The following is a 72,089-nucleotide window of genomic DNA, read 5'->3' on the forward strand; positions in this document are numbered from 1 at the left end:
AGTGAGATACTTTAATAAGTCTAAATAATAAGCACTTATTCCATATAAGCACTTATTCCATATGTCGGTCAAATGGGGAAAATAAAAGCATAAAAGATAATTGAGTAAACAGAATATTTTGTCCACAAGTGTACTATGGGTGAGTGGTACCCAAATGTTTGGAAAAGAAAAAACATGTCTAATTTAGCATTTGGAAAAACGCCTTTGCCACTCAACTCTAACACACGCTGAGAGACAGAAAAAGGATGAAGATGATTTTGTTGCTTCACTTCCATATGAGCCCCTGCTTGCAAGTCAACTTGACAGAACGATAACTGCAGAAACAGCTGTGAAAAGCCACCGTGGGTTGTCTTGTTTGGGGACAATTGTCACATCACTTAAACCTTAGAAGCTGTTTTTCTTCACACTTTATTAAGTGTTGGAAAAAGGAAAGTTATAGCATCACTTTATCTGTAATTTCACCCATTTTCATATAATATTAATTCATAATAATATAAAAGTTTATATTTAAATATAAATATCCCTATTTTGTCTATTAACAGTCTTAAGTGCAAAGATGACTATAATTTGGGGAGTATGCAAGGATGTTCATATTAGAAGATTTGTATTTAAATGACTATTTTAACACATATTTGACCTATCTCAAACTAAAATCATTGCACCAAATGATAAAGACACTCACAAAATATATAGACAACTGCATAAAACATTTTGTTTTGCCCACTTTATATAATGATTTAAGAAAAAAATTGGTTGATTCTCATGAAATGCCTTTTATAAAAAGCAACAGCCTGAAATTTTTTGTCTAATTAAATCCATTTATAAATTGACAGCATCTTATAATTTGCAATAATTACCATCTGGACAAAAATCCGACCTTCATCTGTAAGATCAGAAAACAATTTATACCTTCCGTACACCACTTAGTAACAAAGAGGGGAGACATGCACACAGCAAACCGCTGTACTAAAGCCGCTAAGTGGGGATGGGGCAGGGAAAGAGCAAGATGCCCTGCGGAGAGACCTATTTTATAAATTTTAGCAAATAACTGATTTTAAGATGATAAAATGGGAGGAAGAATTTAGAGTATTAATTTGGTAATATTTTTAAATATTACATAGGTAATAATATGAAATTCTTATTGCCTTATAGAGGTAATAATTTGGAATTATGAATGTTATATTTATTGCATCAATATCGTTAAAATTTTCATTTCTAATAATTCTAGTAGCGACTTGTAAACTATTGAAAAGGGACGTTTACTCTTTATGGCAATCACATGAGTTAAACATTATAAACTGTAATTTAGAGATAAAAAACAATAGCAAAAAGAGGGTCTGGGATGTTCAGGAAATCATTCACATCCCTGCAGAGAGTAGGTGTGTGCACAGCAAGCACCCTGGCCTGCTGGATCACAAGAGCCCTGGTCGACACGTCCTGGCCAGAGGGCTGGTGGGAGCAATAGTGAAAGTAGAGGGACGTACACAGCAGAGGTTCCTCCAGCTTCTTCAGACGTTCACAGAAGCCAAGCTGCACATGGTGGGTTGAACTCATCCTGACAATAGTCAGAAGCTGCGGGTTCATTTTGCACTGTTGTAATATGGCCTCCATTATCTGTTCTTCAAAATATTTCACTCCAAATTTCCATGTAAACTTAATAGATTTTGCCCATAAGGCTCTATCAACCAGCTTCCCCCATTGCATCAGGATCCCAGGGCACAAATCAACCCTCGGAATAAAATGGCATAAGCTTCCCATGACCCTTCTCCGTGTAAAAGACGGCAGGATGCATAGTCTTAGGCTACACGATAGAGTCAATAAAAGGGCTTTCTGTAGCTTCACACTTTCACACCCTTCACAAACCACTTTTTGTCACTTTGAATACTAATCTAAAATCCAACTCCGGAAAAAGTTCATAATTAGTCAAAATTATTGGCAATTTCATTAAAGGGCATTTTCTTTGTTGTCATAATATTTATATGTGCAAATCACTCATGAGTTTTTATCCACCATGGTGATCAGTCCATGGCAGGATTGATTGATGCAAGGGCATCTCATATGAAAGAAAATTTTATGTAATTATTTATAAAATTCAAGCAATGGTGGGATCTTGTAATTCCAGATTAAAGATAATTAATTTAAAGTCAATCACTGATGACAAGTGTCAGAGCAGTATAAACATACATTTAAGTAATAAATTATTCTTTCACTTGCATAGATATTACACCAAAATTAGTCCACCATGTGATTTTATAGATGCAAGAAATAGTGTGCATATTAAAGTTGAAACATTAAATATATTGTTTTCCCTTAATATATGATAATTCTTTCATCATATATAATATATAAAATACTGCATCATTTTGCATGGGCATTCTTTGATTGGATCAATAATATTATTTTAGAAAAACAAAGAGACAAACACATCCTTTGAGCAACTCAGGCTCTGTTTTACACTGTTTTTCACAGTAATCTTTATGCTCTCCACCCTCTCATGTGGTTGATTTAAGAGTTACCACCCCAGAAAAGCCAATAGCGTGCTCACTAGAATTTCCAACTCCATAGCACCGCTCAGTTAGTTATGTGTTGATCACCGTTAGAAAGTGAGTTGAAATGTGTCCTGGCAAATTACTGAACAAATGTCCCAAATGACTAAAAGGCATTCATCTGTTCCAAATTAAACTGCTTAATCCTTTTGTGCTGAGGTCCTTATCAAGCCCTTTGCCTTTGGAAAATCACACATGATCTCCTTGAAATGCCCTAAAATCAAGCTGTTATAAAGGGACGATCGTAGACATTGAAGAAGAAAAGGCATGTTACGTTAGAAGGAAGAAGGAATCGCAAACGCTCAGGAAGAGCCTTGATGTACTCACCAGCTCTAAGGTGGAAGGCAAGAGCTGCTCCTCCTGGCTGCCACAGTTTGGGGTGAGGGCACATTTTGCATGTATTCATTTAAAACAAGAACAAGGGGCATTCATGTTCTTTCTCTCGTCTTGACCTAATTTTACAACTGAAAGAGCTGTTCAGCCATTTAACTAGGGTGTGGTACTTTTAACTTTTTTAAAATAGTTTTTGGCAAGTGATCTTGCTTCTCTACCATTTCCCTCCCTCTGGCTGATTTTTCTTGTTAATGGAGAGCATTGTGTTGACCAGACGGCTCATCCATAGACGGGAGCCTTGAAATGATGGCTTAGTTGCTTTAACAAAGAAAAAATTCAAAATCAGTGCAACAATTTATAATGCTTATGATAAAATTTCCTGGAACATAGACCTGTTTGCACTCTAATTCAGTGCAATCCTAGACATTTTTTTCCCCTCAGGTAGAAAGAAATAAACAGAAAAAATGAGAGGAAGAAAGATATAGCAAGACTCACGTATTTCTGACTTTTCTTTGTAATAGAAATAAAAGTGAAATTGAAGCATATTTCTGACTGTCCTCTTTCTCACAAGATTTCTGGAAGATGATCATAACACTTATTTCTCCCCAAAATTTAAAATTTATTTACAAATAGGTACAGTAACAAAGAGCAACAAGAAATAAAACAAGAGAAAAAAATATATTGGAACTAGCTTCCTGATACTATATTCAACAACTAACTTTCAACACATTTCCTTAGAACTATTTGGTGACGTGTTCATGTAGAGAGGGACTATGCTGGACTTTTTAGTAGGCAAAATACATTTAGAATGTGGCATTTCAAATCTCCCCTCTTTTATTTCTCTTTAGTCACTGGTTAATACTCGCATGTCTTCTAACTAGAAATAGTTATTCATCCACAGCTTGTTATTTGATTTTATTAATATTCAGATACTTTAGAGTGATTTCATTTTAGGATTTTACAATTAATTTCTCTTTTAGCACAGCTTTAGATTCACAGAATGATGTCAAGACAATCCAGAGAGCTTGTATAGACTCCACCCTGAGTTTCCCCTACTGTTAACGTCTCACATTAGTAGGTCACATTTGTATCAACTAAGGAACCAATACTGATATAATACTATTAGTTAGAGTTCCTACTTTATTCAGATTTCTTCAGTTTTTCTCTAAAAGAGATCTGTCTCTTTTACCCATTTAGCTATTTAACCATTTATTTATATCAGTATGCACTCCGCTCATAGATATTTATTTTATATTTTATGTTGTAATCCAATAATACTTTATTTTTTTTCCCTCAAATTGTTTCAGCTTTGGCCATTAGAGCTCTCTAATCTGGCTCCTGTGTCCCTTTGTGCTCTCCATCACTGGGTGTTTTTATTTCATTTGTTTGCTTGGCACTTTCTCACTTTCTGATGCTGTCAGATGACTCGGCTTATCCTGTGTATTTTGGGCTTGTGTGTAAATTTTCTAGCAGGTGGTTAGCTTGAGTATGAAATATGAGAATTAGTTCAAAGTTAAAACATTTAGTCAGACTATATGTAGAGAAGAACCTTCCAAAACATAATATTCCCTAATTAAGAGAGCATTAAAATACATAGATTAAAATGTATTGGAAATGAGAAATAACATACATTATTGTTATGAATTGAATTTTGTCCCCCAAAAAGATATGTTGAAGTCCTAACCCCCAGCGCCTGTGATTGCAACCTTATTGGAAATAGGGTCTTTGCAGATGTAACTAAGTTAAGATGAGGTCACACTGAATTATGGTGGGCTCCAATATTGGCTGGTGTCCTTACAAGAGGAGAAGACACACAGACACAACACAGAAGAAGGCCATGTGAAGACAGGCAGAGATTCCAATCTGCTGCCACAAACCAGGGACACCTGGGGCTCCCACAGGCTGGGGCGGCAGGAAGCACCCCCCTAGAGATCTACAGTGAGCTCGGCTCAGCCAATGTCTTTATATCAAACTTCTGGCTCCAGAACTGAGAGAATAAATTCCTGTTGTTCTAAGCCACCCAGTTTATGGTAAGTTGTTACAGCAGTCCTAAGAAAAAAATAGAATTATTAAGTATCAAATTAAGTGCAAAATTCAAAATACTACATTAGGCCTTGATGGATGAAATATATAAAAAATACATGACCATAAAATATCTGGGTAAAATATACTATGAGAAAATATCTGTTTAGTTTATATTAGTGCTAGGCTCCATTCTAACATGGATTATAGCACAGAAATTCTGTGATAGGAAACAGTTAATATCTCCACTTTATATGCTTACAAAGTGACCTGAAGCAGTTATGTGGCTACACAGCTTCTAAGTGTCAGATCAGGATCTGAAATTTGAATCAAGGCTGTTTGACTCCATAGTCAATAAACCTCAAACTCTCTCTTTCTCACTCACTCACACACACACACCCCTACTTCTATCTACCCTTGAACTTATCTCATGGTCTCTGTCTGGACACATGTATTCTCCATCTCTATCTCAGTTGCTTTATCAATCTTTCTATTTTCTCCCTCTCTCTGCCTTCTACTCTTCCTTTCTTTCTTTTGTTACTCTTCACTCTTTATCTCTATCTTCTCTTTCTCTAAAATGCTAAACTGCTTCAAAGGGAACATGTCTCTAGTTTTTAAATATCTGTGGAGTATTCATAGAAACTAGTCATATAAAGCAAAAATGAAACCCTCAATGAAATTCCTCAAAGAAGACTTAATGGGTTGCATTCTTTGACCCCAATGAAAGAAAATTATTAAAAATAACTTTATATACTTTAAAATTTTAAAGAAATTTTCTGTTTTTGTTTGTATGTTTGTTTCTAGAAAACAGGCAAAAAAGCTTGTGGAAAGAGGAAGAAATTAAAATTTCAGAAAAAGGAGCAAATGCTAACTTTCAAATCCTATGAGAAATGCCCAGTGACATTAGAGACAAGGGCAGACCTTTATACTCATCATTTTTAATAATCATAAAAATAAGTTAACCATATGTTTAGCTCAACTACTTGTTGGCGGGGGAGAAATGAGAGTTTATCAGGGAAGCAGATCAGGAACAGATTTCACACACTTGGATGAGGTTTATCGTCAAGGGAGTGTTGGAAGGCGTGTGCAGCTCACCCACAGAAGACTGTCTGGCCCGGGCTTACAGAAGGGGGGGAAGCTGCTGCCCTCTGGGCCCTAAGGTGGGAGGGAGGGTGGGGGCACAAACCTTCGGGAGGAGGGTGGGGAGAAGCCGCGGGGCCGCGCCCAGGGGCGACTCTGACTCCGCGGGGGGAGGCCACGGAGACAGGGACCCCACCTCGGTCTCTTCTCTCCGCCCTTCCTCCAGGGACGTCCACGGGCCCCACCCAAGCTCAGCCTGAACACAGAGGACCCACTGATGTGGCCGAAGCGAGCCCCTAGGGGAGGGAGGAGGCGTCCACAGACGGGCCGGATTTGGGGGTGAATCGAGAAGCTGTCAGGTGCCCTGAGTGAGGAGCGTCTCCGCATCCCGACAGGTTGAGCTGGCGGTCGCGTCGGCGGAGTTCAGGGGGCTGCGCAGCCGGGACTCTGCTCCTGTGAAGCCCGCCGCACCATCCGCCTGTTTTCAGGAGCCTCCTCCGCCCTCGCACCGCGGCCTCCGGCGGAAGACACGCGCGCTCCCGCAGGCGCGGAGGGGCATTGCCACGGCGCGCGGGGACATTCGGCGCGTCAGTCCTCCGCGTTCAGCCACAGTTACCGTCCAATGAGGAAACTAACGCCTGCGGCTTTCTTGGGTTCTGGGGAATAATCAGTTTGCTTCTGGCTGAAATTTCATTTTGGATAGGTCTGCAGAATTTTACGTGTTTTTATCTGCTGTCAGTCAAAATGTAGTTGATTTTTTATTTCTCTGTTTTTATTTTTCTTGTAGTTTAAACTCCCTTACCTTTTACTAAAATTTTAAGGCAGTTTCAGGAGAGGTGGATATAAAAATGTCCCCAATGGCATCTTAATCTAAGAGCATGCTTTAAAAATATAATATTGCCTCCATCACCTGATGGGCACTAATCACATTGTGGAAAAAGCCTGTCTCTGTTGTTAATTACATAAAGTTGCTGTCACTTTGTTAGAGGTGAGACTGTTAATATATTAGTCAAGAATGATGGGCTCTGTGAGGAAGGGATTAAAATATAAGTGATATAGTACTGTGATGCAAGGAATAATTGTGCTACTAAGAATTTTTTTTTTTCTTATATGATCAGTCAGGTGCAAACTCAGAACAACCCCATGGAGAGGCATATGACAGTGAAAGAGATTCATTCTACCCAGATCCCAGAAGAGGGAAGCACTGCCCGCCTCTCACTCACGGAGCAGGTGGGCTGCCAAGAGAGACACACCCACAGGCAGGTGCCATGTTGGGGGTGGGGGTGGAGCACACAAGCAGAAGGAGTGAGGGGCTTCGCTGGTGTGCATAAGTGTCACTACGTTCCAGGCAGGGGAGGACCAGATGCGAGCTTGTGGCTGGACCAGCCTTATCACCCTGGTTCCCCGGCCGCCTGGGCAGGTGCACACAGCCTGTTTGTGGGGGTTGAGGCAGCAGGAAAATATGAAGTTGTAAAAATCTGTGATACGATCCATCCTGTGATGCCTCAACCTCATTAACAGCACTAACTGGGACGGATACCACCTGTTACGTAGGCTGTGGCGATGTCAAAGCTAAGCAGACCGCTTGGCTTAGCCTCGGAAGGCAAAGCGTTAAGGTGACAACAGGGGAGAGTCCTATTAGGCATGTGATGGGGTTTGAACCCAGTCTGCACCCAGGCACCCCACTTTGTGGGCCAGGGGAAAAGAACAGGCCAGGCACCTCTGGTCTTAAGGGAATCTGTTGGGAAATTTTGGTTATGTTGTGAAAGCTCTTCACCTCTCTGCCCAGTCCTTGTAGTCTGGCTGTGCCTGTCCAGAGTGATAATGTTCATACAGCAGGAGGTGTGCTGGATGCGTGGACCCCTCCGTCCCTGGAGACTGAGCAGTTAAGAGCCAGCTGTCATCACTATGCTTTGGGCTGCAGACTCATGGACTTGCTGTCTGGGGACAGTATTCCACGCAGCCTTTGAATGTGATCTGAAAGGGTTGCCGGGAGGGGCTGGTTGGCAGTCATAAGCTGATCGTGTTGGACAGAGGCTGCTGTCCTGGCACCAGTGCTGGCGGCTCCTGCGGCTGTGCCAAGTCCTGTTGAGGTGAGAATGAATATTATCTGTTTTGCCCAGTGTCCTTGGGTTGATGGAAATGGGATGTACTCAGTGGATAAAGAACTATGGGAATCCCCAGGGGTATGGTCTCATCAGGAAAAACATGCTGGAGAGTCAGCAAGTGAAAATGTATGAGGTGCCGTGTCTGTGCATTTGGGCCACTATAAAACCCAAAGTGGTGATTGTTTAATGTATAACGTACCTGTGAGAAGGTGGTGTGTTTAACCAACGGAAAAACCAAGTAGTTGTGGTGGTGGACGGAGATGCAGGGTGGGAGTCTGGTGAAGCTGGAGGGGGTGCTAGGGAAAGGCATGAGGAAGTGGGTGGTCCTCCCTCCAGAGGGCCAAGCGGGTGACTGATCTGAGGCAGGTGCCTCCTGGGGGAAACAACAGTCTCCATTATCAGTAACCTGACCACATTTCTCTTCAGTATGGGGGCAGAAGCTTTAGCAGAGAGCAAGGAGAATACCAGGCTCGCAGGCCAAGCAGACAGTGAGCTCCGGGGAAAAGCAGATAAGTCCTGTGTCCAGTTTGTGCTGCAGGAGAGGCAGACCACGGGCATCGCAGAGGCGGGGCTTCAGTGCGAGGGGCCAAGGCATCCCCGACACTGAGGGATGATGTCATGTGCGGCGGTGTCTCCCCCAGAGGTGAGATTTGGGGGCAGAGTGGTGTCGTCTGGGATATGGGACTGGGCTGTCCTTTTCAAGGGATGCCCACTGGAGTTTTATAAAATTTGTAAAATTAGCTTAAGGCTTGGAGCAAGATAGAGAATTTTAGAGGTTTATTGGTTGGGCTGGAATTTGAATAGCAGTTGTTGGAGACCATATGTCTCCCAGATAAACTGGCTATTTGCAATCTCCTGGGGACGTGAGACTTGTAGCGAATGCCTTTTCTGAGAGCCCAGCATGTGTATTTTAGCGTCGTGGCTACGACCAGCACTGTCTCTGCTCTGAAGGGGCCGGGAGTGTCCTGACGCTCTTGTCTGAGGTACGTCAAAGCGAGGCCTTGTGTCGTGGCCCATGTGTGCGAACAGGCGGGTGGGACTTTGGTTTATAGTTGGGGTGTCTGTGAGATAAGAGATTCCAGAGGCTTTTTTACTCCGAAGGGGACAGTTTTTGGGCAGTTGCCCAATGGTTTATAATAAATGTGAAGATGTTAGCCAGAGTACCCAGTGCTGAGGTGACCACCTCAAGTCTGGGCAAGAATATTGTTTCTTGGTTCCACCTTCACGAGGGACCTCCTGGCTAAGGGACGGAAAGCAGCAGCATCCCACAGCAGCTCCCTCACGTGTGACGGCTGGCAGGGCTGTTCGCATAGTCCACGACCTCCCACTGCTCTTCACTCAGTTAATCCCCAGGGGCTCCCCAGGAGGCTCCCCAGAGGGTCTGTGGGTGAGTGACATCCCCAGCACCCTGGCATCTGGCAGGGGACGAGGATGGGGAAACCACCCCTCCTGCAGGTGGAATATGCCTGAGGACCCAGGTTTGTCTCCTCCCCGCCTCAGGGAGGCCCCTGCGGCCGTGCTGAGCTTGTGGGGTGCTGTTTCCACGACCCGAAGTGTGACTGGAAGCTGGCTGTGGAAGGTCACAGCCCTGGTCTGTGGGGGCCTCTATTTCCAGGAGGGCCCGGTAGGTACCAGTCATTTGCTGGTGTATCGCTCAAGGCCAGGAGAGGGAGTTTCTTGCACCAGAAGCCCTGGGACAACTTATGAGCATCATAAGTGTCCAGACTCCGGGAGGCACAAGAAGCCTGTGCAGAGAGGGAGTCTCTGAGGGCACCAGCAGGAGTGCCTGTGGATTTTAATTTGTGAGTAAGATTTGTAATGAGGAATATGTTGCCACCAGAGCCCAAACAGGACTAAACGATGTTGAACTTATGAGCCCTAATGAGTGTGTCAAGCGAATCTCCTCGGAGGAGGAGGAGGTTACCGCTGTAACATCACACCTGTGCCCCTGGAGGAGGGTGGATGTGCTTAGGCTCAGGGATGCAGGGGGGAAGCACCTCCACTGGTCACCTGGAAAAGCAGTGTGTCCCTGGGAGGTGGAGGCAGACTGCAGGTGAGAGGCTGTTGAAAGAGGCACTGCACAGAGCATGTCGGCCCACCTGTAGGAGCAAAATACTGACCAGGCATTGGCTGAAGAGAATCAGTCATTTTAATAGTATTGAGTGTTGGCTACAGGGGCCTCGGTGCATGGAACCACAGCATTCAGGTTGTAGTAATCCTTCCTGAGGCATGATTTTTTACTTATTTATTTTCAGATTTAAGAACAGGCAAAATTGGGCTGTCAAATGGAGAAGCAATGGGGATCATCATCCTCTTTTTTTTTTAGGTTTTACATAAGTTTTAATCCTCGAAGCCCTGTTTTAACTTACATTGGGTCATATTAATGATTTTAATTGGGGGTTCATGGGGTCCTATTTTTATTAAACCAATTTGCAAGTGTTAAATACTTACTTTACTTTTAATTAATTATTTATTGTTAATTAGTCCAAGTTCTGGAGGGGAAATGATAGCCCATCTGTCCAGGGCCTCTGTGTCTTGGGGACACATAGGGCGGCTCCCCCTTTTTCTAGGGCCACAGCTGGGAAACGGGTCCAGGGGCACTCTAGGGGTTGGGGCAGGATCTGCACCTGAGGATGGGGGTCTGGTGGCACTGGAAGGGGTGACTCCAAGCAGCACAGAAGGACCCCAGCAGCACAGAGGCCCTCCCTGTGGTACAGCCCACTGGGACAGCCAGTTGGGAACCATGAGCAGGCCAGTGGCCCTGCAGTGGGATTTTTCCGTCCTTGACTTAGATCTTCCCATCCTCTCTGCCAACTGTGATGTAAAGAATAATTACATTACTTAAAAATAGGGTTTTTATAATAGTCGGATGTGGACACAGAATAACACCACGGCTCATGGAAATGAAAGAAACTTACTGTACTCACAGGTCGTACAAGAGGCAGGGCAGCACACCATGTGGGGACCACACAGGAGGAGCTCCTAGCCCCTTTGTGGGGATGTTGAGGCATCAAGAGAATAAGAAGTACTAAGAATTTACAATATAAGTACCTATACTCTTCAAGGCAGAGCTCAAATACAGAAGACGATGCCTTTGATCTGGCAAGGAATAAAATTATCTGATTCTGATAAAACACAGAGAGAACACAAAGGGAGAAGAGGGAGTTACACCCTGAGACAGCTGGATAAACAGCCCTGATAAAGGTTATGCAGGCCTTTACAAATCAAAGGATTTAATATAATAAATTGATAATTATAAAGAAGCTTAACGGCAACTTCAGTTTCATTTGGATCCAGGCAGAGTTTGCGGATGGCAGGATTCTTTGCACCACCTTTGGATGAGACAAGAAGCATAAATTCCCATTCGAACATGCAGTATGTTTAAACTAACAGAGTTTTTTCAATTGTACTATACTAGGGATTTAACGGTCATGTGAATTGAACTGATCTCTAGAAGGATCTGTGGTAACCAGACGTTGCTTAAGTGGGAATCTACTTGCTTAAGTGAGTATTCCATGACAGATGTGCTAATGTCCATAAGTTGAACTTAAGATAATATAACATATGAAAACTGTGTGACTGTACATGGAAGTAGACAAGTACTTTTAATGTTTTCAGGAAAAAAATGCATATTTCTTTTACTGTTGTGCTGTTAACCATTTTTTTCTCATAAAAATAAAGTTTTTTTTACAATTTTAACTTTGTTGACAAATTTTATTGTGCTATGATTCTTTTTTCTGTTAGTTCTTTGTCTTTGTGTCTTTGCTTTCAATCTGTGGAAAAACTCAGGACGTTTAATTGTGTTTATGCTGTTGTCAGAGGCTCCTGGACCAGAGTTGCTCAAGTATCGTTGAGCTGCGTCCACATCCATTTCATCAGGCTCGCTGACCGCTATAATAGTGATGTGCCTCACAAGAGAGGTGGTTGACCCCTGTTGAGGGTTCTTCCTGAGACCCGCATGCCCCACATGAGTTTTCAGTTTGTTCCTCCCAGCAGGACTGCTCTGTGTTTAGGGATCAGCCAACTTTCTTACAAGATTATTTTGAAACACATTGTGTAACGAACCAGATATGAACAATACTACCACTGTCATCTTATCAACAGATTGGAACAATCTTATTCACTATGGGGTAGACATTGTTCTTCTGTGTTTTTGGTTAGGTTCCTCTAGAAAAATTAAGCTGGTTGACTCAGCAAACAGTTAGCAAGAGCCTGTAAAATCCACACCACAAAATCCCTCCTCGGGGGTCAAACCCAATTCTTCCTCTTAAATACTGGGAACAGAGTTTCACAAGTGGCAGAGATTACACACTTCGAATTTCTGTATCAAGCATCTACACTTATTATGTACAGTTGTCATGTAGTTTAACATTTTTCTTTGAGTAAAATTCTAGTTTTTGTATTTCTGTTAAAAATTCCCAATTCCAACACAAAGATAATAAGGAAGAATAAATTTATTCACTTGTAGGAAATTATATTAATGTTAATATTAGTTAATTAATATTTTTAAAATTAATTTTTTGTACTTAAAAAATTAAAGAATGTTATGTAGAAATATAATTCTCTATAGTTGTGGAATTAATGTAATGTAAGATAATCTTAAAAAAATTTTTTTAACAGAGTTCTAAATTATAAGCCAAATATCTATATAACCTAGGACCATTTATTTAACTATTTGAAGCTTACCTATAAAATGGGGAAAATGCCTAACCTGAGGAGCTTTTGCGAATATTAAATGAGATAATATATGTAAATAAATTAACAAAGTCCCAGGCATACTATAGGTATGCTATAAATGAAAAGTATTATTAGGTTTAAGGGTTATAATAATTTTATAAATTTTATGTCAATTCTGATGATTAATGGTTATTTTAATGTATTTTTCATCATATACACTAGGGAGTATTTCAGATTTCCAAATTGAAATATTAGTAAAACATTAAAATTTGATTTAGTAATAAATAGACAAAGCACAAAAATGCATTAAATCTTATTTCTTATGCAAATTAGGATAATAAAATATAAGAGGAAGAGATATGGATGAAGTATGTTTATGAGCAGAATAAAATGAATTACTGCAAAAGGTAAATTATCCAGACTTGTGTTTGCTTCACTGAAGATCTACAGGAAAGAACTTTAATCTTCCAGAAACCCAAACTTGTAAAAGACAATGTTAGACCTTTAGATTCAGGAAGTAAAACTCTTGGCTCTGTGTCTGAGGTGTAGATAAAGCAGAAGGATGGTTATACAAGTGATTAACATGATTTGTGTTTTCAGTGAAAGTGTGAAATTATATATTTAACTTAAATTATTCCATTATATATAGGATATCAAATTGGACACATAGTTGACAGATCTTTGCTAATTCCCCCTTCTGCATAGGAAATCAGAGTAGATAATGAGAATTATTCTTTTTTTCTCTCAATATACATATTACATTAGTTACCTTTAAAGAACATTGCACAATGTCCATAATAGTTGTGGTTAGAATTTTGTGATGTGTTGCTGATAAATACAAGTAGATTGTATGTTTGAAAGATATCAAAGTGATGAGCAAGGGAACCTCATTGCTGATGTGGTTTTTAAGTAAACAGTGGTATTCTTAGCATTGATCCTAGAGGACTTCCAATACTATCCATGTTCCAGAGAATTGTAACCTGGTGATAGTCTCAGAACGATGTGTTATTAAACTGAAATGCTACATAGAAAAGGTATTTTGCAAATAATTTCATAGTTTGAGATTTCAAAAATATGTCTTACTCACTTAAACTTAGGCCTTTTTCCTATAAGTGAATGTTCAGCAACACAGAGTCTTCCTTTCTCAATAAATGTCATATTGTCAAGCAATTCACCAGCCTTTTTAGTTTTAATTATCTAATTAAAGTCTGTGGATCCATGGGGTTAGCACCGACTAGGTACTCAGCGTTCTGTAATGCTAAGTTTAAATTTACTTTTAAAAATCTCTCCTCATGTCTTACAATTGCATTTATGGTTTTCTAGTAGAGTTCAACGTACCCAAAGGGACATTATCGAAGTACTACGTCTCAATTTTGAAGAAAGCTGAGGAGTAGTAATTTCTAGGAGATTCGTAGATTGTTTGTTTGTCATGCTCATTGGGCCTGATTCTGGTCATATTAAGTATAGAGTCTCACCTGCTGTTGTGAACATACTGAAAAGACATAATTCGGGAAAAGATCAGGACTTTAATTTTATAATGCTTTTTATTTGCAAAAAAATTTTGTGTTGATCACTTAGTCTTCATTGCCAGCATTTTCATGTGTGATAAGCATTTATCTCCTGGAGAGTTGTGAAATACCCAGCTCTGTGGGCCTCAGAATGGCACTGAATTTTCTCTCTGCTGCAGGTTAAATCCACTGTTAGAAAAAGTAAGCCAGGCTCATCAGTTCAAACTTAAACACCTGTTTTAAAGTGAAGTTAGGACATATAAAGAAAACACTCTAGAAAATAGAGGCAAGCAAAATTAACTACTATACACAAAAAATTAACTTAAAATGGATATTAGACCTAAACACAAAGGCTAAAACTATGAAACAAATTAGAAGAAAACAGAGGACCACTCCATTATGACCTTGAGGTTGCAAAAAAATTTTAGATAGAACACAAAAAGCACTAACTATAAAATTAAAACTAATGACAAAAATTCAGAAATATGATACATTGGACTTCAAGCAAGTCACAAACTAAAAGAAAACAGCAAAAACGCACAAATACACGCACACACACACACACACACACACACACATCTACGCATATATCTGACATAGAACTGACGTCCAGAATGTATGAAGAGCATTTAGATTCCATAATAAGAAAACAATCCAAATTTTTAAATTGGTGAAAGATTTCAGCAAAAAATTTACAAACGATGAGATACAATTGTCAACAAGCACTTAAATAGCTGTTCCACGTCGTTAGTCTTCAGGAAAATGAAAATTAAGAACACAATGAAGTACTGCAAACACTCCCATTACAACTAAAATTAAAAAGACCAATAAAACTGAACCTTAGTGACGGTGCAGAGAAGCTGGAACCCTCACCCATTGTGGTGGGACCATAAAGGGCACAGCCCCTTTGGAGAACAGGGTGGCTATTCCTTAACAAAGATTCACAGACTAGTACCATAAGACCCAGTAATCCACCCCTAGGCACTTCTCAAGAGATGTGAAACATGTCCACGCAGAGTCTTTACACAATACGCGCAGGTTTATTCACAACAGCCAAAAATGGACACAACTAAATACTCATCAACATAAATGTACAAACTGTGGTACATATGTAGTAACATAAATGAATGAACAGCTGACACACACAGAAACACGGATGGAACCATAGATGGAACCACAGATATCATTGTGGTAAGACCCAAAAGGACACATCTGTATGATTCCATTTACATGAAACTCTAGAACAAAGAAATGAATCTACGATACAAAAAAGCACACCAGTGTTTACCTGGGGGTGGAGATGGGTAGGGAACTGACAAAAATATTTGGACTGATGAAAACATTGTGTGTCTTGACTAAGGTAGTGGTTACATGCTTGTATATATTTATCAAAACTCATCAAATATCATGCAAAATGACTGCACTTGAATATATATAGAAACTACATTTTAATAAATATTTTTAAATAAAAATGTAACTGCATACAATTGATTATATGTTAATCTTTGTTTTAGATACAGTTAGTTTTAGGTAAAATTTGTGATGAAACACGGAGTTGCAATTTAATATATTGAATAATTCTTGAGCATGTATTGGGGCTACATTTCATCATATTCAACATTCATTGGACATATGCTAAATACCAGGAAGTGCATATTTTAAGATGTGGAATATAATTTTACTGTTTTCATCATTACAAAATATTTTAGTTGCTAGAATTTATTTTATAACACTATCATGCCTAAGCCAGGAATTGCATCTCCGATTATAAGTTTTCCCATGAGAAAATATGATCCATAGTGCACTGTTTTTTTCATGATGCAGTTCAAAGGAACATTCTGGAGCAAATGAAGATCAGTCTGTATTTAAATTTTTGCCATATTAATCTATTCATTCCAAAGTTTCTGAATATCTTTACGAAGCGATGTAATATAATTCATTCAGAAGCGTCACCGTTTGGTCACAAGCAAATGCAAGATGTCATCATTGTACCTCGCCATGAGATTGTAGGAAATTAATAGCCAGAGAATGAAACACCTGAGTAGAAGAGGTTTCTACACATACAGTGCTTCCCAAAAGTCTAGGGAGCTATTATGCTTTTTGTTGGAAAACTGAAACTATGAAACAGTGTATTGTATATTGTTCAATGTAACTATGAAAAGCTGAACTCTTTCCAAATCTGAACTTTACCATCTATCTGACATTAGAATAGCACTTATATTTCTCTGTTTGATTTTTGAATTTATAAAATGGAGAAAATCCTATCTATTTGTACCTTAAAATGTTTTGGAGATCACATAAAATTATCAACGTGGAAATACTTTGAAAACTCATGCACGCACAACTAACATGAAATCTGCCTATGGAAAAGTACTTTGGGTTTTATTGGTTAAGAAAAACAAAAGTTGATTTTGTTAATTTTACAAAGCCTCTTTATGATATTAATAACATGCCTAATTCTAAGTTTTAAAATTAGTCCTTAACTTAGGAGCTTGGAGTTAATGTTTTGTAGATGATTATTAAGCCATGAAGGTGGAGTTAAGACAGGTCAAGTGTCTACTTGGGTATTAGAACTTTTTGGGCCAACATATTTATATTTCTCTACTATTGAAATTGAAAAAATAAGCTATATTGATATGTAAGTCTCCATACATTAAGTGGTTTTAGTTTTTTAAACATGATCAAATAACAAAGACCAGCTTGAATGGTCAGCATGACGTACAGACCAAAGACAAGAGTGAATAAGTAATCGATGGACTGATCTACAGGTATATATTTAACACATACTCTGTGCTTAGCATAGTGTGTTCCAGATATTGGGACTAAAATAGCATGACGTACAGACCAAAGACAAGATTGAATAATTAATCGATGGACTGATCTACAGGTATATATTTAACACATACTCTGTGCTTAGCATAGTGTGTTCCAGATATTGGGACTAAAATAGCATGACGTACAGACCAAAGACAAGATTGAATAATTAATCGATGGACTGATCTACAGGTATATATTTAGCACACACTCTGTGCTTAGCGTAGTGTGGTCCAGATATTGGGAATAAAGCCACGAAAATGGCTGTCCTTCTGAAGCTTAAGGAGGAAAGGATGAATTCAAAGGAGGAAAGATGCATAAAATAAAGAAAATGCGTGTTGTGACTTATTTTACTTACCTCCTTAATAAGAGAGATCACCTAAGACAGCAGTAATTATAACCCCTGATGGAGTTTTCAAAATAAATAAAATAACAAGAAACACCAATTCCTAATGTAAAAACCATGGGACCTATAGAAGCTACACATGTTCTGATACCAACCAACTAGGTGGGAGGGCAGGAATCATGAGGGCTGATTCCCAACAGGAGCTATAGTCATCACAATATGCCCAATATGTCAAGTGCCAACTTGACCCTGATTAAACAAGCCAAGTTACTAAAAATGCAGGCCCTGGGCAGAGATATCTTCTTTCCAGAGGGCTCGTTTTTGTCACATCTTATCCATGTCCAGTCATATCTGTTGTGAGGGGAAGCATGCTGATCATAAGATTACCTTGGAAATGGGGCACAAAACTGAGGGATGATCCATTGTTGCCATCTATACCTCTCCCTTTTTGCTTCCACATACCAAACGCACAGGTCTATTTTCTTGGTTTCTAGTGTACCCACTGCTTACTTTCATTGAATCTTATGGCTATGCTAAAAATAATCCAAATACGCCATTGCCCTTCAGAAATGTTAAAGTCAATGTGTAATACTGCCAACATTTGTATCCTCCCATGGATCTATTCCTCCTGTCTTATTTTCTCCTGGTTCTTTTCCTTAGTATACCTAGTAATGTTTTATTGGATGACAAACATTTCTATGAAGATCACAGAGGCTCTGAATGGTGTTTTTTCTTCCTCACCCCGTCCTCTGTCAGGCAGCTACCGTAGGAAGACATCCCGTCAATCCATTCAGGGACTAAGACAACAGGAGTCAAGGTGTCCACTTTGTAAGGTGGGTTCTGCCTCTGATTTGAGCTTAATCTTAGACTGTAAATCTGGAGGGGTCCCAACTGAGGGCCCGTGAATGTTCCTGGGGCCACTTCTTCGCTTCTCCATTTTCTTCTCCCACACTATAAGAACAGCAGAAGCCCCTCTCAGGTTTCCCATCACCTTCTGCTGGTCTTCCTAGGCTTTTGTCATGAGCAGCTTCGGAATCACAAATGCTTGTGAAGAAAATCAGTGCACGGAATTGTCTGGACCTCTTGTTTTCTAGGATCTTGACTCTGCCAGTCCTGTCTGCCTCCATGCCCAGCGTTAGGCTTCTTGCCTGTGAAATAATAAGAAATAGAGATTGGTCTCTGCTCCTGGTACCTGCTCGTATTTGGTCTCTGTCCCTGGTCCCTGACACAAAGCTCCTGAAACCCTTGGATTTCCTGACTGATGGAGTGTCGTTTGTTCTAGCAAGGCCACTGCTGGGGAGAGGGGCTGGAAATGAGTTAACAATCAGTCATGTCTACGTGATGAAGCCTCCATAAAAATCTCTAAAGTATGTCGTTTGGAAAGTTTGTGGGTGGGTGAATACAGCCACCTGCTGGGAGGGTAACACACCCCACTTCCACGGGGACAGCAGTCCCTGCGTTTGGGACCCCTCTGGACCTTGCCCCGTGTATCTCTCTCTCCATCTGGTTGTTCTTCTGTATCCTTTATCATATCCTTGTCATAAATTGGCAATAGTAAGAAAACTGTTTTTGGGTTCTGTGAGCCACTCTAGCAACTTACAGCACCCAAGGAGGGGTAGTGGGAACCTCCGACCTGAAACCCAGTGGGACAGAAGCTGTGGGTAACCTGGGGACAAGTGGCATCTGAAGTGGGGGAGGCAGTCTTGTGGGCCTGGATCTTTAACCCTTGGGGTCTGAGCTAACTCTGGCTAGTGTTCCAGTTGAATTGAACTGTAGGGCACCCCTGGTGTTGCAGAATGGATAAGCGTGGGAGGAACGCGCATGTCTGGCGTCCGCAGTGACAGTGAGAGCGACCGAGACCCAGCGCATTTTCCCCAACGTGCCCACTCCATCGCCCAGTCGCCAGACCGCCCCCTGGGGATACTTGCATAGACGATGTTTGGGTTCATCTCTCTGAACTTCCCCTTCTTCCAGGGTCAGGACCCCTCACATCCTGACAAGTTCTCAGATGCCTTCAAAAACGTTTTCCCAGTATTGACGCAGCTGTGGTTGTCCTCTGTGGTAAGTGGTTTTGTTATAAGCCATCCCAGAAGAACCGAAAGTGGAAGTCTGGGGTGTTTATGAATTAATCACACTGAAGCCATCCTACCAGAAGGACTAGGGATAACAAATTTCTCATAAAATGCCTAAAAATTCTAATAATATACAGGATAATAGGAAGACATCTGACAGGGAATGTGTAGGAAGAAATGTGTAATTAATTTCTCCTCCCAAAGGTTTTACTTTCATTTTTTAATGTCAGATCATATGAACAAGAATTTTAACAAAGGGCGAAGGAAATTTCATTTTAATTTTCCCTACACTATAACCCTGTTAGACTTTTGAAAAGGTGTCACACCATCATAAATTAGCATTTTAGCTTCTTTCCTCCTGTGAACATAATTAGAAGACTTGAGTGAGCTAGGATGGCTCAGGGTGGTGTGAACTGATGTGACAAAAGCAAAGAATGGTGTCTCTGTCGTTCCCTGCCATGGCTGGGTTCGACTAGCCCTTCTTTCATAGCTCTACTGTCTCTACTCTAGACCAGTTCATGCTAATTTCTTCAGAAAACTCAGCATGGTTGCATTCAGACTTAGGTTATTCCTAATTGTTCCGCTGGAGCATACGGTATTCCTCCTATAAGTACAGGCTTCTTATTGATAAGGTATAGGAATTATTTTCTATTGCTTATAGATCTTTTTGCTGCTTTAGACCCATCATGAATATTCACTGACTACCTTAAAGACACAAAATTTTCAGAAATTTTCAGAGAAGTTTTCTAATCACCAGCAAAACAACCTTCACATTTTTCAGGCAATCTACCTTAAATCCATGCTAAGTAATTAAAACTCTATGCCTTACAAAGTGCAAGGATAGGGTAAGTATTTTTTTAACTGGCAAAACCTTGTCTCAAGGCATTCATTTCTTTCTTGATGATAAGTATTTTTTTAACTGGAAAAACCTTGTCTCAAGGCATTCATTTCTTTCTTGACACTATAAACCAAATGTCATTACAATGTACATTGAAAATCAGTTTATATTATCTTGTTTTAATGGATTTTGTTTTATAAATTGCTTTTTGACGGAAAAAAATGTGTTGAGTGGGTACTTAGAATTTAGTTTTTTTTTTTTTAATAGCTATGTTCTTGTTATTGGAATTTTCAAGGAGGTTTGAACTCTACGGGGCCTCAGAGGTATAAGAACATGCCACGTGGAACATCAACAGAGGGCTAATGAGAAATAATTCCACAAATGTCTGTTTCTTGTAGAAAGAATTTAAATTCTAGTAAAAATCATTTAAATTGCAAAATTGTATCATATGCATTCACCTCACTTATGTTCCTACATATTTGTGCAGTTTCAAACAGCATAATATAACACTTACACAATCCTATGTGATGTTCACCTATGTGGATTTCCATTTCCATGTCAGTATTGATGAAAACAACTTCTTATTCATGTGGTTAGTTATTCTAATCCAGTAACAAATCAGTCATAGGAGAGTTGGAGGATGCCCTACAGAGATAAGAAGATTCTTTATTAAGCATCATCTTCCTTTGCAAGTGGAGTATTTATGGTGTGATTACCTTTCTGCAGTCAGTTAATTCCGGGCCAGAACACCTGAACACTTAGCTTTTGCTTTTAAAAATTTATTACCATAATATTTTTATGTTTATATTAGTGCATATTATATAGTAGAAAATATTATACATAGTATAGCATATATTACCAAGTATCTATAAATTAATATGTTATGCAGTAGACATGATTTCTTTCCTTCCTACTTAATAACATAACTTTGTGGAATTCACTATAAAATAAAGTACAGTTTTTAAAATACGATTTAGCATCAGCTTTCAGTCCCTACCTCTAAATTAGCTCACAAAAAACCTTTTGCTTTAAGTGTATTTGTATTCATCATTTGATCTTTCTATCTGACTGATCATTTTATCAACTTTGGGCTCCAATTGCAAAGCTCAGATTTGGTATTTTTATAGTTTTTTTTTTCTTTGAGATAAACATTTTTCTTAGGTAGATTCTAAATAAACTATAATGGAGGTCAGACATCTCTCTGAGTTTCTTTCATCACTTTTTTTTTCTGGAAATGCTCTTACTTTGACCAGAGCTAACAAGAAGGATCTAAGACCTACCTTGAGAAATAGGGAAGTAAGTTATAAATTACTGTTCACTGACTCTCACTAAAATAAATTCTCTCCTTTAGAAAAAATTTTACAATATAATCACTCAATATTTAATAAACATTCTGAAAAATAGTTTTCTTTGAGATTGTATGACTGTATGTCAGGAAAGAAAAGTCTCTTCTTTTTGTTTAAACTTTGCCCTGTGAGGTGCAATGTCAGAAAGAAAGAAAAGGTCGACGTGACTAACAACCACCGCCACACCACAATCACTCCCCTCCCCCTTCCCACAGATGCACCGTCCTGTCAGCAGAACAGTGCATTGAAAACCAGAGAGGAAAAGAACACTTCCACTACTCAAATTATATACTTTAGGTTTTTCTGTTCTTTTAAATTTTATATACAAGAAATCATATGATGTGTATTTTATATCTTATTTCTTTCTATTAATAATGTCTTTGAGATTCATACATAATATTGTATGTCACTGTGATTCATTTACTTTTATTGCTGTTTATCGACTTTAGTTTCTCTCAATTTATTAATTTATTCTTGTTTCCCATTTTTTGGCTAATATGGAAGATGCCGATATTAAACTTATTGTACATCTTTAGACACAGATTTACACAACTCTGCTGGGTATATGCTTCAGTTTGAAATTGCCGAATCACATGTAATGTATGTGCTCAACATTAGTGTACATTGCCAAACAGCTGTAAAAAGTGATTTTATAAATTTACACTAGCAGAGTGAACGAAAGTTCCATATTGTCTCCATTCTCGCTAACGTTTCCTATGTCACATATTTCATTTAGAATCTCAATGTAAGTTTAATTTGCTTTTCCCTGATTTTGTATTACCATTGGCCATTTTTTGTATTACATTTTATGAAGTGCCTGTTCAAACATTTTGTTCAATTTCTAATGTGTTGTCTGCCTCGTTCTTATTTATTTGTAATAGATATTTATATAGTCTGGATATGAGTCATTTGTTGAATATATGTATTATAAATATCTTCTCCCATTCTGTTGGATTTTCAATTTAGTAATGTTTTTAAATAAACTGAAGTTCTTGATTTCTTTAGTCTTTTCCTACACTTTTTATGCTTCTATGTTTAGTTTCACAAATTTGTAACTTCCCTGGAACGTGAAGATAACCGCCCACATTAGCTATCTAGAAAGTTTATTGCTTTCCCTTGTCCTTTAGAAAAGAAATTTGAACGACTTCTTCAGATACATCTTCTAGCTCAGTGTTTTATTCTTGTGTGAATAATCAGCTATTTAAAATTTATAAATTTAGTAAGCTTATTTTTATGTTACAAGGTCTATTTTTATCTGATACATTTGGCATATTTGAACAGTATCTTCGTCTCATTTATTTTATGTTTTCTTTAAATATTTTTATCATTTAAAAAGATTCAGTGTCTTTTCTTCTGGTGACCCACACCGAGGTTTCATTTGGACTTGTGTTCACGTATTCAGACACGTCTGCAGAAATCCTAGCTGGTCTGTGTTGAACGTGTGTTCCTCATCTCTGACTTCTTTAAAGCTCTCTAGCATAACCTAAGTGCTCATTTCTATATCAGTTAAATTAATCTCTTATTTTAAGGGTTTCTGAAACCCAGTCAGTGATATGAATTCAAGCCCCACGTGTGAGTTCAGTAGAACTTTTTTCTCAGCTTCAGTTAGAGCAAAGACAACCATGTGTTCTTTGTAAATTTCCACAGGTGAAACTAGTGTGTTATTTCATTTTGGTTCTGGGCCCTCTAACTGTTTAGGTTTATGTAGTCATATCACTTCCAATTATATTTAGTATCATGCATAACAGGATGCAACAAGCTTTCTGTACTCTTTTTTCTATGTCTATAAAAGCCAATGGTTCTAGGTTCCTGAGTTGAACAACCATTCTTGGGACATTTGTGGATTTGATGTTGCTTACCAATACAGGTTCCTGCTCTCTTCTCATTTATTTGTCCTGGAAATTTCTCAAACATTTGTTATGAGTTCATTTATAAATATAAACAGTGTTTGCTATATTATTCAATGATTTGTAATGGGAAGTTTTTTTTTCCCCCAAGGATATATAATGCATACCAGGGATTATAATATGTTATATTATATGAATAAAGTAAAATTATATATATATCTATGCTGTGAATGTAAAAAAGATTCAAGTCTAATTAAATAGAATGGAAAATAAGGCTAATTTTTGAATTTTTTAACATAGTCTTTACAAATAAGAGAAGGCAATAAGTTCACTCCTGATAAACATTTTTTAAATCACTGTGTCTATATCTATATATACTTTTCCCTCTCTCTCTATATATGCACATACATATTCTATAGATATGTATACTTTCCTGTGATAATGGTACTAGAGCATATCACAGGAAAGTAACATTCTTACATGTATAAGTAGACAGTAAATGTAACAAATATATAAACAACTGGCCATTTAAAATTAAGAAAGAATTAAACACTTTGAGCCCAACATAGTTATAACTAAGAACTCAAAAATAATAAAGAATGAGAATAAGTCTAGTTAATATAGAAATGAATCTATAAACTCTAAGATGACAAAATTAATGTAAATTTACAAACAAATTAATAGTGACAGAAAACACATATAAGTAGAGGTATGATGCTAGTTCTACCACTAGAAATAATCTAAATAAATATTAATAAAGATAATAAAATACCAACTATGGAAAGAGTAGATAATAGCAGACCATTGTTCCTAATGAGATCAACCAGAAAATATAGGTAAGAAACACACAGAAATGACTTAACAGTCCTCAGAGAGCTGCCAAGGCAATTAAGTCTTGAGTTTTCATAATCTTCAAAGAATTAAAGCTCATTATTAAGCATACATTTTACCTCAAAGCATATGTCACTTGTTGGTTCAGGAGGAAAGGTAAGAGAATGAATTTGGAGAGATAAGGAAAGGCTGAGAATCCGAGAAGGTGGAGGAACTTCTGCAATCACACTGAACTGGAGGGATGAGTTGGAAGATGGGTCCACAAGTTCAGCCACACTTGAAAGGTCGTATCTCTGAAAGAAAGTAGAAATGAACTTAACACTCTACATTTTTCCCCAAAACATTTGCCAAATTCTTGAGTTGAACAGGGCAAGAGGCAAAAAAAAAACAAAAAGCAAAGAAACTGTAAAACAGAATGGTTTAGGCATTCTCTTGCTTTTGGTGGGTGCACAAAAACTGGAGTTTAGGATCCAACAAGGATGAGGAACTCTAACAAATTACATCAGAATACACCCCTAGAAGGAAACTTTGAAGAGTGGGGACAAACCAATGCTAGACATAATTTGAAACTATTAAGTCCAATTTTGGGTCAGCTCAGCTCCTCGTTAGAATAAGGGCATCTAGTGTATTCTAGTTTCCTGCTAAAGGATAGGACAAATCCTCTTTAGCAAAACAAAATGTCATTCAAAGCCTCTACAATTTTTCATAAAAAATTTTTGCTATTAAATGACCAACAATAAACTAAACCAAGAGAAGAAATAGACATTAGATATAGACCCATACAATAGGAGGAAAGAGTTCTGAACTTATTGTATAAGGCCAATGTTACCATGATACCAAAGCTAAAAGGAGAAATCAGGATGAAAGACCAGTACAGACTCAATATATCTAATAAATTTAGACACACTATTCCTCAACAAATTACTAGAATATTGGGCCCAACAACATATAAAAAGAATCATACAACCTGACCAAGTGAGATTTATCTCAGGAATGCAAGCTTGGTTGAATATTGGAAAAATCAATTAATGTTGAAAACCTATAGAATAAAGAATAAAAATCACATGATCACCTCAATAAAAGCAGAAAAGCATTTGGAAAAATTCAATACTCTTTCATTAAAAGCAAACAAATGAACAAACAAAAAACTTCTACAAACTAGCAATAAAAGGGAACTTCTTGAACTAAATAAGGGCATCTATGAAAAATCCACAGTGAACAACATATTTAATGGTGAAAGACTAATTACTTTCCCACTAAGATAAAGAAAAAGACAAAGACATCACCTCTTTCCAATGCTATTTAACATTGTAGTGGAGGTTCTACTTGGGACACTTAGATAAGAAAAAGAAATAAAAGCAACCCAGATCATAAATGAGCATGTAAAACTATTTCTATTTGCAGGTGGCATAATCTTGTATATAGAAAATCTTGAGTAATCCACTGAAAAACTATTAGAACTAATTAATTAGTTCATGAAGGTTGTAGGATATAAGATCAATATATAAAAATCAATTGATTTTCTATTTACTTATAATTAATAGTCTGAAAATGAAATTAAGATAATTCCATTTACAAAAGCATCAAAAATAGAATATTTAATAATCAATTTAACAAAAGAAAAACTTATATTCTGAAAATGAGAAAACATTGTTGAAAAAAATTAAAGAAGGCCTAAATAAATGGAAAGACATCGCATGTGCGTGGATCAGAAGATTTAACATAATTAAGATGGCAATTTTCTCAAATCAATCTACAGATTGAGTGCAATATTCATTAAAATTCCATCTGGATTCTTTGAAGAAATAGACAAGGTGACAGCAATTTATAGAGAAATTCAATAGACCTAAAATAGCCAAAACAATACTGAAAAAGAAAAACAAATTTGGAAATTCACTTTTCCTGCTTTCAAAATGCAGTAAGAACTACAGTGATACTGTAGACACTATGATACCAACATAAAGGTGGACCTATAGATAGACGGTTAGAATTGAAAGTGCAGAAATAAACCCTCACTTTTACAGTCAAATGATTTTTTTTAAATGGTGCCAAGACAATTCAATGGGAAAAGAATGGTCTTTTCACCATATAGTTCTGGGACAACTAGCTATGCACATGCAAAAGAAATATGTTGGAAATTTACATCATACCATATACACAAATTAACTCAAAATGTATCAAATATCTAAATGTAAGAGCTAAATTATAAAGTTCTTGGAAGAAAACATACTCATAAATCTTTGTGATGTCAAATTAGGCTATGGTTTCTTAGATATGACTTCAAAAGTAAAAACAACAGAAAACGTTGATAAATTAGACTTCATTAAAATTAACAACTTTTGTGTGTCAAAGGACGTCATCAAGAAAGTGAAAGAAAACCAACAGGATAGAAGAAAATTTTTGCTAATTCCATATTGGATAAAGGACTTGTATCTGGACTATATAAAGGACACTTACAATTCAATAATAAAAGACAACCAAACTTTAAAATGAGCAAAGGATCTAAATAGACATTTCTTCAAAAAGATATGCAAATGTCCTATAAACACATAAGATGTTCAGCTTTATTAGCCATCAGAGAAATGCCAATGAAAATCACAATGAGGTATCACTGCATACCCACAATAACAGCTGTAATCATAGAGGTCAATTGCAATTGTTGCTTAGGATATGGAGAAATTGGACCCCTTCATACACCGGGTAGAAATGTGAAATGGTGAAGCTCATTTGGAAAATAGTCTGGCAATTCTCCCAAAAGTTAAACCTAGGTTACTATGTGATAGAAGAATTCTATTCCTAGATATGTAAAACATGTCCAGACAAAAACTTGTTCACAATTGTTCACAGCAGTTTTATTCATAACTGTCAAAAGTGGAACAAAATCAAATATCCAAAACTGATGTAAGGACAAATAGAGTGTTATATAACTGTATGTATTAGCTCCTGGTTGCTGCTATGAAAAATACCACAATTTAGTGGAGTACAAAACAAATTTATGTTATAATTCTGGCAGTCAGACATTCGAAATGGGTCTCACCAGGCTAAAATAAATGTGATATCAGGGCTGTTTTCCTTCTAGAGGTTTTAGGGGGAAATCTGTACCCTTGCCTCTTCCAGCTTCTCGAGGTTGCTTGCGTTCTTTGCCTTGAGGCCACTTGCTACATCTTCAACACAGCATTTGCATCACTCTGAACCCTGCTTCCATCATCTCCTCTTGTTCTCTGACTCAAACTCTTCTGCCTCCTTCTTATATCCATCTTATTACATTTGGTCCACCATAGGATAATCTCCCCATCTCAAGTCCCTTAACTTAATCACATCTGCACAGTCACTTTTACAATATGTTAGCATAGTCACAGTTTCAGAGATTAGGATGTGGACATCCTTGGGTGGTCATTATTCTGCCTATCACATCATATAATGAAGTATTATTCAGCAATAAAATACGATTAGTTACTGACACATGATACAAGCTGGATTAATCTTGAAAAGATTATGCTAAGTGAAAAAAGCCAGACACAAAAGATCACATATTGTATGATCTCATTTACATGCAATGCCCAGAATAGGCAAATCTATAAAAACAAAGAATAATGGTTGCCTGGGGCTGAGAGATGGGTATACAAGGGAAGTGACTACTAATAAGTAGGTTTTTTTTTTGTTCGGAGGGTGGTTGAGTGGGTGACAAAAAAATGAAAATGCTGTAAAATTGACTGTGGTAATGGTTGCACAACTCTGTGAATATTCCAAAAGTAACTGAATTATACAAGTTGCATAGGTGAATGGTATAGTATATTAATTACATATCTGTAAAGCTGCAATTAAAATAAAAAATTAGGAAACATTTTAAATTGAATTAAATGGAAAACAAACATGAAAATCTGTGAGACGTTGATAAAGATGTGGAAAAAGCAGTATTCATGGAGAAATTTACAGCATTAAATGCTTATGTTACAAAAGAAAAAAAATCAAAAAATCAAGCTTAGCTTCCATTTTAAGAAACTTAAGAAATAATTTCAAAATAAACACAAAAATCTTTATTGCTTTCCACCTACGATCAGGAGCAAGAGCACAATGTTCACTCAACATTAGAGTGAAGGCTGTTCCCACTGCAATAGGAGAAGGAAAAAAGGCCATCCAGTATGGAAAGGAAAAAATAAATGACTTTATTAAAAGAAAACATGATCTTTTATGTAGAAAAACCAATGAGATATGCAAAAAAGAAAAAAGAACAACTACCAGAACTATTCTGTGAGTTTGAGAAGTTTGCAGGATAAAAGATTGATCCATATACTTATAACAAACAATCAGAAACTGAAATTAATAAAATAATACCTATTGCAATAGCACTGAAAAAAAAACTGATAAATATGACAAAAAATGGTAATCGCTGTATACTGAAAACAACAAATGTTGCTATGAGACATTAAAGAAGATCTAAATTAATGGAGAGCTATTTGGTATTCATGGATCAGAAGACTATTTATGGTTTATATCTCAATTCTTTCCAAACCGGTCTATAGATTCAACAAAATTCCAGTGCAAATCTCTGTAGAACTTTGTAAAAATCAAAAAACCGATCCTATATCTCTTCTGGAAATCCAAAGAAGCTATATTAGACAAAACCACTTTGAGAAAGAATGATAAAATTGGAGGACCTGCTACCTGATTTTAAGACACTATAAAGTTACAGTAATCACTAAATTAGAGAATTGGCATAAATATAGACATATAGATAATAGATGATGAAACAAAATGTAGAGTCCAGAAATATGCCCGAAGGGATACAGACAACTGATTTGTGACGAACGTGAAGAGCAACTTAAGTGGAGGAGAAAATACAGGTTTTTCAACAAATGGTGCTGGAACAATTGGATGTCTGTCTGCAAAAAAATGAACTTTGGTACATAATTCATACCATATACAAAAGTTAACTCAAAATGGATCGTAGATCTAAATGTAATACTTAAAACTATAAAAGTTCTGGAAGTCAGTTGTCACCCTGGGTTTGCCAAATATTTCTTAGATATGATGCACAAGATATAGTCCATAAAAGAACAATTTGGACTCTATCAAGATTAAAATCTTCTGCTCTTTAAAAGACACTGTAGGGCCAGCCTTGTGGTTTAGTGGTTAAGTGCACGCGCTCCGCTACTGGCAGCCCGGGGTTCGGATCCTGGGCGCACACCAATGCACGGCTTCTCTGGCCATGCTGAGGCCACGTCCCACATACGGCAACTAGAAGGATGGGCGACTATGACGTACAACTATCTACTGGGGCTTTGGGGGGAAACAAAAGGAGGAGGATTGGCAATAGATGTTAGCTCAGAGCTGGTCTTCCTGAGCAAAAAGAGGAGGATTAGCACGGATGTTAGCTCAGGGCTGATCTTCCTTATAAAAAAACAAATAAATAAATAATAATAATAAAAAAAATAAAGTCTTTATTTAAAAGACATTGTAAAAGGAATAAGAAGACAAACCATAGAAGGAAAAAAGTATTTGCAAGTCATATACGAGGACTTGTATCTGGAATTTATAAAGAACTGTCAAAAATTTTTTTTTTAAAGAAGACAACAGGTTTGAATAGATAATTCACAAAAGATATATAGATGTGAAATATTTACATAAATCAATGCTCAACATATAATTCATTAGGGAAATTCAAATTAATACCATGATGAGTTACTACATACATTTACTAGAATGGCTAAAGTTAAGTGTTCTGACCATCTCAAGTGCTGTCAGGATGCTGAGGATCTGAAATCCTCGCATGTTGCTAGTAGCAATGGAAGATGGTGGAGGGGCTTTGGAAAACATCTTGGAAATTTCTTGAAATTTTACATTACATCTAACATGTGATGTGGCCATTTCTACTCCTATGTATTTTCACAAGAGAAATGAAATCATATATCCTTTAAAAGAATTGTACATGAACGTTCATAGTAGTTTTATTTGTAAGAGTTGAAAATAGAAATGACCAAAGTGTCCAGTAATAAGTGAATAGGTAAACTGTGGTATATAATATACCACACTATTGCATGGACAATAGAATACTGCTCATCAATAAAAAAGAATGAATTAATGATGTACAACATGAACAAATTTCAAAATAATTGTGCTGAGTGAAAAAGACAGACAAAAACAGTAAATATTATATGATGCCACTTATAAAAAATTATAGAAAATGAAAACTAATCTACTGTGATAGTATTTGAATTGAATTGTGCCCCCTACCCCCCATTCATATGTTGAAGCCCTAACCCCCAATGTGAGTGTTTTTGGAGACAGGGCCTTAAAGACATAATTAAGGTTAAATGAAGTCACAAAGGTGGGCCCGGTGTGACTGAAGTCCTTATCAGAAGATAGAGTGGCTTCAGGAATGTGCATGCACAGAGAAAAGGCCCGTGACGACAGAGCTAAAAGGCGGCTGTCTGCAAGCCACGGAGAGAGGTCTCAGGAAGAACCAAAGCTGCTGACACCTTGATCTTGGACTTCCAGCCTGCAGAACTGTGACAAGTAAATGTCGCTTGTTTAGGCTACAGGTCTGGTATTTTGTTATGGCTGCCCTAACAGACTACTACAGGTGGTAAATAATAGAACTATTTATAATAAACAAGACCTTCATCTTCATCTAAATGGTTAAATATAATGTGGTTTCTTCATACAATGGAAAATTATACAACAATAAGATCAAATGGCTGCTATATGTAACAACATGGATGGATGTTACAAATAGACACAAAGCATACCACTGTGTAATTCCATTTATATAATCAAGAACAAGAAAATTAATACACACTTTTGAAGTCAGGTTGCTGTCTGCTTTGGAAAACTATAAAGCCACTTGGATAAGCTCAAGTAAGCCACAAGCGTACCTTCTGAGGGCTGGCAGAGTACTATTTCTTCATCTGGGTGTCCACACCAGACAGAGCAACCAAAGGCAGCAGCTGTGCCAAGCTTATTGTGGGGCTTTTAGTTTACGTTCAGAGTGGGGTGGATCAGCGACTCTGGTACCCATTTTTATTAAATAGGCTTTTTATTGAAGCATAATATGCATGCTAAAAGTGTACAAATTAAAATGGTTCAGTTCTCATACTTCTCCCAAAGTAAACATACCTGACATGAACGGACTGAAGAAGCCTTTGGTACATGAAGAACCTTCCAAAGACTCTGGGAATCCATCCATCTGAAGAAATATTTCTGAGAAAGAGATGTTCTGAGCGTTTTCTTGGTGGCTGCTGCCTTCTCTCTGATGGGATTACAGGTTGTTGAAGATGAGAGCCTTGCATTATTTAGGAGAAAAAACCTTTTATCTCAGTTCCTGTTGAAATTCAAAACTCCAAGAACTGCTCAGAAGTTGTGAAGAATTCTGAAGAATTTCCTGACTTTTAAAGAGGGCAACCAAAAGAGGGTCTTCATCCAAAACAGCAGAGCAAGAAAACACGTCAGGCCAGAAAATACATGAATGGGTCTGTAGAGGGTGGTAAAAGTACACTGTATTTTTAAGCAAGTGTTTTTGGTATGATTTTGTTACTCATGTGTTTATTACGTTTTTAAGTTATGTCATGGTAGCCAGAACTACAAAAATTGCCATGTCCTTTAATTATTGGTCTGACTGTTCAATAAATACCTGGGGTTTGCTTTTCCCACTGAAGCAGAGAGTCTTCTTGCCACACTTGCAGTTGCTCTGCTTTCTGGGGACCACGAGACACGGAGGAGCTGCTGGTGTTGAGGATTCTCAATGACGTCCCTCAAAGAATGGGTGGACACCACCTTCAGCAAACGCTCTCCACTGCACTCGCGCTGGGGTCCTACAGGCAGTTACTTTAGGTCTCCTTGAAGGTATTATTTTCAGTTACAACTCTATAAAAATGTGTATGTCCAACTACAAGTAAATGAACAGAGGCACATACAAATATGGAATATTAAACAGGGAGGATTTTAACACAATGACACTTTAGGAAAAAAATGGTAGCCTGGGAAAATATACAGCAATGTCAATTTGCCAAAGTAGAATTCAAATTTCACTCAAATTTCATGAATGATCCCAATTATATGAATAAATATGTGTATGTTTGTGTGAAGGAACCAGGAGAGAGAGTAGAGGGAGAGAGGGAGGGGGGAGATTGAGAAACTGATTGATCAAGGGTCTTGAGGGGTGGTGCAATCATAGTTTCTTCTCATTTGCTGCTTTTTATTTTTCTATACTTTTCAAATTCATGTAGTTGTCATGTGTTCCTTTTTTGCTATGATAGGTAAACCGATAAACTTACTTAATAGAAGATAACCAGACCTCTGTCTGCGGATCCGCCTTTGTATGGACAATTCCTTGGATGTCGGGTTAAAGGCAAAGTTCTACTCCAACTCCACATGCCCTTTAAATTCCGTTCCATCGTCAACTCATACATGTCTCGGAGTCTGAAAAGTGTCCTTTAAGATGTATTAGATGCCATATTAAATTATGTTTTCTGATCTCTTGGAATAATATCTCATAGAAATCACATAGTAAAAGAATGTACATGGGACCTCCGTATATTTCAGTGGTTTACTAAGAGAAGAAAATAGTCTCCTTTTTAAGGAATATTTTAGAGGTTAGGCCTCATTTTTAGTCATTCCATCAAAAATCCGTCGTGCATCCTACTATTTATTGTCCACCTACAACTCAAATACAGGAGTCTTAAATCCTTCCTTCTACTCTCTTCTTTCCTCCCCCTCCCTTCCTCCTTCCTTTCTGCCTTTTTTCCTTCCTCGCAAACACCTTCTATGTCTCAAAGAATGTCTAGCATCACGTCTTTGTCTAGCATACAATTTTGTTTGCTGCATTTTTAAACTTATTTCCACAGTCACAGGGATTACCTTTCTGATGTGCTAATAAATGTAATCTTTCTTAAATGGGTATGTAATGGAGTAATTATCGGGAACTGTCCCCACATATTGTATTCATCTTTTGTATCTCCCACAACAGCAGTAACTGTCTGTCTTTTAACACACACGCCTTCTCGGTATGTCATTGCCCACAAAGAATCAGGGCAATTTAGATTGAAAAGAACTCTTTGTTCCCATTTTTTAAATGTTTTGGTAAGAAGTAAATTTTTTCTACCTGAATTCATAAAATGACTCCTTTAATTCCCTTATATTTTTGTCCATTTATATTCTTTAATGTTTATTGGCAATCCCAAACTCAGGCATTAGGAGTATTAATCATAGTCCCGCACACAGAGGGAGAATTGACTGGAAGACTGCAAATTTGATGGCTAATTCTGGGGTATCTCCATTTCTGTTTCTCTGAGGACTTGCTTTTCGGTGCCAATAGGTCACACCAGGTAATGTTGATGAGGTAATTGATGGCATTGGTTTCAATGGGCTCTGCTTTACCTTTAGAGGATTAGCAATTTTCTCTGTAACAACTGAAGTTTACTGATACCTTAATCATTTAGGACTGTTTTGCAAGACACTGAAAATTTGGGGTAAATGTTATAATGCAAATCACTTTGATAAACTAATTTCTATTTAAATGGTGTATGTTCTATCTTTCAGGATAAAAAAATCTTTTTATGGAAAAAAATTAAATCTATTCAGCTGGTTATAACAATTGATTTGACTTCCGTGATGATATGAATTATCTGATATCAGATTAAATATATTGAATTCACTAGTCTACTGGACTCTATAAGTAGCCAAAAAAAGCGCTGGGTCTAAATAAACGGCCTTAGAGACCATCTGTAGCGTTGAACAGTTTGTCTTTGTTGGTTGAAGGCCCTGGGGTTCTGGGCATGCTCCCAAACCCGGAATTTCAGGTGGTTGTGATAATGTTGCCACCCCCTCACTACCTCATAATCACGCTTAATTAGCTGTAGCAGGTGGCAGTAGCCGGCACTGTTGAAAAGCTCTCTCGCTCCACAACCACCGCTATTTGTTCAGCAAATGGAAGGACTCAGCTTGAGAAATGAACCGAGAATCGTTCTGCAGTAGCTTTTGTTCTACCAATTTTTATTCTCTTTTTTCTTTTCCACTGTAGAATTTGTCCTTTTTAACAGGTAAAATGGTATGTTACATATATATAAACATAATCAGTCATGGTCTTTTTTTAAATGTATGAACTGAACTTAGAGATGTGAAATTCAAAGAATACTTTCAGGGTTTTTGTGGCTCATGAAAATCCTTTTTTTCCAGATGCCTGTTTCAATGAAAGAGTATATGTTCAATATATTTTTAAAAAGAACAAAGGCCTTTGTTGTGTAACACTTTTCTAGACATAGACATAATACGGACTTCTTGAAAGCTCCTACTTATATACTGTAATGAATAGCTCATATATATAAAAATACAAATACAAATATAAATATATATTGTCATTGTTTTCAAATCGAAGGAAACTTTATTTCAAACTCATAATATCAGACTTGACTCTCTCTGCTTACATAAGGTGAACTAGTGGTCTACCATTTCAAAACAATGACGACTTGTCTAGTAGTATCTTATCTCAAAATGACTATACGTTTGCTTTTACCCCTTTGAGTTTATTAAAATAATTATTATTTTTATAACTAGAAGTTGTTTATTAAGATAATTTCTTATTATGATTATTATTCTGTTTCAATTGGTTTTCAAGGAGCCTTAATAAGTTTATCTGTTTGAATTTCCTTTTGTATATTCTATAATTACCATTTTATAAAATAGAGATATTGTCTAGTTTAGGAAAAATGGTTGTTTTAATTCCTAGGCAATTTTGGAATAGCACCATGGCAAAAATAACCTGCTCTGGCTGGTGATCCGAAGGGAGTGAGGAGACATCTTACATAGGCTAAAAGAAAATAATATTTGTATTATTAACAAATAATACTATAGTGCACAAAAATTGGATTAATGCCGGAATCTGTGCATCAAAGTTGCTAACTGCTTTTTTCCTGAGTTTTTCTAGGAATAATCTGGAAACAATGTCTTTCAAAAAAAAAAAGAACTAAATGCAGCTAAATAAAATATAATTATTAATATGTTTTAATAGAGTAGAAAAAGAATGTGATTTGTTTGTGCGTCTTTGCACTTAAATGTGCTGTGTTTTAAATAACTTTACTTAATATATTCGTATATATATATGTTGTTAAAATATGTGCTGGTGCTATTTATAAAATGTTTCCCTGCAGCAAATTAAATCTATGTACCTATAATACAGTAATATAGTTCAGATTTTGAATATTTAAATCAAATATTTTTTCTATCTTTAAAATTTTATACGGTATTAGTATTTTATTCATTGAAGTATATGGGATGTACATGAAAATTCTGACGCATAGAAATAAGTAATCTCGCATTGCCTGACCCAAATACGAGAACATTGCCACTGCCTATTAATGTATATGTGTCTTCCCCCAATTACCCCTGTGTTACACAGAGGTAACAAACATCCTGAATTTTGTATTTATCACTGTGTTAATTTTTTAAAAAATACATTTACCATTACGCCAGATTATCTTTTCACAACACAGCATCAACGTCACTTACTCCTATATTTCACCTGTCTCATTGGAAAGAAACCAAGAGCTACATTTCTTGATACAACTGCCAACAGCATTTTTGGTTAGATTTTGATATTGAGAAGCATGTAATATTTGGAAGGCAGAAGGAAACCCCATCAATCTCCAAATGGAAGACGAAGATTTTGATCTGCATGTGTGCATTTTAATATAAATCATCTATTTGATGTGGCCACCAGCCAGTGAGATTACTAAATCTTTCCTGAGATTTCTGCAGCCTCCTGATGTTCTGAAGTCAGTGCAACTTCCCTGCCATTTGCTTCCCCACCCTTCACGGGATTCTGTAAGCCTTTAATTCCATGTATTAATCTCTATCTGCCCCCATCCACAGAGAAATTTCTATATTCCTGCCTGAAACTCAATGATAAGCAATGTATGTATGAATCCAAAACAAAACGTAGTTTTTCTTTTGTTTTTTCGAGCCGTAAAAAATTATATCTAAGTCTAAATTGTCCTATGTGACTGGCTTTTTCATTCAATGTTAAATGCCTATTATTCATCTGTGACTTTTTATGTAGACATGGATCATTAATATTTAATGTTGTAAAATATCTCGTATGTCTATAGCATTATATTTTATCCATTTTTTTTTGCATTCATAAACATTTGAGTTGCTTCCATTTGTATTTTTCCTTTTTGTTGTTGTTTGGTTGGTTTTTTGTTAGTTTAAGCAAGATAGCCAGGTGCATTCTTAAAATTCTATTGATGCATGTCTATGGGAGTTTCTCTGGGCTATATACATAGAAATGGAATTATTAAGTTAGGAGGTGTCTGTCTGCATTTTCACTTTATTTTTTTTTTTTGTGAGGAAGATCAGCCCTGAGCTAACATCTATGCTAATCCTCCTCTTTTTGCTGAGGAAGACCGGCCCTGAGCTAACATCTATTGCCAATCCTCCTCCATTTTTTCCCTTTTTCTCCCCAAAGCCCCAGTAAATAGTTGTATGTCATAGTAGCACATCCTTCTAGTTGCTGTATGTGGGACGCTGCCTCAGCATGGCTAGACAAGAGGTGTCTTGGTGCGCACCCGGGATCGAACCCGGGCCACCAGTATCGGAGCACTTGCACTTAACCACTAAGCCACAGGGCCGGCCCCCTGCACTTTCACTTTTAAGCAGTGATGCTATATTGTTTTCAAATTGATTCCAATGCAAGTATAGGAGAAGTACCCGTCTCTCACAGATTTGCCTACTTGTGGCATTGTGGACTTACTGATTATTGCCAATACAATGGACTAAGATTGGTATCCTATTATAGTCTTACTTTGCACTTCCCTAACTATAAATGAGGTTTAATAGTTTCCTATTGTCGTTTTTTCGTGTGTGTGTGTGTGTGTGAGATACTTGTTAAATGACCTTGTCAAATTTTTCCAATAAATTGTTTTTCTATTGCATATTAATTTGTTGGAGCTCCTTATATTCCCATTAAATATATAATCCCATTAAAATACCTTTATTTCAAATTTATCCCATTTTGCAGTTTGTCTTTTCATTTTCTTTTTGATGTGCTTTGAACAAAAGAAGTTTTTACAGTTAGCTTTTTATGTCTTGTTTAAGAAAACCTTCTCTAACTCCATGGTCTTAAAGATATCCCTTATTCTTATAAAAGTTTTAGATTTTGATTTTCACAGTTTTTTGATGTATTGTAGACCTTCTTGTCGCTCCTCCATGTATTTTGACCTCTCCTTAATATATTCAATCTCTTTGGGGCCAGCTGGGTAGTGTAGTGGTTAAGTTCCTACACTCCGCTTCAGAGGCCTGGGGTTCTCTGGTTCGGATCCTGGGTGTGGACCTACACACCTCTCATCAAGCCATGCTGAGGCAGTGTCCCACATAGAACAGCTAGAAGGATGTACAACTATGACATACAACTATCTACTGGGGCTTTGTGGAGAAAAAAGGAAAAGAGGAGGAATATTGGCAACAAATATTAGCTCAGGGCCAATCTTCCTCAAAAAAAAAGTTCTGATTAAAAAAAAAATGTATATATATACATATTCAATCTCTTTAATCTCTCTGTGGTGCCTTACAGATAATGTCTGATTCTCTCATCAGCTGGTATAATCTCATCTTAACCCCACCAATTAATTTTTACGTTCCATGATTGTTCATTTCTAAGTGTATTATGTTTGTGTTTAAATCATCATTATTTTTAATGATATGTTGTTACTTCATTACTTATATTTCTTCTTTTATTTCTTTAAACATATTAACCATACTTATTTCATATTATTAATTAAAAATTAAATATTTAAAATCCTTGGTGAATCTAAATATGTTCTGTATTTTTTTTCTAACTCTTACTTATAGTGGCTTGTTTTCTTGTTTGCTTTATTTTGTTGAATCTAATATGTGAATATCCTGAGGGTCTAAACTGAGAAATCTTAACCCCAAATAGGAAGGATTTAAATGTACTTTAAATAGGAAGCAAGCTATGTTAATGAGCGAGACAAATCTAGTTCTCGTCTGGGTTCTTGATTTGATACAGAAAACTCAAATATAGTTTCTCTCACTTGTGATGGTCTCAAAGGGTTAGTCTCCTGATCCTGCGGAGAACCAAGCACATTTGTTTCCAGAGCTTCATTATTCTTGGTCCAGTTAGCTATCCCTTCCCTTCCCTCCCCTTCTCCTTCCTCTCTTCCTCCCTGCCTCCCTCCCTCCCTGTGTCCCTCCCTCCTTCCTTTCTCTCTCTCTCTCTTTCTTTCTTTGCCTTCTTTCCTTCCTTTCCTCCATCCCTCCTTCCTTCCTTCCATCGCTCTCTCCTTCTTTCCTTACTTCTTCCCTTTCCTTAAGAGGACTCTTGATCTCTCATTTACTGTGAACCTAGCAATGCAATAAAATTATGTTTATTTCAATTTATCCAGGAGATACTCTTGTTAAAATCATCTTCAGTGGATCTTATCCACCATACTGCTAAGAATAAAATTCTTCAGTTGTTTTATAATGAAAAAATGGTATTACTTTTATTTCACACTTTACATTTCAAACAGAAAATATACAAAATTACTAAATTTATATTAGTAATAATAATGACATCTATTGAGACTTGCTATCTGTAAACATTCAGCTGTTTGAATGTGGGAAGAAAATGATTGACAGCTGTTCTGTGGCCTATCCTTCAGCCCCAGAGATGATGTCTACGGAATTGATTCTCTCCATTCTCTTTGAAACAACCACTCAAGGAATTGTTAAGAATTCACTTATACTAGATCAAACATTGTTCACAATCTGGCCAAGGTTTATATACCAGACCAAACTCCTGTGCCTCCTGGATAATCGGGTGATGACTAACTGATATTTCTGGGATGCAGATGCTCGGGAGGAAGGCTGGGGTCAGCTCCAGTGCTGACCTTCTCTGATCTGAAGTCTGTTCACACTCAGTGTCATGTGCAGTGACCATGCCAGCAGGACAGAGTAACCGGGTCATGAGAATTTGTGCTTGGACTTAGGAGGTGTTGCTGTGCTGTTGCTGTACAAGCTGTGTGCTTTCCTGTCCTATATCCCCACAAAAGCTAAGGAAACTCGGAGCTGGTGCAGCTGAGTGCAGACAGTGAGGTTGCTGTTAACCAACATCATGACCTCTGCTGCCAGCAGAGTATACTGGGCACCAGACGTGGATGAGCTAACTGTAAATACCAACTAACCAAATGGCACTGCAACCTTCACTGATCCAAATTTTGTGTGAAGAAACTAAAGATCACAAATATTAACTTAAGTGAAGTGCTTAGAATATAAAAAGTTAGGTTTTAAAGGAGATTTCCTTTTCATTTATTCAAAATTTATAGGAATTTTGAGGAAACTATTTTAGGATACCTATTCTTTCTGTTGTCAGATAAAGACCAAAATGTTGGAAATAGCCCACACACTTGACCATAAAGCAAAAGAAAATATTTAGTATAAATTGATATTATAGAAGCCATGTACTTTGGATACAAAAAATTTAAAAAAGAAATTAATAAAAAGAACGAAATAAAACTAAACTGAACTTTAAAAAATCCTACCAGGTTAAGTACCTGTACCAGACAGATACCAGTACTTAACACAGCACTATGCAATCAAGAGAGTACTTAACACAGCACTCTGCAATCAAGAGAGCAGCACGTGGTTAGACACAGGACTGTATATTAAACCACCAAAGAGGTCTATGTGCAGAAAGTAATTCCTGGCAGAGCTTGACTTGCAACCTGGGAAAAAGACAAACTCTTCATTTAATGATTTTGAAGACTTTTGGAAAAAATAGTGAAACACGAAGCTTGAATTGAACCATATGCAAACATGAACCCAGAGTGAATTGAAGAATACATGTGGGAAATAGTAAAAATATTTAGAAAAATGCATAGGATATGTTTATGGTCACATGATATAAAAACTTCTTTAAAAATGTGAAAAATGAACTGACTGTAAGGGAGGATTCTTATGAATTCAGCTATATTTAATTAGTTATATATGTTCATCACGTGCATCTGAAGATAGTGAAAAGACAGAGTTGGGAGAAGATATTTACAACATACATAATTGAGTAAAAGGACCTAACTGCACCTGAGGTACCTGAGGACACCTGAACATTTAAAGAACTCCTAAAAATAAAAGAAAGAAAAGAACATAGAGAAAATGGAAAACAATCCAATAATTTTTTTAAGCCTGCCTAAGTGCATTTCACCAGAGAGGAAGGACAAGGCTCAGCTCTCTCAGGACAGCACGGTACAAAGACAGACCGCGGTTGGAGGACCATCAGACCTGTCAGTGCTGCACTGAAATTCATCAGTCTAAGGGCTGCAGAAACCGCAGTAATCAGACCTCTCACCTGGTTTCAGTGAGATGGCAAATTTGTACACAATAAAAGACATGGTATAGCTGGCGATGCTCCAACTCAATGGCCAAGCCAATCACTCCTAGGTCTCTGTGTTAGAGCAGTGCTATTCCAAGTGTTTGACGACTGACTCAAAGAAATAAGGTAATACACACACATAATACACACACATGACTAAAAGTTGAATGAAAAGGGAATAAACCTTACCACTGACATTTCATTCTCATATTTTCTGTCCTATTACATTTCATTTCCTCTATTCCACTGTATTCTTTTAAGTGATATTTATGACCATTAAATTGATTTAGTAATCCACCATGGGCCACAATATCAATCTTAAAAAGCATTTCCGGAGACAGATTATTGCATCTGTAAAAACTCATACAGCAATGTTTTAATAGCAAAATCTTGTGGGCTGGGAGTGGTAAATGCCCAATAATAGGTTAATGAATAAAGAAATAGTGTTTTTGTTCATACAATCAAATTCTATATAACAATAAAAAATTAATGACCTGCAGCTACATATGTCCACATGGATGAATTCCAATAAAATAAAAATTAAATGGAAAAAATGTAAAGCAGAATAAGTTGCCACTTACAAAAAGTTCAAAGATACTCAACAAAAGAAAATATGTGTTTTAACAGTAAACAAACATGATGTAAAACTAAGGAAAACCAACTGAATGACAAACAACACGAGGTTGTGGTGCTGTGGGTGGTGGGAAGGACAGCGAGGGCAGGCGTGTGGGAGAAAGCGCTGCGCTTGCCAGAGGCATGGAGGCTGTGAGAGAGACTGCAGAGTTCTGTGATCAAGCCGGGTGTGAGAACACGAGTGTTTAATTCTTATCAAATTAATTAATTTAATTATATATAAATTATGATTATTAATTTCCAGTTATAATTAATATAATTGGACAAATGTCATAAATAAGACGGGACATATAGAAGAGATGCTCCACATCACATTCATCAGGGAAATGGACCTTCAAACACGACGAGACACCACCACACACCTATCAGAAAGGCCAAAACCCAGAACACTGACAACACCAAGCGCTGGCGAGGATGCAGAGCAAGAGGGACTCTTGTTCATTGCGGGTGGGAATGCAAAAGAGCACAGCCGCTTTGGCAGACAGTTTGGTGGTTTCTTACAAAACCAAACATACTCTTTTCAGCTGATCCAGCAGTCATGCTCCTTGGCATTTACCAAAATGAGTAGAAAACTTATGTCCACACAAAATCTTGCACACAGATGTTTATAGCAGCTTTATTTATAATAAAACCTGGAAACAAACAAGCTGTCCTTCAGCAGGTGAATAGATAAACTGTGGTACATGCAGGCCATGGAATATTATACAGTGCTGAAAAGAAATGGGCTATCAAACCATGAAAAGACATGGAGGAAACTTAAACGTATATTACTAAGTGAAAGAAGCCAATCTGAAAAGGCTACATACTGTATGATTACAACTATATGACATTCTGGAAAAGGCAAAACTATGGAGACAGTAAAAGATCAGTGGTTGGCAGGGTTTGTGGAGAGGGAGGGATGAACGGGTAGAGCACAGAGGATTTTAGGGCAGTGAAACTACTCTGTATGATACTCCAATGGTAAGTACATGTCATTATACATCTGTCTAAACTCATAGAATGTACAACACCAAGAGTGAATTAAAGAGTCTATTAAAACAAATAACATACATTATATAAGGCGCCTAGAATAGGCAAATTCATAGACTGAAAGTAGAATGGAGATTATCAGGGGCTAGAGAAATTCAGTAAAGGGGAATTATTGTTTAACTGGTACAGAGATTTTGTTGAGGATGATGAAAATGTTTTGGGCATAGATAGTGGTGGTTGCTATAACACACTGTCAATGTATTTAATGCCGTTGAATTGTACATTTGTGAATGGTTAAAATGATACATATTATATACATTTTGATACAATAAAAAATAACATACAAAGACAAAAACCACTATGAATCAGTGATACAGGTTTGTATTTCTAAAAATTATTATTTCAAAAGATTTGACCAAAAGTAGTACCCAAGTAATTCATAATGATATTTTATACAAAAAATTCATAGTAAAATTATTAAAGTGGCATTTAGAGAAAAGATATTTTGGAGTTACCTGACATATTTATTGAAAATCAAATATGGAAATAAATCTCAAATACAGTGAATTCAAGTCTGAATTTACACTTTTTTTTTGTGGATGGGGAAAGGAGTCTTTCTGATCTATTCACAACAGGTTTGAGAAACTGGCTGTGATTATTTGCCTTTTTTTTTTTTCTAAAATCCATCTTTGCAGCAGGTAAGCTCTAGCTTTAAAATATTCGGTAGATAAGCTAAGTTCCCCACCACGTTATATTATAATTTTTATATTTTGGATTAAAGAAGTTGTCACTATCTTTTGATCCCCTGCCAATTTAATTCTTAAATTGATTAGAAATTATAGAGGTACTCTTGAAATTCTAATGACAGGCAAATTGTGAGAGGTATATAAGATAATGCACTTAACTAACACAACACTGTTTGTTATTATTATTATTATAAGCATAATCTACTTAATAAATAAAATGTTGTGCCCACATTTTGGTCACTTGATTTGTCTGTTATCTTATGATGTATGTACATGTAGGCTGTTCTCTTCTCAGGACCACAGGGAACATTCAAAGATAGTCAATCATTTACAGATCACCCAAAGGCAAGACCAGAAGTCCATAAAATTTAGTGTGTGAGATTGGGATAATCTGTTTAAGATTTAGGCTGTGTGGTCTACTTAAAATCACTTTGGGCACCTTTGGGTAAATTACAGCAGGATAGGAAATCATTTATCAAAAAAGCTGAAAATTACATATAGTGAGAGGTCTATATGACAACTGATTAAGAAAGACACTAGATATATTAGAATGAAGTAAGAAAACAAAGTAATGACTTCAAATATAAGTATTTGAATATAAAGAGATATTCTTCCAACAATATTGATTATTAACAAAGTTACTTGTTAAAATCCCTGTTGATGTCTCCAAAAGACTTTTTTGGTTGGTAAAATCTGAGAATATTTCCAAAGTCCATCTGGAATAAAACCCAGCATTATTAATAACCACATTATTTTGGGGAAAAAAGAAAAAAGAGAAAAAATAGATTATTACAGTTAAGAGTGTATGCATCTCTCAGGTATTAAAAAATACCGTTAAACTGCAAGAGTGCAGTGTCTGGTTTTAAGGAATGTGAGGGTAGGTTGAGAGGATAAAACAGGAAAACTGGAAATAAAATATACAGCCGGGTTTTCTGTCGTGTATAGCTGAATCCAATCATATCTGAGAGTTAACTCATAGACGGGAATATCTTGGTTATTCTAAAGGCACCTTAGATTCTTAGAAAACTCGTGGACCTTTCAGGAAAAGGCAGGTGCTAAATGTTCTCCTAATCTTCGACACATGTTGATCTGCTTGATGGAGTCATTTAGTATTATCGGCCAACAACCACAGATTTGGTTTCGGCATAGTTAAAGGCTTTTTTAAAACTTCTTATTGTGAATGAAAAGTTCACTTAATTCTTAAGCAACATGCAGGTCATAAGTATATAAAGAAATTCCTACTTTGTTGTAGTAGGTGGGACATAATTCAAGTAATTTTTAAGGCTATGAAAAACTACGTAAATAAGTAAACAAGAAAGAATAATCACTTCGACCCAGCATTAATGTCACTTGAGACTGAAATTTCACCCCACATCTGAAAAATCACTCAATTTCTTTCAGGTTCCCAGAAACTTTGTCATTTTTCAGCTTTTATACATCCAAATGTCTTCCTGATTAATCTTTCTTTTTCATTTTGCACTATTTATCACATTAAAAGTGACACAAGTTAGGATGTTTTTGGTATTTTTACTATTACCTTAAATTTTCAAAATTTTAAATTTTTGTATATAACACTAAAGTTATTCTGACTTTTAAGTAATTGACTTTTAAAATATATTATTTTCTCTAAAATATCAAGTTTCTTTTTCTGATCTTATTCATTTATGTGGCATTTTCTTTCTCAGAGAAAAACTAATTATTTTAAATAACAATAACAATAGACATCTCATTTATCTTAATTTTATATATCTCTCTACCTCTGTCTATATCTATCTATCTATCTACGAACTATGCCTACTTTTGGCTTTCATAATTTGTGTAAAAATACTAAAATTATTTCAGAAAACCAAATCCCAGAGTAAGCTAAGAATAATAACAAAAGCTAATTTTCACCATGCAGATCAAGAATCTGAAATGAGCTTTAACCATTGCTTTGAAAATTATGAAAGGCATATATGATGGTAATTATTCATTATTAAATCTATAAAAGAAAAAATGAAGCAATTTTAATGACAGATACTTTGAAAATGAGGCTTTATCTTTACTGAAGTTTGTAGTGTGGTGGCTGCTTCCCATGTGGAAAATAAAGTGCACACAGTGTTGATTATTTACAAAATTAAGAAAGGTGCAATTTCTTAGTTCAAGTAGTTAACAATTTAAGGACTGGAGATAATTTTCATTATCACTTTCCTACTCATTAACGTGTCTAATTCGAGATGAATTCGTTCAGTCTGATGTAAGCAGACAGAAACGACGGCTTCTCTCCGGGTCTGGGTTGGACTTAACCTGAGACGCAGGCAGGAGCGCGTGCGAGGCGCTGAAGCGCTCCTAAGCTCCCCGTGGGCCCCCTCAGGGGTCCCGCTGTGGCCCCGGGGCGGCTCAGGACAGCCCCGGGGTCCCCGGCGGCGCGGCCCGGGCGGCTCAGGACAGCCCCGGGGTCCCCGGCGGCGCGGCCCGGGCGCAGAGCAGAGCGCTCAGGACTCGGGGAGCTGGCGAGCCCGCCCTCGAGCGCAGCCAGCCGGGGCGGGAGCGCTCACCCCGCGCACGCCCTGCGAACCGCGCAAATCGGGGCTGCGTTTCTTTCTTTTAAGAGCCCGTTTACCGGCTCCCCGCTGCCAAGACCGCTTCCCCGGTCTCCGACAGTAGGGTGTTCCTAACCTTTCCTAAACCCAACCGGCGTAAGGCGGAGAAGAAACTACCAATAACGGACGTGGGAAAAGTTGTTGAGCGTTTCCAGACCCAAAAACTAACCTCCCAAGTCATACCAATAACACATAAAACCTGAACTGCCACTAACACGCGGTGAAAGCAGGAATGCTGTGATGAACACACAGCCTACAGGAAACAGAAACGCTGGCTGCAGGGCGCAGTCTCGCTCGCGGGGGGGGCCGCCGCCGGCCGGCTGACGGGCGCGGTGACGGGCGTCAGGCTGCCGCTGGGAGGTCGGGGTGGGGGCAGGCGCAGAAGACGGGTGCAGGAGAGGGCAAGAGGGGCGTCGATTAGCATCTCATCGTCGACTCACTGCGAAACAAGCGCTGGACCTTGTTTTTGCTTTTTGCCTTTTTTTGTAAAAGTGAAATTCTTCGGATTTCCTTCGCTTAGTGAAAATAGGAACTGAGGGCTTTCCTCAAAGCAACGTGGCGCATAAGGAGAACCATCGGGTAGCGGGGGGAGGCCTGCATCCCTTTGCCAGTGCAGAGAGACAGACGGCAAACGTGCGTGAGAAGAAGTGTGTCACTGAGTGTGTGGGGTCGTGGTGAGAGCCGGGGTGAACACAGACAGCGGGGTGGGACTGCGGGTGGCAGCATTAAGTAGGTTAGTGAGGGGACCCCTCGTCACACGACACATGGAGCTTCTTAGGGAGTTGGCCGCACAGAATTCTGGAGGAAGTGTTCTGGGCGCGGGGAACAGGTGGAAAAGGCCTCGGTGTGGGAGGCCGCCCGTGCACGTGAGAGCAGCGGGCGCTGTGGCCGCAGCAGAGCCAGCAGAGCAGGGCGAGGAGCCGTCACAGGCGACAGGGTCAGACCAGCCGGGCCCAGACGCTGGCGGGGCCTTGACTGTTTTCTCTGGGCGGAACGGGGAGAAGCTGCAGGCGTCACAGAGGGGCAGGATCTAAAACGTTTTCACAGACAACGCTGGCTGCTATCTGCCGTGAATGTGGAGTCAGCACGTGGCGGCCTGCGGGCAAAACTAGAAGGGAAGCCCCTTAGGGCTGTCACATGAATCCACCCCAGACAGGACCGCAGCTTCCAACAGGCTGGGAGCAAGTGGACAGGATGAGAGGTCCTCGGATTCCAGACACGGCTCAGAGCCGCAGCCAGAGAGGGTTCAGCGATGGCAACTGCACAGGCCCCCATCGCTATTCACTGATTACCTAAAAGAGATTTTGAAAAACTTCCATCATGACTAGTGAGTTGCCTTCGGTGCAAAAATTAAATGTATAGTTTATTATTATCCTTGTGAGCTAGGGTTGTCAATTTGACTACAAGCTTAACTTTGGAATTTTGCAATCCTTTTAAGATGAACTATCTTTTCAACATTTTTGAAGAGTTAACAGTATCAGTTTGACTTTTAGCTTACTTAGAGTTTTATTATGTTTCTGTTACTACGCTCTGTGAGATGCCTTGTTCACTAAGACTGCCACTAGCACCATGATTAACCTGACCACCACAACCTGAGGCAAGAACGGTGCACTTTGCCTCACACTGGAAATTCATGTTATTCATCTTAAAAGTCAACATGTATTTTTTGCTAATGAATTGAAGTGGTATGGAATTGCTAATTCACTTACAACTAAGATCTATCTTCTTTCATGTCCCTGGCTCTGCTGACAGAAATCTACTTCAGTGCACGCTTCAAGGTACATTAGACACCATCAACTCTATCCACATAATCTTCCGTTATTGGAACATTAACCGACCCCCTCCCCATCCCAAGCACAGCATCCAGTATCCGCAGAAATTAGCAGTTAGCAGAAATCTTTCCTATAGATGTAACAGATGAACTGTGTCTAGATTAAATAATCATTATTTCATACATAAAATGTTAGTTCAACCTTCAGAGGACCTTTGTGTTCAGGTAGTAACTTGATCTACACACTGGAGAAAAGTGGGACTCTGAAAATAGCTGATAATGTGATTTGAAGGAGTCACCTTAAGGCATCTTTATCCATCACCGTTCCTACATGATGATCTATAATATTTGACCATAATTCTCTTGATGATACCTTGATGACATATTATAATTATATATCACATAAGAGCTACTTATGTGTTTAAAATAACTTTTAAGTGTCATAAAACTAATCTAAATACCAGAAGTCAACTATCTTTTCCTGAGAATTGTATTTGAAATGAGGTATAATTAACCCAGAACTTTAATTTAAGAAACTATCACATAGAGTATATGTATGAGATTATTACCACTGGAAGGGATTTTAGAAGTCACATTAAAATCCTGACTTAAGGGATGTGGTAACTAAGACCAAATGAGGCAATACAACTTACCTAAGGCCATGCACAATAACATTGGAATTAAATCCATCTTTGGATTTAACTGGAACATCACAGCAATAGTATTGGAATTAAATCTATCTCTCCTTAGTCCATACTCTCTGCTACCTGAGTCATGTCACAGTGTACCTTCTGGATTTCACTGTCATTTCTAAATTTGTCTGAGGCATTACAAAATAATTCTCTATTCTGTAGTTCAACATCAAAATATTATTTGATATTGATGCAAATATTAAGAATTTCAATAAAATATTTCTAGTAAACTAGCACTTTTGAAAGATCTTTTAATAATTCCAAGTAAAATACTGCAGTAAGGATTATATTATATGTGTTAAAGAATACATTTTGAGTTATTCCTTTGTACAATTACACGATCTACAAATGATCAATTATGTTATACATAAATTAATTCTTTTAAAAGGAAGGATTTTTAAATCTAATAGCAATCACTTTCAGTCAAAGTGAGAATCTGGGGAGATTTGATCAAATTAATTGCTTATGTAACATCACAAATCAAAAAGAAAAAATACAATTTAGATAAACAAAAACTTGTCAGAGAGTACATGTGGTGGTGTTGAGTTGAACAATTAAATATGTTTTTGTGCATATCATACTGAAAAGCTCGAGGATGTTGTCTAAAGTCCAGAGATGACAAGCCCACAGCTGACATCACACTCAACAGGGAAAAGCTGAAAGCTTTTCCTCTAAGATCAGGAACAAGACAAGGATGCCCACTCGCACCACTTTCATTCAACATAGTATTGGAAGTCCCAGCCAGAGCCCATAGGCAAGAGAAAGAAAAAAAGGCCCCTAAATCAGAAAGAAAGAAGTAAAACTGTCACTATTTACAGATAACATGATGTATGATGACAAAAACCCCTAAAGCTCCACCAAAAAAACAATTTTTAAACTAATAAACTAATTCAGTAAAGTCACAGGATACAAAATCAATATATAAAATTCTGTTGCATATCTATACACTAATAATGAACTTGCAGAAAGAGAAATTAACAAAACAATCCAATTTACATAGCATCAAAAAGAATAAAATACCTAGGAATAAGGTCAACCAAGGAGCTGAAAGACCTGTACACTGAAAACTATAAGACATTGATGAGGGAAACTGAAAAAAACCCAAATAAATGGAAAGATACTCCACGCTTGTGGATTAGAAGAATTAATACGGTTAAAATGTCCTTACTACTCAAAGTAATCTATACATTCAATGCAATCTGTATCAAAATTCCTATGGCATTTTTCACAGAAATGAACAAATAATCCTAAAATTTATATGGAACCACAAAAGACCCCAAATAGCCAAAGCAATCTTGAAAGAAAGAACAAAGCTAGAGGCATCACACTCCCTGATTTCAAACTATATTACAAAGCTATAATAATCAAAACAGTATGGTATCGGCATAAAAACAGAGATCAATGGAACGTAGATCAATAGAACAGAATAGAGAGTCCAGAAACAAACCCACGCTATATGGTCAATTAATTTATGACAAAGGAGGGAAGAATATACAATGGGGAGAGGATAGTCTATTTAGTAAATAGTGCTGGGAAAACTGGACATCCACATGCAAAAGAATGAGACTGGACCCCTATCTTACACCATACACAATAATCAACTCAAAATGGATTAAAGGATTGAACATAAGACCTGAAACCATAAAACCCCTAGAAGAAAACATAGGGAGTAAGCTCCTTGGTACTGGTCTTGGCAATGATTTTTTGGATTTGACACCAAAAGCAAAGGCAACAAAAGCAAAAATAAACAAGTGGGACTACATCAAACTAAAAAGCTTCTGCACAGCAAAGGACACCATCAACAAAATGAAAAGGCAACCTGCAGAATGGGAGAAATATTTGCAAATCATGTATCTGAAAAGAAGTTAATATCCAAAATATATGAACAACTCATACAGCTCACTACCAAAAAACAAACAGTCCAATTAAAAAATGGGCAGAGTATCCAAATAGACATTTTTCCTAAGAAGACATACAGACGGCCAACAGGTACATGAAGACATGCTCAACATCCCTATCATCAGAGAAATGCAAATCAAAACCACAATGAAATATCACCTCACACCTGTTAGAAGAATTATTATCAAAAAGACAAGAGACAACAAGTGTTGGCGAGGATGTGGAGAAAAGGGACCCCTTGAGCACTGTCGGTGAGAATGTAAATTGGTGCAGCCACTACGGAAAACACTATGAAGTTTCCTCAAAAAATTAAAAATAGAACTACCATGTTATTTAACAGTTCCACTTTGGAGTACTTATCTAGAAGAAACAAAAACACTAACTCGAAAAGATATCTGCACCCCCATATTCATTGCAGGATTATTTACAGTAGCCAAGATACGGAAGCAAACTAAGTGTTCATCAATGGGTGAGTGGATAAAGAAATTGTGGTATATAGACAATGGAATATTATTCAGCAATAAAGAGAAGAAAATCCTGCACTTGCAACAACATGGATGGACCTTGAAGGCATTATGTTAAGTGAAATGAGTCAGATGGAGAAAGAGAAATCCCATATGATCTCACTTATCTGTGGAGTCTGAAAGAAACAAAGCAAAATCTTTGATCTTATTTACATTTTGAGTCCCTTGTTTTTAACAACTGTGCTTGAATTAGATATTAAATAGCTAACCATCATCTTCAGTCATTTTTCGTGTTGACAAATTTTGAAATATAGAGCTAGCATGGGCTTATTTGACTAGTAAACCCAGCAGAAAAAGTTGTATGTTTGTATTACATTTAATGTTGACTACGCTGAAGACATGCCTGCTTTTATTAAACCAACAAGCTTAAACTAGCTTTTATTTATCAAAGATTATATCAGATCATATGCTTGAAAAACATTTGAGTCAGTTTCTATATTTATGAGAGTTTTTGGAATACTTAATTTATATAGTTATTAAGTATTTTTCTTTGAGCCAATTAAGCAGAGCTCTTTAAAATATCAAACATACACATATAGACATACATAATCATACCAACAGATGCAAACAGGGATCTTATAGCTTTTGTTTTAAAAATTTTAGTCATGTCTCAGGTACAGAACTCAGAAAAATAGTTGGATCCAAATTGTGTTCCTGGTAGATGGACTAATAAAATTACCTGCTCAGAAGATCAAAGTTTTTTACCAAAGAATTTTTATTTGCATGCTATCAGGATCCTTTTGGAGCTACTTTAGGAGTCATTTTGTCTTTTAGAAGCTTCTGCATACAAACCAAAGAATGCATTCCATTGTCTCTGAGAGGTGTGGAATTCTGTTCTAAAGATGCTCCTTAAGGAGGACTTATCTAAGTTAGAGTTTCCCCAAAGTGGCCACTACAATAGCAAATTTCCAAAAGACCACCCATTTTCCAAAAAGGCACAAGAGCCTGGTCCGTAAACCAGGTGAACCCATTTTTGCCTCTAGCTTCTCTAAGATGTCTTAGCTGTGAGGGCCCCTGTTTTCCAACAGCTGTTCCAAAACAGAGAATCATGTGTCCCCCACCCCTTTTCAACAGAATAGGGTCACTAACCAAGAAGTTTCAACAAACAAAATCAGGTTTGCAAAATAAGGTTTGAGAGTTCAAAACACACTCACCAAAAAGACAGTTTGTGAACCAGGAGTGCTCAAAACAAAACATGGATGTTTATGGTTACAAAGGAGCTTATTTTGTGAGAAAACAGTGACTGTTTATTCTTCGTAGTGATTGGTTATAATATTAGAATTTACTAAAATGATAGGAATTGGTCCGTGGTTACCCATATCAACCTTGGGAGACGGTTATGATTTCCAGAGGCGTAAGCAAGAAATGACCCAGGTCAGTTAGCCTTGCAAACTAAGCTCAGTTAAGCTTTATATGACTAAACTGGTTCTGTCTGCTCAGGGAGTTTTCAAGGCTGGTCTCTGTTTGTTTCTGCTTTTAACCTGATTAGATAAGAAGTGAGGCAAACAGGCAGGAAAGGGCAGCACCCCCCTTGGAATCAGCAGGCTCTGGGGAAGAGCCAGAGCCTTCTGGAAATGGAGCTGCTCTTAAGGGCCACTGGGTTTTTTCTCACAAACCCAGGATGCCAGTGTGAATGCACAAGCCGGGGACAAGCCGGTGGAGGCTGCTGGGCAGCTGGCCTGCTGCAGACTCGGAGCACTGAGGTGAGAGAGGGAAGGGGGCACTGCGGCCCCATATGGGGCTCCTGGCTTCCAGGTGGGAGCAGGTCCTGAACTTCCTGTAAGTGCATACTCTAAGTGCTCAATGAGTGCTGAATACTCAGGTCTTGCTGTTCTCCCTAACCATTAGAACCTTGGAAGACAATATTGACTCTACTGCTAGCATTCTGAATCTGATATATACCACAAGGTGTTGATTCCTGATAATTTTTCCTCTAAAGCTCAATAGTCATATTTTTCTTCTTACTTTGAAATAATCTTAAACTTACATTAATGTTGCAAAAATAGCACCATTTTTTCTCAAACTGCTTGAGACTGTTTCTGACATAATGTCTCATCTCCCACGAATACTTTAGTATGGATATTTCTTACAAACAAGTGTATTCTCCTATCTCCTATCACAACACAATCATCAAAATCAGGAATTAACAATGGCCCGTGTCATGTAACCTTCAGGCCCTTTCACGTTTCAGTTGGTGCCATAATGTCCTCCACTCCAGTAGGATGTAATTCAGCTCACGAATCCTATTTAGTTGTCTTGTCTCCTTATTCTCCTTCATTCTGTACCAGTTACTTAGCTGTTCTTTGATGTTCATGACCGTGACACTTGTAGATTACAGGCCAGTTATTTTATAGAATTTTCCTTCATTTGAGTTCATTTAATATTTTATTAAATTTGGTTTATACATTTTTGCCAGAAATATGACAGACATGATGCTGTGTTTTTCTCATTGCTTCTGTCAGGTGACACATGATTTTGATTTGTCCCATTATTGATGATAAATTCAGTCACCTAATTAAGATGGTGCCTGACAATTTCTGTATTGTAAAGTTACTCTTTTCCCCTTTGCAGTAAAAGTATTTTAACATCTTGATTGAGGTAAACTTTACCATAAAATTCATCCAATTCCGTGACTTCTGATAAATTTACAGGGTTGTGAATTCATCACCACAATCCACTTTTAGAGTATTTCCATCACCCCATTTGTAGCCAATTTCCGTTCCACTCCCAGCTCGAGGTAACCACTGATTTACTTCTTTTCCCCTAAAGTTTTGCCTGTCTAGGTATTTCTATGAACTCATACAAGATGTAGTCTTTGCTGGAAAGTACTTTGAGGCTTGTAAATATCCTGTTCTTCATCAAACTTTCACTCACGATTTTAAGGACTCATTGATGTTTAATGGCTACTGTACTTGTTTCAATGCTCATTCCCTTAATGACAGATAATAATGAGCATGTTTTCGTATGCTTAGATGCCATCTGTATATCTTCTTTGGGCTGGTGTATGCTCAGATCTTCTGTCTATAATTAGATTTTGTTTCCTTTTGTTGAATTTTAAGAGTTCTTTGCATATTCTGAATTCAAGTCCTTTATCAGATAAGAAAATTGCAAATATTTTCTCCCATCCTGTGACTTGTCCATATTTTAAACAGTGAATTTTGTAGAGCAAAAGTTTGTAATATTAATAAGTCCAACTTATCATTTTTTCTTCTTGATGGATCATGGTTTTGGTGTTATATCTAAAAACATCACCAAACCTAAGGTCGTGTAGATTTTCTCCTAGGTTGTATTCTAGATATTTTATATTTTTGCCTTTTATATATAGGTCTTTGATCTAATTGAGATAATTTTTATGTACAGTATAAGGTCTGTTTCTAAGTTCGTTTATTTTGCTTATGGTTTTCTAATTATATCAGTGCAAATTTTTGAAAATACTTTTCTCCATTGAATTACCTTTGCTCTTTTGTCAAAGATCAGCTGACTGTATTTCTGTGGGTCTGTTTCTGGGTTCTCTATTTTGGTCCATTGCTATGTGTGTATTCTTTCACCAATGTTATGTTGCCATGATTACTGCAACTTTATAGTAAGTCTTGAAAGCCGGTACTGAGTGTCCTCCAACTTTGTTCTTTAGTATTGTGTTGACTATTCTTGGTCCTTTGCATAGCCACATCAATTTTAGAATTGATTTTTCAATGTCTACAAAATAGCTCACTGGGATTTTGATTGTGGTTGCATTGAATATGTAGATCAAGTTGAGAAGAAGTGACATTTCAAGGACGTTGTGTCTTCCAATCCATGGACAGTGAATAATATTCCATTTATTTAGATCTTTTATTTCTTCTTCAGTGTTTTGTAGTTTTGGGCTTAAAAAATCTATGATATCTTGTTAGATTTGTACCTAAGTATTCCATTTTTTGTTGACATTGGAAAAGGTACTATTTAAAATTTCCAATTCTATTTGTTTATTGCTGGCATGTAGAAAAACAATTGACTTTTGTATATTGTTTTTATATCCATTGACCTTACCAACTTGCTACTTAGTTCCAGAACTTTTTTGTTAGTTCGTTTTTGGATTCTTTGGCTTTTGTACATAGACAATCTTGCCATCTATGAATAACGACAGTTTATGTGTTTCTTTCCTAGCTGTATACATTCCATTTGTTCTTGTCTTATTGCATTAGCTAGGACTTCCAGTATTATGTTGAAAAACAATGTTGAGAAAGGACTTTCTTGCCTTGTTCCCATTCTTAGGAAAGAACTGTTTCATTTCTCACCATCAACTATAAGGTAAACTATTTTTGTTTTGTTTTATCTTGTATTCCTTTTATTAGCTTAAGAAGTTCCTTTTTAGTCTTAGTTTTTTGAGAGTTTTTTATGAAAGGGTGTTAGAATTTGTCAAATGCTTTGTCTACATCTATTGATATAAGTGGTTTTTGTTATTCAGTATGATAATATAATAAATTACAATGATCGCTTCACAAATGTTGAATGAGACTTACATTTGTGGATTGAACTCAACTTGGTTTTGATATATGATTCTTTTTATACATTTCTGGATTTGACTTGCTAATATTTTGTTAAAGATTTTCATGTCAATGTTTATGAGAGATGTTGGACTGTAGTTTTCCTTTCTTGTTATGTCTTTATATGATTATAATATTGTAATATTGGCCTCATAAAATAAGTTAGGAAGTATTCCCTCTTCTACTTTCTAGAAAATATGGGGGAGAACGGCTATTATTTCTTTGTTAAATGTTTGGTAGATTTCATCTGTAAAACTTTAGTACTTTCCTTTGTAGGGGAGAAGAGTTTAAGTTATTGATTGAATTTATTTAATAGATAATGAGCTATTTAGGTTAACTGTTTCTCTCTCTGTGTCTTTTTTGTTTTTTTTTTTTTGGTGAGGAAGATTGTCCCTGAGCTAACATCTGTGCCAGTCTTCCTCTATTTTGTATGTGGGATGCTGCCACAGCGTGGCTTGATGAACAGTGTGTAGGTCTGCACCTGTAATCTGAAACTGCAAACCCCAGGGTGCCAAAGTGGAACGTGCCAGCTTAACCGATACACCACCAGGCCAGCCTCAGGTTAACTATTTCTCTTAATATAAGTTCTAATAATTTGTGTTTTTCAAGGAAGTGATCAATTTCATCCATGTTATCAAATTTGTGTTATCAAAATAGTATTGAATACTACAGTTGCTCATAATATTCACTTATTTTTCTTTTAATGTCCATGGAATCAGTAGGGAAGACCCCTATTCATTTTTGATATTCACTTGTGCCTTTTTTTGCCTTCATTAACCTGGTTAGAAGTTTATAAATTTTACTAGACTATTAAAAGAAACAGTCTTTGGTTTCATTTATTTTCTCTGTTATTTTCCTTATTTAATTTAATGGATTTCTGCTCTTATTTATCTTATCTCTGTTCTGCTATTCGCTTTAAACTTAAGTTTCTCTTCTTTGTTTACTATCCTAAAATGTAAGATAGGTTCCTGGTTTTATAACTTTCTTCTTTCCTAATACTTATATTTAATATTGTAAGTTTCCCTCCAAATGCTCTTTTTCATGCATCCCCAAAATATCAATAAAGTATATTTTCATAGTTCAAAATATTTTTTAAATTCTCTTGAAATTTCCTCTTTGATTAATAATCTATTAATTTCAAAATATTTGGGAATTTTCCAGCTTTCTTTGTGTTACTGATTTATAGTTTAATGTTACTGTATTCTGAGATTTCTATTCTTTTAAGTAGATGTGATGTATTTTACGGCACAGAATGTGTTCCAGCTTGGTGAATGTTCCATGTGAACTTCAGTAGAACCTGTATTCTACTGTGTTGGATGGAGTGTTCATAATGTCGATTATGTCAATGATTGACGGTGCTGTTCTGGTCATCTGCATCCTTATTAAATTCCTGCCAGCTTGATTTATCAATTATTGACTACACTAGTGGATTTGTCTCTTTCTCCTTTCAGTTCTCAGTTTTTGCCTCAAGTATTTTGATTTTCTGTTGTTACATTCAGACACTTTTAGGACTCTTTAAGTCTTTAGGTATTATCCCTGATATAATTACTCCAGTTTTTTTGTTTTCTTTTCTACTAGGGTTAGCATTCTGTAGCTTTCTCCTTCCTTTAATTTTGAACCTATCTTTAAATTTAAAGTGTGTTTTCTTTATAAGACATATAGTTGGGTTTTATTTTTATTAATCAACACCAGCTATCTCTATTTTTTAATTGGAGTGTTTGTTTTGGTGTGTTTAGACCATTCACGTTTAAGTTGTTATTGCTATAGTTGGGTTAATATCTACCATTTTTGTAACTGTTTTCTGTTTTTTGCATTTTTTGGTTTTGTTCTCTCTCTATTTCTGCCTTGTTTTTCTTAACTGAGCATTTTACATGATTCTATTTTATGTCTTCTCATAGTATATCATTTATATGTTTTGTGGCAAGCCAGTATAGGAATTGAGTTAAACAGGCCTTTAATATGAGGTGTCATGTTGATCCGTCTGGGATTGGACTGGGTCTAATGTTCACTGTAGCCAAATAAACCAGAGGCTTCTGACTCCTCCGTGTCCTTGTTTTGTCAACCCTCTTGACTTTGGGGCTTCCTAGTTTGCTCCTTCTCAGAAAGTCTGTTTCTTGAAACCCTTTCAGCTGAAATCTGTTATTACACTGTCATTGTAATAACGTGACTATCATGTTGGTGTGGTAGGGTTGCTTGGGAAGAGTGTGCTGTGCATCTTCCTATTAAGTTTCTGTTAGTTGGCCTGTGTCTCAGTGCTGGACTTGCAGAGATGTTGCCATCCAATCTTAAGGAATACATCCTAATGTCCCATATTCCCTTCTTGGACTCAGCATTCTCAATCTATTTCCTCAAAGCCTTGATCCCTGTTGGTTATGCCCTCACTTTTCCTCAGGTGAGGGGCCTGAACTGAGGAGGAATTCCTTTCCCCCAGAAAGCATAAGGCTTTAGAATTTCATTCAGGCAAAGGCCATTGCCCTCCAGAGGAGGTCTTTTAGTGGACAAGGCTCTGCATGTTTCACAGTGGTTACTTTTCCCCTCCATTTAGGAGAGCCATGAAAAGATCTTTACCCAGTTTCCATAGTGAGAACCAGGCGGGGGTCCTAGAAAAAGCTTCATGAAAGTGTGGGGTTCTGCCAAGCCTGAGGCCACTGGGGTTTTCTTGCTCTTCTGCTAGTCCACGCTCAGGCTCCAGCAATTCATCAAAATGACCGGTTAAATGTTCCAGCAGTCCATGACTCCGGTGGCTCTGCTCCAGGTAAGCAGACTTGGTTGCTGTGTCTCTCTGGATGCGCCTCTTTCTCCAGATTTTGTGGTGATGGTTTGCCTGAGACCTTACTTCTCTGCTTGGTACAAGAAAAGCCATGGATTTTTCAGTTTGCACATCTTTTTCTTGTTATAAGGACAGAAATGACCAATTTCAAGTGAAAGCTGAAGCCAGATGTCTCTATTACATTATTTTCAATGCCGTAGTTTTGTAGTGTATTTTAATAGGGGTTTAAATGATAAATTATTATAGGTTGCTGACTTTTTCCCTTTCTAACTTTGGAGATATAGTGACAGAGAGAGAAAGTTCATGGGTCTAAGGGACTAAGGAGAAGCTGTGGGAAGTCATTCGGGAGAGAAGTCTCCGAACATACGTGGAAGCAAAAACAGCCACAGACGAGAAAAGACGCCTTTACAGAAAAGCTTTTATTGATGCTCTTACCTCTGGTGGGCTTCCCATATGGATTATTGGTCCCCTCATTACCACGGTAGCACAGAGTGTCTGCGTCTTTAAACTAGCCCCAGAAGACTGAGTCCCTTTAAAAAGAAATAAGATCTACAGAGATTTCAAGCAGAAGTAAAACCTATAATTATTCACCAATAATGTGATTGTTTACATGAAAACCCAACAGATAAAGAAATCACTGTGACTGATATTAGAATTTAGTAAGTTTGGCAAAGGGAAGATCAACTTTCAAAAGTCTGTAGAGTTTGCTTCCTTCAACAGTAACCCACTAGCAAATATTATGCTCTGACAGTCAAGTCTAGATTCTGAAAGCGTCTAGAAACCAACATTTGGACATGTATACCTAGGACCTTTGGACCCATCATATGTATGCCCCAAGACCACATCTTCCTTGGCTGATCCCCGCAATGTTTGAGTATGGTAGGGAGTCTTATGGGCAACTTTGGCTTGAGGACACCCCATCAGCCTCGCTAAGGCTCTGTTTCTCAAAACGGTGCTAATGTATGATATTCTCCCTACACAATCCTCTCTTCCTTTTTTTTTCTGTCACATTTCTCAAGTGAGCCTTGCTGCCTGAGAGTTCTCTTTGCCTACTTCTGCTTCTGAGGTTACGCAATGGGACACATCAAGAACATTGAGTTATATCTGAGCTGCAAATGTTTTCTCTGTGATTAGGCCAACTGTGTTTGCTAAATGGTGTCTACTGAATTAGTCTCCTACCTTCCCACAGAGACTAGGGGATAGGGTCTCTATCTTACCTGGTGGTTATAGTTCAAAGGGATGGATCCAAGGTCCTTGAGAAAGACATTTCTGGGTTGTAAAACTAGTAAGAGAGCTTTTGAAGGGGGGCAAAGAAAGAATGTACAATTACATGTTTTCTAAAGTAAATGCTGTAAGAAAAGGGATATTAGGGGCCTAGGGTCAAGAAGAAGCCTGTATAAAACTTAGTCATACTGAGGGGAACATTAAGTCCATCTTACTCATCTGTAAAGAAAAATTATACTAAAAACACTTTAACACTGGGTACTTAAAGGATAAACATTCATTCATTGAATGTGTAAAAATATAAGAGGAAAGTTTAAATGACGTCAATTTTGTAGCTTTGATAACTGAGCTCTTGTTCCAGGCCAGACGACTTTCAAAAGTTTGAAATAATTTTGAGGGTATATCCAGAGGATGTAACGTAAAAGGTTCTTCCTGGAGTGCTTTTTGAGCTACATGGGTTCCCTCTTTCCTCTGTCATCTGCATCCTCTTCAGTCTGTATTCAGGAATCCCAAGTTTCAGAGTGTGTCTCCCTACTTCATCTCAATCCAGACTCATTCTCCGTTAGTTTATGCTTTCCTAGGACCTAGGATGTAAAGAGTATGACCAAACTATTATTTCTCTAAAATTTTAACTTACTTTGAGAGACACCAATTTAATGAATGAGAGCACCTTTTTGATTGGGTTCTGATGATCCGTAAAATGTTAACTTTTGATTGATGGTATGTTCTATCATAAGAAACACAATCTACATAGAGGAAAAACAAGTCAGCAGCAGAAGATTCCTATACACGTAAAAAGCAGACTTCACCTTGTTGACGATGTTGTAGACTGGGTGCCTGGATACAGACTCTGGGGACTTAGTGTGCCCTTGGGGTCAATAGCTATGGGAAGTATGTAGGATTGTGCAGGTGGAAAAGTCAAGCTCTGATACAGGCCCTAAACTCCACAAGGAGCTCTAGGGCTAGAATGGCTCTTCCTGGTTGTCACAGGTAGGTTGAGAGGTCCAGGCTTTTATAACCCATATCAATCAGCCCTGAGATGTTGCCTTCCCCAGAAAGGGCTGTGCCCTTGGTCAACATGGCTGTCCACAGGTGAGGTCATCCCCGAGGGGGCTGACAGAAAGAGGGTGTGTGCCAACAGCACCCTCACCAACTGGGACAAGTTCTGGGTGGAAGGAGCATCCTAGGCAGCTTGAGCTGCTGTGACAAATGCCATAGACCCGGGGCTTAAACAACAACCTTTGTTGCTCACAGTTCTGGAGGCTGGAAGTCCAGGATCAGGAGGCCAGCACCATCGGGTTCTTGGTGAGGACCCTCTCTGGTTATGTCCTCACGTGGCCTTCCTTGGTGGGCACAGAGGGAGACATCTCAAGTTTCCTCCTCTTTTATAAGGGTGCTCATCTCGTCACAGGGGCCTCACTCTCATGACCTAACCTAGAGCTAATTACCTCACAAAGTTCTCGCCTCCAAATGCCATCACACTGGGGTCTCCAAATACGAATTGAATTTTGGGACGACACAAACATTCAGTCCACAGCAAGGGGACTCTAGATCGCACATCACTACACAGTCTCCTATGTTTCATAAGCATAAGCCAAAAATTAAGAAATATTCACTATACTCACAAATAATGACTTATATCTTTTATTATAATCTGATAGAAGAGAGATAAACTTTACAAGTTCAATCTCTGAAATTTCAGTAGAGAAAATAGAACCTTACTTTCAAAATAATGAACACTACAAGATTTAATCTCTTTAGGGAGAAGGTCAAATACCGTATGATTTCCTTCATTAAGTAGTAGATAATAACAACAATAAACAAACACATGGAGACAGAGATTGGATTGGTGGTTACCAGAGGGGAAGGGGGGAGGGGGGAGGGCGAAAGGGATAATTCGGCACATGTGTGTGGTGATGGGTTGCAATTAGTATTTGGGTGGTAAACATGATGTAATCTATGCAGAAATAGAAGTATAATGATGTACACCTGAAATTTATACAATGTTATAAACCAATGTTACTGCAATAAACAAAAACACAAAAAGATTTAATCTCTTTAGAATATTAATTTAATTGCACAAGTAATATATGTTCCCATAAAAATTCCAACACATAAAATTCCAACAAATAAAAATTCTTTATTTTTAACATCATTAGCTGTGCTTTTCCCTAAAGTAAATGATTTTATAAGTTTTCTATGAATTTCAAGTATAAGTTTTAGTTTTTTAAATATGAAATGTTTTTAAATCTTTTATTTTTGTTTCCATAACAGTTTTTTTTTGTGAGGAAGATCAGCCCTGAGCTAACATCCATGCCAATCCTCCTCTTTTTGCTGAGGAAGACTGGCCCTGGGCTAGCATCGGTGTCCATCTTCCTCCACTTTATATGGGACGCCGCCACAGCATGGCTTGACAAGCAGTGCCTCAGTGCGCACCCCGGATCTGAACCCCGGGCCGCCAGCAGCGGAATGCGTGCACTTAACCACTACACCACAGGTCCGGCCCCTAAATATAAAAGGTTTTAATGAAAAATTGACTCCCACATTCCAATAGCCTTTCAGTCAGTGCTTGTATTTTCAGCTCCATGTGAACCCCTGGTTTATTAGCAGGAGGACCCATCCGGGCTCTCCAGGGTTCAGTGTGGCATAGCCTGCTGCACTCCTCCAATGTACCTCATATCTCAATTTCTCCTGGCTGCTGTGGCTACCTGCCCATCTGCATTAAAGCTTCTGATATTTTGTGCTGACCTCTTCTTTCCTCTTCTCCTTGACTTTGTGATGTTTATTGGTGTTTCAGGAAGAAACAGAATGAAGAATGTGAATTAAATTTGTCTTGGTTATCTGGAAATCCACGTATAGTGATAGCTTTCACCGGGATCATCACAGGTGCCTTTAAAGATATCCATGCCTAAGCTTTCCTCGAAAGATTCTGATTTAAGTGTTCTGGCGTGGATGTCCAGATGATTTGGATGTGTAGCCAGGGACAAACATCATGTGTGTGTATTATCCACGTGCTAAGAAATAGAAGCCAGAAAGCCTAAATCATGACCTGATAGGAAGAACGTACAACTGGAATGGCGAATGCTGGTTCACTTCATCTTAAACCAGACAACTGGGAATGTTCTAAGCTGGTAGGGACCTTTAGGAGGACCCATAGGTTATGACAGCCTCTGAGAGAATCACAAATGTGACCCTCCACCAAACCTGGTGGGATCCTAAATCCAGAGGCACACAACTGATAACTGGGTGTCTTGTAAGTTCTTGAAACCACAGACATTGGGCCCTAGACAGGAAGTGCTGCTGAGTCCTGCTTTCCACGGTCACATTAGTGCTAGCTAATTCTGTATCTGCTTCTGAAACTGAGCAAGAAGAGGTTAAAAAATCTTCCCTGGGCTAGAAGAAGAGAGCAAAAACTTGGAGATAAGCTTTGCTAACTGCAGCTGTGCATGTTCAGCATAATCAACTGTTGTTCAAAACTAACCAGGTCTTTCCGTCCCTCCTTAGTGTATGAGCTGTCTTTCCCAGGAAGTCAAGGTCCAGACGTCAAGATTCAGCCTCACAAGGCCAAACGCAGGCTGCAGATGAAAACTAACCAGAAAAGCCCAGACAGTCAAGGGAAAGAAATTCAGTCTTCAAGACCAACCAGCGCAGCCACACGCTCCCCCTCCTCTACCTAAAACCCCAGCACATGCTCTCCCTCACAACCTTTAAAACCCCTTGCCTCCCATCTTTCGGGGAAATGGGACAAATTTGAGAGCTCTCGTCTCCCAGCTGATGACACCCGAAATAAAAACTCTTTCCTTGCCATAAGCCTGGCCTTCCAGTTTTTTATTTGGCCCCTCTTGTGTGGCAGGTGAAGAACCTGGGTACGTATCTGGTAACACTTCCTGCACTAAAGGAACTTGTGTCCTTGGTCTGTGACTACTGGTGTCTTAATCAATCACATTATTATCACACTTGTAACAACTGGGAACATAATATGTGCATACAGGCATATATAAAATACATATAAAGTGTATTTTTATGCATTCCTACTATATATGTGTGTGTGCATATTTTAATACAAGTGAGGCTTGCATACGTTCAAGTCTTTTATTTACTTTTGTCACATAGTCTATGTGTTCCTTCCATATCAGTGCATATATGTCCACGTCATTATTTTTCACTAGTGAATATTTTTCTATTTTATAATTTAGCTATAATTAATTTAACCATTTTTTATTGTTGGCAATACATGCTGTTTCTGCCACTAATACCAACATTCCTGTATTTAAACATCCTTGTACATGGATGCTAGAAGTAGTACAGTTTTAACGTTGATACTTGTTTCCATAATTTCTCCAAAAAGTTTGCACCAACATATGTAAATTCTTGTTAACAATATACGAGTCTGTTAACCCGTGTTCATCCAACTCATGGGGTGTTTGAATATTTGTAAAAGATTTTCTAACCTGAGAGTCAAAAATGCTATGTGGAGAATTCCATTTTCACCTCCAACATGTACAGGGCTTGGGTGCTGTCACTCCCACCCTTACTACAAGAAAAAAGTTTTTACTCCACAGTATTGTGTGTGTTCATATAACCATCTTGTACTCTGAATCCTAATTAATAACTCTGCATTCTAGTCTCACACCTACCTGGGATTTGTGTCTGGCTTGTACCTCAGAACTTAGAGATCCAACCTGAAAATTATTACCCTCAAATTTTACAGATGGCTTGGTGTATTGATTTCACCTATTTATAATGCAGACTTGAATCACTTCTTCCCGGGGTGGCAGGACACTGTGTACTTGGACTTTGGCTCTGAGATGAGGTCTACACTTTCAAATAATTAGGCAGGACCGCATATTAGCTGAAGATAATTTTATAAATGTTTGTTTTATTGATACTATATGTCACACACATACACACACAAAATGCGGTTAAGATATGATGGTGCTCAGGGCAAGCTGCCCCAGGAAGCACCACTCTGGTATGCGGATTATTTCGAGCTGAAGACAATAAGGACTCAGAGAGCTCAGGAAAAATATTTGAGTTTCCCTTCCCAAACTGCCTAAAGAATTTAAAACCAAAAAATCTGTTTTAGGAAGGGGTTATTATCATGACTGCTATAAAAGACAATTTAGGATAGAGGTTACAATAGAAAAGGCACCAACAAGCCCATCTTATCGGGAGTCCTGTCTCTCTGGCCACATTCTTTGGATGGCCCTGCGAGGAGTTGTCAGACAATCATTTACAAGGGAAGTCTCCATTTGTAAAGGTATCTCCCTCTCTGTATTGAGAAAAAGGGGGGGTGAGCTCATTTCTAGTAACTTATCAATGTGGAAGATGAGGCCTTGGGGCTGTATAATAAACCTTACTCTTGTTTACTGTGCTTTAGTGGTAATCTCCTGTAACTGACTCCCCCACCCCCAAAATCCTCCTTTGTCATTGGCTGAAAATGATATTTAAGACGAGAATTTCTGCTATTGTGTTGAGAAACGCAGTGTCCCTGCTTTCTCCCATGTATACATGTTATTAAACTTGGTATTATTTTCTCCTGCTAACCTGTCTTGTTGATTATTTGGCCAGCCAGAAGAACCTTAAGGGAAAGGGCAGAGGGAGATTCTCCCTCTTCCCCCGACAGATATTATTCAAAAATTAGCATTCATTATATTAACTATGAAGGACAGAAACACTACTGCCTCTGTACAACCGTTAAGACGTAGATTTAAGTGATTAGTGGACCTAATTTTTAATGATTTTCCAATTAGATTCCAGATAAGTAATTTAGAATGTCAAGCAATTGGAAAAACAAGATCACAAATTATTCCTCTTTCTTCTCTCTCTCACAAAAGAATTCTTATTCATATATACATAGGCAGAACAGATCCACGCAGAGCAGGTCCACGCAGAGCAGATCGGTGCAAAGCATTTTTTTCTTTGTTAAGAAAATAAAATTTGACAATAATGCTAGCCGCTTGTAGTTGAGTGAAAGAAATGTTTTTTAAATTGTTTCATATTTATTTCTCAATATGTTTATTTTAAAAATACTTAGAAGGACAAAAAATGTAAAATGTTTATGTTCAATTATGTCAAATGGTTACTAAATTATAGACTCTCAGATATTGGAGTTCTTTAATTTATTTGCAACATAAACTGAGCAATTAGTGTTATATACATTTGTTGTAGGAAATTTGTTTTCTTCCAAGAGAATTTAAAACTTTCTAACTCAGGTCTCATCAACAAACCACACGGCATTTTTCTCATCACTCTTTCATATGGAAATAGCTTATCAATTACTTATCTTTCCTTTTGGGGATATTTATTTTGACAAGCTGATTTTTAGTGCCGTGATCACCTAATAACGAGGTCACTGTAGGTAAGAAATCGTATGTCTTTCCTGTATTAATACTCTGACTCTTATGGTAACACTGTGCTGTTGTAAGTTCTAGGAAGGTTCAGAAAACTTCCCTCTGATTTTGTGCCCATGATGTCTTTTTTTCAAATCTGAAATGTGTATTAATTTGTTTTGTAATAATGAACAGAATAACCATTTGCAATTACTTAAAATATAGCTTTCACAAGCAGCTTTGCTAGATTTAGTAGCATAATGATTTTGAAGATTTATTTAACATACGACTTTTTTAAACATCGTCAATGTGGTTCAGCCATGCCATCTAAAAGTTACCTTGTACCTCATAATAAAATTAATCGTGGTTTGGGGATTGGAGATCTGGTGCTCTCGTATATGTTATCTTAACAATCACAGGGTTTAACTTCCTTGTCAATCTTTGTCTTAGCTATTTTTAAGTAAAAATTCCTTCATTTGGTGCAAAAGATGAAGCAGAATAGTAGCTGAGTGTATTCACAACCTCTTCTTCTATATATTTGCATTATCCATCTATTTCAAGCCATGCACACACTTTCAAGTGTTGATTTGCTTTCAAAGACAGTGAAGAGAGTTAATGTTAAGGGAATAGTGGTAGAATCATAATAAAGTAAGATAAACAGTTGATAGAAGAGTAGAATAGATGTATCTTCACTTTCAAAGATGTGTCATAAAAATACAAACTTAATCAAGTACTGCTAAGTGGAAATTTTCAGTTAGTCACTGTAACCTCTGTAATCACGTCTTCCTGGTGTGTAAACACATCCCTGAAGAGAGTTACGACACCACGTTTGTGGTTGTCATTGTTTCCATTCAGTGACTTCCTCACCCCCAGAATCACGTTTACATAAGTAATTTGAAATTTCATTGGTTTTATCTATGAAGAAGTCTCCTGCGGGTTAAACAAGCATCTCCTTGCCCGAGTCTGAGTGATCACATGTTCCCTGGCGGGTTGTGTTTCCTGCACTCACAGAGGTCAGTTCTTTGAAGCACATGCATCTGGTCTCTTTCAAAGGCTACCATTCTCTAGTATATATTTCTTTACAAATATCTAGTTGAAAATAAGTGGACATATGCCCATTTAAAAGCATAATATAACAATAATTAGAATTATACATCTATGTAAAATATGTATATATGTATAAAATATGCATTGAAGCACTGACAAAAGAGCGGAAATATGCAAACTTGTTGACAGTGTTTGTCTTTGATTTGGAGGAATATAAGAAATTTTTATTTCTCTTTTCTCTATATTTCAAATTTTAACTTATAAATATTCATTACATTTTAAATATGAAACAAAATCTTTACTAAAGAGTGATATTTACTCTTTTGGGTTTATTTCTTGTAATATATATTTCTATATATAAAACATCCATGTGTTGCATAAGAAATGGAATATCCTCAAATACCTCCGCTTTTCTGTTACATGAAGGGAACCCGCTAAACTAACCCGTCCTCTGGAGGCTGTGACTTAGGCAATGTCAGGTACTCGGAGTAACCAGTGTTTTAACTGAACCTTGATTGATCAGAAAAGGGAATATGCTTGAAATTCACCTGCAATATTTGTCACTGAATATTTCCGTGGTCTAGCTTTTTTACTATGATTCAATTTTTTTAACGGGCCCCAGAACAGTCCCTTCTGTCAGTCTGCCCACGTGCCTTTTAGAAACCCCTGATCTTACTAGTTATGTGACTCTAACTAGTTGTTCCTGTTGGTCTTCTGTAACATGTGTCAATATGACTCTTTAGATGTAGAACAAGGTAAGATTATAGATTTACCTAACATATAGCTTACTGGCTTCTGATGGTCTCTTCCGATATGTCCTTAGTGTTCTTAGAATGTCAGCAATTCCAAACAGTCAGAGAATCCTAGCCTGCAGACTGCTGCCTCTTACTGCTGTTCCCATCGTATTGTACAGAGGTTTTTCTCGGTTCCAGACTGTTAAGAGTGTTGAACAATGTTGCCAAATAAGGGTAGATAAAAGCGTGCTCTGAAGAAGGCATATGAAATAAATGAAGACTTTTTGTGTGAATTTAAAGTATGGTCCAAAAGGAGGCCATTTTGACAAAGTCCATTTTTTGAATGTTAAATTCTCAGTAAGTCTTAATTAATTTGAATATCTTGCATAATTCCTGTGAAATCTGGGGACTCTTTGGGCGTTAAGTGTAGAATCAAGAATGAATTAACGTAATAACAAATAATACTTCTGGAAAAAGTAGGTTTAAAAAATAATAGTATATTTACAGGGACAAATCCATTTGTAATTTGTCCAACTGTTAATGCATTTTTCTCCTGGAGCCTTATTATGCTGTGAAAATCATACAGGAGAGAATGATTTGGACTAAGATTTCTGGAAAGTAAATTGGAAATCACTTTAGTTTATTGTACCATTGTCAACTTAAAAACATTTAGACTTTTCCTGAAAATCAAGCAAAAAACCAAAAAGCAAACAAACATAACCAACCCCAGAGTGTAGGTGCTCTGTTACTTTCTTTCCTGAGGAATTAACAAAATGCATCTTGCATCCAATTTAAAGATTTTGGAATCATCATTTTTCAAGTAGGCTGCCTGGTCGGTCTCTCTATCCCTGAGGTAAAGTTGATGTTTATGGAGCAGGTACAGTTCTCACTGGTTCCTAGTTAAAATCACAAAACTTTACCTTTTCTTCTGTCCCACTGCTGCAAAATATTTAGAGTGTATCAGCTCCTTTGAGTCTCGTCTAATGACTGGGTCAATGCTGGCAGCTTATTCCTTTGGGCCATCGATTAGTGTTTCCAGATTATTAACTTTCTCTGCTAATTTGTCCAATTTAGACTTCAAGCCTTTATGCCCCCTTTGCATCCTATCTGTCTTTCTGTCAGTTTCCATCAGTAGGGCACGAGTGCAAAGCCACTGTGTCGTTCTGTGGGCTTGTTTGATTGCTTCTCCACACACAGAGTGCATCGGGCTTTGGCTCTAGGTATTGTGCAACTCAGTGCAGCCTTCGTATCGATACTTTTCCTGGCTCCCTTGATCTGATTCTAATCATTCTACAGCTTTCCAAGTCACAGCACGTAAATCACACACCTGCCCTGCTGGTCAACCATCTTGCATCTTGATGACAGAACATCTGGATCCAGTCTGTTTATATTTCATTTCATTGTGTAATGCCGGGGTGACTTTATTTCATGTAAAGAAACTTATAATGAGGTTTTGAAGATTTGCTGAGTTGATCAAGTTAACTGGTTATCCAGTTTTTAGTGCCAGACCCCAGTGTAGTGACAGATGTATTTTAAGATATTGGTAGAAGAGGTATAATTTAGGATCAAAATTTACTATATTAGCTAATGAGTGAAAATGAAATATGAAGGATGAATTTTTTGTTGATGAAACCTTTGCTTTAAGAACTATGCTCTTTGGGGCCAGCCCAGTGGCATAGCGGTTGGGTTTGAGCGCTCCGCTTACTCAGCCTGGGGTTCACGGGTTCAGATCCGGGGCGAGGACCTATGCACCGCTTCTCAAGCCATGCTGTGGTGGCGTCCCATATAAAGTGGAGGAAGATGGGCATGGATGTTAGCCCAGGGCCAATCTTCCTCAGCAAAAAGAGGAGGATTGGCAACAGATGTTAGCTCAGGGCTAATCTTCCTAACCAAAAAAAAAAAAAAAAAGAACTATGCTCTTTAATGATCATACTTTATGCTTGTAAATGTGCTGGTAAAAATATAGCTTAATGTATAGTTATTTTCATATGCATTTTTGTGTACTTAGCAGTATTTATTTAGATTTTAAGTTATTCATACCATGAATAACTTATGCAATAGGCTTCAAACATGTGAGTCAAAGTAAAACCTTCATTTAAGAAATCATCATTATTTAATATCAGTAAAGGTCATTATAGAGATTGATGCTTATGCTAATCAATTGATCACAATTGCTTTGATCTTAATAAAGCATAAATTTCTTAAGACACAAAAATTCAAACCACAGGGGTATACATAAATGAAATGCCTGTGTCTTTATTATGTTAAACCTAAAACATTATGAAAGTCTTTGAAACTTCTTATAGTTGCTACCCAGAATTATATGGTCCAGAGTTAATATTTAGGAATATTTTAACATTCTAAGTAGGACATTTAGACTATATTAAAACTAGTTAGGAGAATGTTTTACCGTTAAGACTTAGTAGCATTGCATTGAATGGACCATGGTATCTTGTGTTGAAATTCCAAAGTGTTTAAACATTTCTAACAAGGTGTCAGCAGGTGGGAGTCTCAGATATTAGCCTAAAGAAAGTCGTTGACAGTCAACACAAATCAAAACAGTTTTCTTGGAAGTAGAAAATAACTTCTTTGAACTTTGCAGACACAGTTATATTTTCATAAAGTAACAATATTCAAATATGAGGAAGAAAAGACATGAATTTATACTTATCTATGTTTTATTATAATAAAACACTGCCCTTATCTTCATGCATGAACTTAACCAAATAACATATGTGCTTCAGTTCTATTTACCTCTTTTGAAATAATAGTATCTTAAGAAAAGTGAGAAGATAAAGGCACAAGAAAGTTAGGTATCCTGGTGTTTATGTTTCTAATCTAGGATTTAGACTAGTTTTGAAATTTTTCAATGGACCAAATTCCAAGAATTGGAAATATTCATTGAAATATTTGAGCACTACCATTAAAAATTAGAACTAATATGGAAGCTTCTTATCTCCATGAGTTAGATTAAAATTATTTCATAAGTACACAAAAGAAATATGGCTTACCAAATATTTCAGTATATTGTTACTTTGCACAACTAGAAATTATTCTGTTGGGGGCCGGCCCCGTGGTGTAGCGGTTAAGTGCTCGTGCTCCGCTGCTGTTGGCCCAGGTTCGGATCCCAGGCGCACACAGATGCACCACTTGTCAGGCCATGCTGTGGCGGCATCCCACATAAAGTGGAGGAAGATCAGCATGGATGTTAGCTCAGGGCCAGTCTTCTTCAGCAAAAAAAGAGGAGGATTGGCATGGATGTTAGCTTAGGGCTGATCTTCCTCACACATACACACACACAAAAGTAGTCTGTTGGCACATATAAAATTCCAAGTAAGACTCAATATTATTATCATAATTTAAAAAGCTAAGATTTAAATCCCAAGACAGACAATAATATAGAAAGATCATTTTATATAAACTTTACAATAACAGCAGATATGTCCATACTAATAAAAGTAGAATAATAAAGTTTTTAAAAGAATAACAGTAAATCTTCAGTAGCATATGTACTTAGGAACACCATTCCAAAATAGTCTAGTATTAAATTAAACTGAAGCAGTCAGAATTAATTTTCCACCCACATGAAATATGTCAAGACTCAAGATATCACTAAGTAACACACTGGGTCGGGAGCAGAAGGCGTTTTTTTAACAGCATGCTGTTGGAAATTATTGCAATTTACATTAAATTCTCAGACTTTTTTTCTTCTTCTAACTGTTTTGTGGGAAATGAGGATACTCAGTAGTTAAAATCAAATTATGTAGCTTCAATAAAATGTAATATACCAAATTTAAATGGAAACTTTATAGAGTTAATGCAATAGTTTTAGAGGAATGTTAGAATATTGAAAAATCAATGAAAATCACATCCACCAAAGACATGACATCATGTCTAACTTATTGATTTTAGATGTGGATGAAAAGCTGAATTGTCTTTATAGATTACTTCGAATAAACATTGCTAACAAATTGCCTTCTTTTATGAGTATATAGAAAGTCTGCAAGTTCATAAGATAACTCGATTTTCCTGTGACTGGCATTGTAATAAAAACATTTGGATACACAACTACAATGTAGGGAATATAAATAGATGGTCTTAAAAACATCAGCCTTGACTCGAAGCAGACAACTTGGTTCTCTGCCTCCTCATGCGTCACATGGAGCCTGTTCTCACACCCATGGAGATGTCCTCACACCCTGTTGAGTAATCTCCAGCAGGACGGCATGTAAATCAAAGTTATATAAATATGTTAAGATCCTGCCTCTACATCATTCCAACCCTGTAGCTGTAAGAATTCCTACTTTAGTCCTCAGCAAGTTAGACTGGTCAGCTCTGTTCTCAGTAGTGTTCTACCTTTTCCCTACAGTTTCCTAGAAACAAGTGTCATTGCCTCTAAAAATGATCCTTAGAGACAAGTCCTCTGATTGTCCTCTGCCAGTTTCAGGGATGGCAGCTTCAAGACAAATCAGTGGGGACTGAAGCAAAAGCAAGTTCAGGAGGGTGAAGTTAATGGGGACAAAATGCCCATAGGCTTATTCAACAGGTTGTGTCTGGAAAGCAAGAAAATTCACTCTAAGTTTGAGGCTACAGGATGAACTACAAACATGGTCTCAAAGGAGAATTGAGTCTAAAACCATGTCCAAAGAAAAGATCAAGTCTGCCTTAGTGTACTGGTCAGAGTCTGATCAGGGAGAGATGTCGGTAGATTCTGAAGCTCCAGCAGTGGGAATTATCCAGCTATTTCTCTGATCTGAGGTAATTCAAGTCTTCACCAGCTGTCCTACACTTGGAGAGTCAGAAGGATTGGATGGGGATTATTTGTAAATCATAAAGAACCTTAATCTATCAAGAAATGTCATAGTCCATCAATGAAGTAGCTGAATTCTTATTCCCTCAAAGCTTGCCGGTGCAA

This window comes from Diceros bicornis, chromosome 15 (assembly GCF_020826845.1).
Source record: "Diceros bicornis minor isolate mBicDic1 chromosome 15, mDicBic1.mat.cur, whole genome shotgun sequence".
NCBI classification, from domain to species: Eukaryota; Metazoa; Chordata; class Mammalia; order Perissodactyla; family Rhinocerotidae; genus Diceros; species Diceros bicornis.